The sequence below is a fragment of the Pyrus communis genome, chromosome 15 (genome assembly GCF_041283825.1).
Source record: "Pyrus communis isolate YQ-2024b chromosome 15, ASM4128382v1, whole genome shotgun sequence".
Classification (NCBI taxonomy): Eukaryota; Viridiplantae; Streptophyta; class Magnoliopsida; order Rosales; family Rosaceae; genus Pyrus; species Pyrus communis.
The window spans coordinates 27,363,575-27,428,825 of NC_142579.1; the positions used below are offsets into that span (position 1 = coordinate 27,363,575).

At 38.9% G+C, this 65,251-nt stretch overlaps 13 protein-coding genes and 1 non-coding gene across 15 annotated transcripts; 9 read left to right on the forward strand and 5 right to left on the reverse strand.

The window, feature by feature from the left end:
- Positions 1–1,455: 1,455 nt before the first annotated feature.
- LOC137739177 (26S proteasome non-ATPase regulatory subunit 4 homolog) lies at positions 1,456–5,855 on the forward strand. Its single transcript, XM_068478715.2, has 10 exons — positions 1,456–1,607; positions 1,761–1,874; positions 2,256–2,361; positions 2,549–2,663; positions 2,751–2,960; positions 3,436–3,748; positions 4,008–4,125; positions 4,516–4,619; positions 4,733–4,801; positions 5,438–5,855. The coding sequence occupies exons 1-10, from the start codon at positions 1,596–1,598 to the stop codon at positions 5,486–5,488; spliced, it is 1,212 nt and encodes a 403-aa protein (XP_068334816.2). The 5' UTR covers positions 1,456–1,595; the 3' UTR covers positions 5,489–5,855.
- A 1,052-nt stretch (positions 5,856–6,907) lies between these two features.
- Positions 6,908–10,052, forward strand: LOC137746190 (protein EARLY-RESPONSIVE TO DEHYDRATION 7, chloroplastic). Its single transcript, XM_068486267.2, has 4 exons — positions 6,908–7,991; positions 8,539–8,705; positions 9,233–9,317; positions 9,657–10,052. Exons 1-4 carry the CDS (start codon positions 7,045–7,047, stop codon positions 9,844–9,846), a joined length of 1,389 nt encoding a protein of 462 aa, XP_068342368.2. The 5' UTR covers positions 6,908–7,044; the 3' UTR covers positions 9,847–10,052.
- Positions 10,053–14,633: 4,581 nt separating this feature from the next.
- Positions 14,634–20,865, forward strand: LOC137742959 (histidine kinase 1). Its single transcript, XM_068482892.2, has 13 exons — positions 14,634–15,238; positions 15,491–15,733; positions 15,833–16,630; positions 16,851–17,098; positions 17,288–17,447; positions 17,540–17,666; positions 17,758–17,847; positions 17,944–18,138; positions 18,243–18,312; positions 18,387–18,429; positions 18,689–18,829; positions 18,952–20,121; positions 20,390–20,865. The coding sequence occupies exons 1-13, from the start codon at positions 15,047–15,049 to the stop codon at positions 20,603–20,605; spliced, it is 3,693 nt and encodes a 1,230-aa protein (XP_068338993.2). The 5' UTR covers positions 14,634–15,046; the 3' UTR covers positions 20,606–20,865.
- Positions 20,866–21,898: 1,033 nt separating this feature from the next.
- On the forward strand, positions 21,899–24,578 carry PAD2 (proteasome alpha subunit D2). The gene is made up of 3 exons (XM_068474126.2): positions 21,899–22,265; positions 23,099–23,513; positions 24,242–24,578. The coding sequence occupies exons 1-3, from the start codon at positions 22,093–22,095 to the stop codon at positions 24,401–24,403; spliced, it is 750 nt and encodes a 249-aa protein (XP_068330227.1). The 5' UTR covers positions 21,899–22,092; the 3' UTR covers positions 24,404–24,578.
- A 679-nt stretch (positions 24,579–25,257) lies between these two features.
- TRNAI-AAU (transfer RNA isoleucine (anticodon AAU)) lies at positions 25,258–25,331 on the reverse strand. The gene has a single exon. It is a non-coding gene; the product is annotated as a tRNA-Ile (tRNA).
- Positions 25,332–25,354: 23 nt separating this feature from the next.
- Positions 25,355–26,974, forward strand: LOC148690810 (uncharacterized). Its single transcript, XM_088686899.1, has 3 exons — positions 25,355–25,482; positions 26,291–26,404; positions 26,579–26,974. The coding sequence occupies exons 1-3, from the start codon at positions 25,465–25,467 to the stop codon at positions 26,714–26,716; spliced, it is 270 nt and encodes an 89-aa protein (XP_088543025.1). The 5' UTR covers positions 25,355–25,464; the 3' UTR covers positions 26,717–26,974.
- Positions 26,975–27,923: 949 nt separating this feature from the next.
- Positions 27,924–30,103, forward strand: LOC137714775 (protein POLLENLESS 3-LIKE 2). Its single transcript, XM_068453919.2, has 4 exons — positions 27,924–28,318; positions 28,444–28,656; positions 28,749–28,904; positions 29,001–30,103. Exons 1-4 carry the CDS (start codon positions 28,142–28,144, stop codon positions 29,910–29,912), a joined length of 1,458 nt encoding a protein of 485 aa, XP_068310020.2. The 5' UTR covers positions 27,924–28,141; the 3' UTR covers positions 29,913–30,103.
- A 257-nt stretch (positions 30,104–30,360) lies between these two features.
- On the reverse strand, positions 30,361–32,347 carry LOC137729941 (L-ascorbate peroxidase 3). Its single transcript, XM_068468996.2, has 9 exons — positions 32,156–32,347; positions 31,812–31,945; positions 31,679–31,728; positions 31,525–31,590; positions 31,400–31,448; positions 31,238–31,320; positions 31,060–31,136; positions 30,848–30,950; positions 30,361–30,721 (listed from the first exon to the last, which is right to left on the reverse strand). The coding sequence occupies exons 1-9, from the start codon at positions 32,266–32,268 to the stop codon at positions 30,539–30,541; spliced, it is 858 nt and encodes a 285-aa protein (XP_068325097.2). The 5' UTR covers positions 32,269–32,347; the 3' UTR covers positions 30,361–30,538.
- Positions 32,348–32,478: 131 nt separating this feature from the next.
- Positions 32,479–34,923, reverse strand: LOC137729932 (L-ascorbate peroxidase 3). Its single transcript, XM_068468984.2, has 9 exons — positions 34,606–34,923; positions 34,173–34,297; positions 33,916–33,965; positions 33,632–33,697; positions 33,493–33,541; positions 33,325–33,407; positions 33,157–33,236; positions 32,942–33,044; positions 32,479–32,825 (listed from the first exon to the last, which is right to left on the reverse strand). Exons 1-9 carry the CDS (start codon positions 34,719–34,721, stop codon positions 32,631–32,633), a joined length of 867 nt encoding a protein of 288 aa, XP_068325085.2. The 5' UTR covers positions 34,722–34,923; the 3' UTR covers positions 32,479–32,630.
- Positions 34,924–38,986: 4,063 nt separating this feature from the next.
- On the forward strand, positions 38,987–43,370 carry LOC137729882 (protein ALTERED PHOSPHATE STARVATION RESPONSE 1-like). The gene is made up of 4 exons (XM_068468934.2): positions 38,987–40,290; positions 40,755–40,972; positions 41,439–41,662; positions 42,111–43,370. Exons 1-4 carry the CDS (start codon positions 39,594–39,596, stop codon positions 42,889–42,891), a joined length of 1,920 nt encoding a protein of 639 aa, XP_068325035.2. The 5' UTR covers positions 38,987–39,593; the 3' UTR covers positions 42,892–43,370.
- Positions 43,371–43,472: 102 nt separating this feature from the next.
- ATRAD17 (RADIATION SENSITIVE 17) lies at positions 43,473–48,216 on the reverse strand. The gene is made up of 12 exons (XM_068468944.2): positions 47,783–48,216; positions 47,641–47,689; positions 47,166–47,251; positions 47,027–47,074; positions 46,659–46,715; positions 46,248–46,350; positions 45,443–45,753; positions 44,997–45,351; positions 44,588–44,713; positions 44,190–44,388; positions 44,039–44,099; positions 43,473–43,839 (listed from the first exon to the last, which is right to left on the reverse strand). Exons 1-12 carry the CDS (start codon positions 47,975–47,977, stop codon positions 43,633–43,635), a joined length of 1,797 nt encoding a protein of 598 aa, XP_068325045.2. The 5' UTR covers positions 47,978–48,216; the 3' UTR covers positions 43,473–43,632.
- Positions 48,217–48,871: 655 nt separating this feature from the next.
- Positions 48,872–51,894, forward strand: LOC137738632 (3-dehydroquinate synthase). 2 transcript variants are annotated; one of them, XM_068478114.2, is made up of 8 exons: positions 48,872–49,462; positions 49,870–50,020; positions 50,110–50,277; positions 50,368–50,594; positions 50,866–50,989; positions 51,136–51,198; positions 51,282–51,425; positions 51,520–51,894. In XM_068478114.2, the coding sequence occupies exons 1-8, from the start codon at positions 49,095–49,097 to the stop codon at positions 51,649–51,651; spliced, it is 1,377 nt and encodes a 458-aa protein (XP_068334215.2). In that variant the 5' UTR covers positions 48,872–49,094; the 3' UTR covers positions 51,652–51,894. The 2 variants fall into 2 exon arrangements, with proteins under 2 accessions (XP_068334215.2, XP_088542086.1); XM_088685960.1 differs by having other exon boundaries at positions 49,004–49,462; positions 50,110–50,594.
- Positions 51,895–54,917: 3,023 nt separating this feature from the next.
- Positions 54,918–57,583, forward strand: LOC137729901 (rac-like GTP-binding protein ARAC1). Its single transcript, XM_068468955.2, has 7 exons — positions 54,918–55,599; positions 56,282–56,369; positions 56,459–56,568; positions 56,685–56,748; positions 56,937–57,001; positions 57,097–57,162; positions 57,243–57,583. The coding sequence occupies exons 1-7, from the start codon at positions 55,501–55,503 to the stop codon at positions 57,342–57,344; spliced, it is 594 nt and encodes a 197-aa protein (XP_068325056.1). The 5' UTR covers positions 54,918–55,500; the 3' UTR covers positions 57,345–57,583.
- An 825-nt stretch (positions 57,584–58,408) lies between these two features.
- On the reverse strand, positions 58,409–65,166 carry LOC137729870 (vacuolar protein sorting-associated protein 35A). Its single transcript, XM_068468924.2, has 21 exons — positions 64,977–65,166; positions 64,749–64,845; positions 64,488–64,611; positions 63,831–64,016; positions 63,638–63,725; positions 63,388–63,444; positions 63,201–63,290; positions 62,993–63,115; positions 62,369–62,503; positions 61,973–62,089; positions 61,332–61,571; positions 61,195–61,260; positions 60,969–61,058; positions 60,420–60,509; positions 60,145–60,234; positions 59,963–60,031; positions 59,761–59,841; positions 59,501–59,608; positions 59,317–59,420; positions 58,996–59,109; positions 58,409–58,916 (listed from the first exon to the last, which is right to left on the reverse strand). The coding sequence occupies exons 1-21, from the start codon at positions 65,067–65,069 to the stop codon at positions 58,706–58,708; spliced, it is 2,373 nt and encodes a 790-aa protein (XP_068325025.2). The 5' UTR covers positions 65,070–65,166; the 3' UTR covers positions 58,409–58,705.
- Positions 65,167–65,251: the final 85 nt, after the last annotated feature.

A 65,251-nucleotide genomic window follows, 5' to 3' on the forward strand; every position in this document is an offset into this window, starting at 1 on the left:
GTGACAATTTCTCCAATTGGGTTAAAATTGAGAAACCATTGATCTTGGTTAAAGTTGAGGGATCATTACTACAATTTTCTTATTTTGTTTTTTCATATTTGCTCATTGATTCAACTTGACGTGAGTGGCAAATGATTCATTTTGAAAAAAGTTCTATTAGAGTTGACGAAAAAGACCATAGTTGTAGGTTTTGATGAGTTAAGAGACAAATGTTCATGAATTTTAGTTGAGTGACTATTGTTCCAATTTAGTTAAAGTTAAAGTACCATTGCTATAATTTTCTGTTTAGGCCATTTAGGGTGCGTTTGTTGCACCGGACTGTCTCGGATTAAATTAGCTTCAGGGATTAAGTTGGACTGGTTTAGACTAGATTAAGCTGGACTAGTTTAGTGAAGCGTTTGGTGCAGTGTCGGACTAAGAAGTTGGATAATTATCTAACTCAAATATTATATTATTTTATCTATATTTATTAATATTTTATTATTAATTTATCATTTTATTTGTTTCTAGAATCATATATTCTTCTGTAAGGACCAAAATCTTTTTATTTATTTATTCCTAAAATTATCTCTCTCTACCCTATTCCTCTTTTCCTCCGCCATTCTCCCTCTCATCTCCTTCTTTTTATTCTGTTTCTCCATTTTTCCAAAATATTCTTCCTCTCTCTGCAACTTCTCCCTATTTTCTTCCGGCAACTCTCTCCTTCCCCTCTCCTTTTTTTCCCTTCGTCCACTTTATCCCTAACCTCTCCCTCTTTTCCTTATGCAGAAGATTTGCATGGAGGATTCATCGGAGCTCTCCACGCAGTGCCTCCTGATTTTCTCGAAAAATCTTAGGATTCTCTGGTGATTTTGCCTTTTTGTTTTGAATTTATGTGGGGATTTTCAGGTGCTTGAGCATTTGGTACGCTTTCGGTCCCGACTTGCGTCTGGGTTGCGCACGAATGCGGAGATCGACGGCGAGCTTCTGGTGATGGTTGTCTGGTGGTGGTTTGGTGGTTGCAACCATGACGATTTTGCTGAGAAAGAGAGTGAATTGAACGAAGAAGAAAGGAAGGGAATCAATGGATTGTTTTTCAGTTTTGTTTGAGGTCTGGGTTTAGGCTTTTGGGTGGCATAGTGAGGGCCCAAGGGAGCGGGCAAAGGTGCGGATCAGAAGGGAGAGGGCGAAGGAGAAGGGAGACGACGAGGGATCAGCGGCAGGGGAGAGAACGGGACTAGCAGTCCGCTTGAAATTGAGGGGTCTCCTTAAGAACGTTTAGCGAAACGTTCAGTCGGGGCGAGTCCCCTTTAGTCCCATTAAACCTAATCCTTGTCCAGACCAAACAAGGGACTACAGTCTAGTCTAGTCCAGTCCCCTTAATCCGGTCAAACAAACGCCCCCTTAATTTCCTCTTTAGGCCATACCAGAGACTCAAACCTTACGTGGCAGCATGTCATTGGGAGAATTTTCTGTACAGCTTTCGCTCGAAAATCCTGGTCTGCACCTGATAAAGAGAAATACAAAATTATAATTAGAACTCACAGGAGAGGAACTTCTCACTTTTATTTTCTTCTCGATCAATCTGTCTCGATCTTTCTCCGCAATCTGCAACCATGGTGCTCGAGGTAAGAGTTCCGAAACCCTAATTTCCCTCCACGACCTCGATTAATTTCTGCACTGCAAGTTCAAATTCCCCAAATTCTTCGTCTTTCTCGCGAATTAGGGTTTTAATTTTGGTTATTTTGTTCGTATATTGTTCGGGTTGCTTTGCTGGACAGGCGACAATGATCTGCATTGATAATTCGGAATGGATGAGGAACGGCGATTACGCTCCGTCCAGGTTTCAAGCTCAGACCGATGCTGTTAATCTGATTTGTGGCGCTAAAACCCAGGTAAAGATTTATGATTACTAATTGTGTATTGCTATTTATTTCCGTAATTGTTTGTTTGGTTGTTGGGTAGTTCGAGATAGGATAGTAAAACTTCGAATGCCTTAGCGGGTTGAGCTCAGCTTATTTGCATTAGTTGATTATAATCTCCCAATAAACATTGCTTCATTGGAATTATGTAACTTTTGGGATTTGAATTGCGTTCTGTTGTTTAACATATTGGTAGATTGTCATTTGACTGTGTTGTGGTGCGTTCATTGCTTCTAGAGAGGGAAAGATAGGAGCTTTTTGTGGTTGGGTATTTGTTGTTGTTCAGATATATGATCGTAATGGTTGCTTCTTGGTTTTCAATCTGAAGTGAAGTCATATGGTTTTTGTCTACAGTCTAATCCGGAGAATACAGTAGGAATTCTCACCATGGCAGGAAAAGGTGTTCGTGTTTTGGTCACTCCAACCAGTGATCTTGGCAAGATTCTGGCATGCATGCATGGTAAGTGCTTTTACTTTAATTTCTCCCACGTATGGTTTGTAGTGTTATTGTAGTTTTGAACGTTTTAATGTAGTGCAAGTCTTCGACTCCTTATTGACTACATCCTCATTCTCATTTTTAGTGAGTCTTGCTTGTTATCTATAATAGAATGCATTCATTGATATTTTGACCCCTTTTGAAAATCTAGGTTTAGAAATAGGTGGTGAGATGAACCTGGCTGCTGGCATTCAGGTGGCTCAATTGGCTCTCAAGCATCGCCAAAATAAGAAACAGCAACAGAGAATTATTGTGTTCGCTGGAAGGTTCATAATCCAAGCCATGCTTTTCTTTTCATTTTGGTATTTGCTAGTTACTTACATATTGATCATTTTGACTTATGTGTGTTTCAGTACTGTCAAACATGACAAAAAGCTTTTAGAGATGATTGGAAGGAAGTTAAAGAAGAACAGTGTGGCCCTTGATATTGTCAATTTTGGTGAAGAAGATGAAGCTAAGACAGAGAAGCTAGAAGCACTACTTGCTGCTGTGAACAATAATGACACCAGCCACATTGTTCATGTACCAGCAGGTCCAAGTGCTCTTTCTGATGTACTTATAAGGTCAGTTTTTTTTTTTTATTGCTTCCTCAAAATCGTTAAGTTTTAATCCTTAAAAGTTGAGTGAATACCCCTGAACTGTACTTGGGTCTCATATTAGCACCCTGAACTTTAAACGTGACACTCTTTTATTTGAAAAAAAAAAACTTTTAATATGACACTTTTTATATGAAAATCCGTAAATGTAACACTTAATCTTCTAGTTAACAAACTTTTTGTTTAGTTGGTCCAAAACTTGACTTTTGTTGATATTTTATAGCAAAGTGGTGAATTCAGTGGTACTTTAGCACTTAGTTATAGGCCACCTTGGTTCAAGAGTTAGGAGTTGAATGAATGAAAAAATCAGTGTCATTTAGGGGTTTGAGTGTCGAATTTTGAACTTCAAAAACTAATATAGGTTAGGAAATACGGTTCATGGAGGATTGGTGAACTTTACCCTTGGACTTTTTTATCTATGTTTTCTTTTCTGTTGTGGCAGTACACCTATCTTCACCGGAGATGGGGAAGGCGGGAGTGGTTTTGCCGCCGCAGCAGCAGCTGCTGCCGCAGGTGGTGTCTCTGGTTTTGATTTCGGCGTGGATCCAAACCTGGATCCTGAGCTTGCCCTTGCTCTTAGAGTTTCAATGGAAGAAGAGAGGGCCAGACAAGAAGCAGCTGCTAAAAAGGCATCCGAGGATGCTGCCAAACAGGAAAAAGGAGGGGAGGGGCAATCCAGCTCACAAGATGCAACGATGACTGATCGTGCCAGTGTTGGAACTTCTGAAGCTGAGAATAAGAGTAGTGATTTCATGGTGGGTGCCCTTTCTTTATTTTCTTGTTTTTTATTTATTTTTAATAAGGTGGTCAGTGAGGGTGTAGCATTACAAGAAAAATATGTTCTATTGCCTAACATACCATGAAGTTTGCTAGAACCCATGAGCTCTGATTGATTCTGTTCTTGGGTTATTTTAAATGTCTTTATTTCTTTGTTATGCCATATCTTTTGTTTTGTCCTTAGCATGAAAGAGAACTCATCATGTTCTATGTTAACTGACCATAAACTGACAACAGGATGATGAGAATGCCCTGCTACAACAGGCCCTTGCAATGTCGATGGATGAACCTGCCTCCAGCGATGATATTCGAGACACAGATATGTCCGAGGCAACTGATCCAGAGTTGGCTCTTGGTGAGTTTTTATATTTTACCATACTCCATTCATGTATGGGTGCATAGGTTGAAGAAAAATGTTAGTTTGTTGTAATTTCTCATTGGTTGGACTAGGAATCTAGAGTAAGGTGCTATTGCAGAAAATGGGAAGCTTTAACCATTTACTAATAAGCATGTGCTGCTCGTTTTGGAGTCATTTTGCTTCTGAAAAATGTGTTGTGTATGCACCATTTGGCTCTGTCCATTTAACAACTGGCAGAAATCCTGAAATTCTGAGCATGTGACAGAACTGCTTTGGTTAATTTAATTAATATAGTACTCTTCTGTCGTATATTCTGTAATTTACCACTATCATTTCCGTTATCAAAATAAGCATTCAGCTTTAATTCCTGATATTTGGTGCTTGCAGCTCTTCAAATGTCTGTTCAGGAAGGGGGAAAAGATTCTGGTAGCGAGAAGGATATGAGTAAATTACTGGCCGATCAGTCTTTTGTGTCTTCCATCCTTGCCTCGGTATTTCAACAACATTCCCCCTTTTTTTTTCTTTCCTTCCCCAGAGGAGAAATGCAGTATAAAAGTATCTCTTCTAGTGAATTGATCACATGACATTTAAATGTTTCTTGCAGCTTCCAGGGGTTGACCCAAATGATCCTTCAGTTAAAGATTTGCTTGCTTCAATGCAAAACCAGTCAGAGGTGAGATTATCAGACTTCCGATTATGTTTTATGAATGGAAGAAAATAGTATTAGTCCAATTAATCTAGGCTCAACTTGTTATTTAACTTTGAAAAGATCGCAACTGGTGAGTGCTAATATTATGCTCCAGCCAAAATGAATATAAATATATGTCATTCACAGTTACTGAGGCACTCTAGGAACATTAAGATGAGCGGTACTTTTCTTAGCGTTTTTATCTGTGTATCCAACTGAGTACTTATGCTTTAGTGGAATTTGTGAACAAGTTAGGCCAGCTACAGGCTTGATCCATATCAAGAGATGTAACATTATCCCGGCTTCTTTTGGACCCCTATAGTAACCACATCTAGCTCTATATCATCCTCAAGTGCTTTAGTGCTTCAATCTTTAGGCCTCTTGAAATAGCCTCAATTAAACTTTTAAGTGCGGACTATACACAACATCTGTCAAAGATGCTCAACTAGATCACCTAGGCGTCGGGTCTAGGCTGAAAAATCATTCTTGAGTTGCACACCTAACTCGAAGTTCTGTATCCTTTCCTAACATAATGTGATTTCTTTTTCCTGGATTTACTTGTGTGATTAAATTATACTCGTTCCTGTCATTTGCTGATTTGATTTTGTTTGTTCGTCTAAGCCTGATCAGAAGAAGAACGAAGACAAACCACCAAAAGAGGAGGAGAAATGATGCATGTCTGGAGTTGTCTTTTCAAAGGCAGGTTTCGTTTGCTGAATTCACCCAGTTCATGTCTGTTGCCAACTTGTGCTGAAAGATGCCTCTAATTGGGCAGCAAATCTCTCCAACGTTCAGTGATCGTCCCCCTACTCGGATTACGATTGAACTTTGGATCGATGTTTGTTCGCCAGGTCAGAAGGCTCCGTTTTTACACCATTACATTGATCTTTATCATATTTGCTTGGGACGGCGTCAGATAAACTGATGGCGTTCCAGCAAAAAATGTGCAACATTGAAATGTATCTTGCGTCGAATTGATATTTGTATTGTTACCAACCTGGTTTGTAATATGGAACTCATTTTTATTAGAGAGTATCAACTAGTGTGTCAATTTTTTACATTTTATTTTAAGGAAACTAATGAAAAAGGCTTAAAAACTTTGAATTTTAATGATAAAGACAAAATAAAGGGTAAAGTGAATAGTATCAGGATTGATTTTTTAGTGTAAAAATATGGTTTTTCGTTAAAGTGAACAGTACCGTGAGCTTTTCGTTAAAACTCCTTTTATTTTAATTATAGCTCATGATTTTATACATTTGAGTATTTAGCTAAGGACGATCTGGAGCCGTTTACAATTCACCCACTCGTTGAAACGACTCCCAGTCCCCAGATTTCGCTGTTAAAATTTGAAGAAAATTGTAGCAATGGTCCTTTAACATTAATCAAATTGGAATAATGATTCCTCAACTAAAATTCATTACCATTGGTCTCAAATTCATCAAAACGTGCAGCTATGGTCATTTTTGTCAAGTTCGTCAGAATTATGTCAATTTGAGTTATGTTAGAAAGTTGGATTAAAGTTGATGGACCATTAATACAATTTTTCTTATTTGATTTTCATATTTGCCCATTGATTCAGCCTCACGTGCATGATATGTTATTCATTTTGACGGAAGTTCTAAGAGAGTTGACGAAAATGACTATAGCTGCATGTTTTGATGAGTTAAGTGACCATTACTCCAATTAGGTTAAAGTTGAGAGACCGTTACTACAATTTACTTTAAAATTTGATATCTCAAAATGTCATAAGTTTTGTCAAGCTCGCACAAATGGAGCCCCATTCGGGCCATTCCCCCCACCCCACCGCTGCTGCCCCGCCCCCTGCCCCTCCCCCTCCCGGAAGAGCGAAAACCTGCTTTCGGGCTTCGAAAATGAGAAAGGCGGAAGCTTTGGAGTTGGGTTTTCGGCTAGTGGTTGTTTTGGTCGTGGGGTGTTTGTGTAGGTAGGTCGGTGGCGGCGGTTATGTTCCTTTTTATCCTTTTTTCCCTCTAAAAATAGAAAAAAGATAAAAACAAAAAATCGTTACTACAGGTATACGCGCGGGAAGGTAACCAACCTTTAATCCTACTTGGCATTATCATAAAACTGCCACGTGTCATACCAACTCAGGTCACCATCTCGAGAAAAGTCCGATCGCCAAGGTCCCATCCATCTTCTTCCTCCATCATTTCGCTTCGCCTGAAACCCTAATCTTCTCCAATCATAGACAAACAGAAGAAATCACAGCCATGGCGAACCCTAACCCCGCTCCCAAACAGCACCTCTACCCGGAGATCATCCACTCGAACCCAGAAGCACCTTCAATCCCTACCTCCTCAGCCCCAAATCTCTACCCTTCCCTCGACATGAAAGACCTCTACGAAAATCTATTCCCCAGAAACCCTAACCCTACCTACCAATACCAACCCTCTGCTCCGTCTGAGGCATCGGCTCCACCGTCGGCACCGCCTGTGGCCACCGAAGAGGTTCTCATCAAAATCCCCGGCGCCATTGTTAATTTAATCGACACGCACTACAGTGTTGAGCTCGCCTCCGGCGACTTCACGATCATACGCCTCGTCCAGGGCGACGACATCGTCGCCATCCTTGCCCGAGTTGGCGATGAGATCCAGTGGCCTCTGGCTAAGGACGAAGGCGCCGTCAAGCTCGACGACTCGCATTACTTCTTCTCTCTCTACGCCCCGCCGGATTCCGACTCCGGGCCCGGATCGGACCCGAAAGCGAAGACGAACGATCTGGACAATTTTTTGAACTACGGATTGACGATTGCGTCGAAAGGGCAGGAGGGATTGGTGAAGGAATTGGATGGGATTTTGAAGAGTTACTGCAGTTTTTCGGTTCAGAAGGTTTCGGATAAGGCGAAGAAGAAAGGGGAGGCGTTGGACGATACCCTGGCGTTGGAGACCTCGCCGGAGGAGTTGAGCTCGGAGAAGAAAAGGGAGTTGGAGGAGCGGAGCGCCGCGTATTGGACCACATTGGCGCCGAATGTGGAGGATTACAATGGGAGGGCTGCCAAGTTGATCGCGGCTGGGTCGGGCCAGCTGATCAAGGGCATATTGTGGTGTGGGGATGTGACGGTGGAGAGGTTGAAATTGGGGAATGAGGTTATGAAGAAGCGGATGGACCCGCGGTCGAATAAGGAAGTCAGTCCCCAAACCATGAGGAGGATTAAAAGGTATAAAATTTCCGTTGTTTTTGCTTGTGATTTGGATATATACTTTTGTCTCTGATGTTGTTTGTGTCTTTGATGGATGCATTACTCCTGGTTGTCTGTTTCTGAGGAATAAATGCTAAATGTCTTGTTGTGGTTGTTTCTCTGAGGAATCCGAATGCTAAGGGCAAGTGAAATATTCCATGGAAACATAAAGTTTTATATCATATATTGCAATGCACATTTTTATTGAACGTCTTGAAATGTTAATTCAGATTAATTGCGGAAAAATTATGAATCTGATTTCGTACTTAGATACATGCCCGAGACTAATTTTCGTATTTGGAGTTTGGTCCTTTATCTTCTCATGTTCTTGTAGGATCCAGGGAAGATATTAGTTGCAAGTATCTGGACATTGCCTTATTGTTCTACAGCTCTGTCTATGAACATTGATTATACCGACAACAAGGGTCTCATCTTCTAGTCGAGTGTTTGGGTCCTTGCACTTTTCTTTCTGGAGTCTGTAGAATCATTTTCATAAAAACTTAACCTTTACTTGTTTCTGCTGTAGGGTTAAGAAGGTGAGCAAAACGACACAGAAAGTTGCAGCTGGTGTCCTTTCTGGGGTTTTGAAAGTTTCCGGATACTTAACAAGTTCGGTGGTAAATTCCAAACTGGGAAAGAAGTTCTTCCGTCATCTGCCTGGGGAAATTTTGCTAGCATCGCTGGATGGATTTTGTACGTTGATTATCTCCATACCTAGATTTTGATTCTCTCTTTAATAACAGAGAATACTTATTTTTAATTAGAACTTTTGGTCTGCGGTTCCTACTTCCTATCTTGGTTTTAATAATACTTCCACTCTGAATGATACACAAATTGTCTGTATATATGTGTCATTTGGTTGCAGCTTAGAGTGGAACTCTGGGTCTCTTGGGGGTTTCATAAATTATGAGAGTGGTGATGATAATCTATTTCTTAGTTCAGTTCCAGACCAAAAATGTTCTTTTTGATCCTTTATCGAAGGGTTGATTTTCTTGCAGCTAAAGATTTTTTTTTTTTTTCCTGTCCATCATGGCGAGTTGCCATGTATTTATCCAAAACCTATAGATATATAACCATATTTGACTATGAGGTATTAAGATTTAACATGCCATCATAGATGATCTATTAAGTATCTTTACATTTTCTGTTTCTGTAATCATTACATGACCGTTTTCAGTCATATGGTAGAATTTTAATTGTTTATATTTTCATGTAATTAGGCAAAGTGTGTGATGCTGTTGAAGTAGCCGGGAAAAATGTCATGTCAACGTCATCTACTGTAACAACTGACCTCGTCTCCCACAGGTAAGGTTCACCAGATGCATGATGCTTGAGTAATGTAGCATAAATGAAACAAATAAAGACTGAAAAGATAAACATGATTCATGTGGACAGTAGACCTAATATTTTGGCTCACTATATATTATGGATGCACTGCAAGAGGCTATTGACATTTGTGTTGGCTTCGGATCAACAAGTTAACCCTTAGTTCCATACCCAATTTATGTTTGTTGCCGGTATTGATGAAGGGGTATTCTGTCCCCATCATTAAGTAGCAATAGTTGATGAACTACTTTGCGATTTTCAATGGTATTTATGCTTCTGTGATAGTCACGTAAACACTGGAGTATGTCTGTACTGCAGGTATGGTGAACAAGCAGGTAAGGCTGCAAACGACGGGCTTGATGCAGCAGGACATGCTGTCGGAACTGCGTGGACTGTTTTTAAGATACGAAAAGCACTCAACCCAAAAAGCGCTTTCAAATCCACCACCCTAGCCAAATCTGCTGCTAAGGCAGCAGCTGAGGAGGAAAGAACTAAGAAATCCAAATAACTTGTTCCGGGAAATTCTTCGTTTCAAAGATTTAGCCCCTCTAAAATTTATCATCCCCTATTTTTTTCCCCAGAAGGTTTCAACCCGCATGAAATGTCAAGGCCTTCTTGTTGTTGTTGTTGATATTGTTGTACTAAAGTCGAAACCATGGATACATATCAATGTGACTACTTTTTATATTTATTGAAGATGTTCACATTTGGAAATCTACTCCCTATTTTCACCATTTTTGTCACTTGATGATTTGTAACTCAATTGGAACATCACAACACTATCACTGCCCTATGTGTTCCTTGTGTTAAAAGCGTATGCGGCCATAGAGTGACTACTTTTTATATTTATTGAAGATGTTCACATTTGGAAATTTCCTCCCTATTTTCACCATTTTTGTCACTTGATGATTTGATACTCAATATGGAACATCACAACACTATCACTGCCCTATGTGTTCCTTGTGTTAAAATCGTACGCGGCCATAGAGTATATCCCCAGCCTTAGGGAAAAAGGTCTTCCATGAGGTGCCCTATACGGCAGCACAGAGGAATGGGCTCCTTGCGTTTGGACCCATTCCGTCCTACTCCATTTGAGTGTGCAGTACAGGGCAGCTTGGCCGAAAACTGAGCTTGTCACCTCAAATGGGAAACAAACTATTCTTGGTCATGGACTTAAAAGTTAGTACTCACCCTCTTTCAAAATTGAACCATGGTGATGGTGCATTTGCCACCAGTGCACCCACCTAGCAGCGGATCCCATCCCATCGTTGGTGTGTCCAATTGTATAACCTATCATATTACATGTATCAATAATATAAATCCAACACCAAGTGTGAGTGATTGAGTTGGGTGGACCCAAACACCTCTTGGAGTTTGCCATGCGTACCCCACTTTTTTCTTAGTTTTGCGATGCCGTCACCTTCACCGTCCAACCTTTATGCCTAATGACCGTCCAACCTTTATGCCTAACAACAACAAAGCCCAACATTTTACACATTCATTTGAACATCCAATAGGGTGCGGCTCTGTCGCGTACAACTACACACTCAGACTGTGGGATGCATTCACCCCTCGCTGAGTGTGTTGTCGTGTGCGGCACGGCAGCCACACTTGGAGAATTTGCGGGAGATGTGAGCGCTACAGTTTTGGAGTGTATGTTGCTTTAATTCTAGGCCGCCAGCTCTTGATGGCCTCACATTTGGACCCTTTCAAGCCATGAGCAACGAATCAAATCCCTCTTTCGTGTAAATCCTCCTCCCACACACACGTGATATTCTTGTTGCCCAAACCCAATTTCTGCATCAAGGCGTCTCCACTTGATTTTCCTGTCTCATTCTATATTACAAAGTATCCTCACCCTATTTTTAGTGGTTGTTGTTATCTCTCTGAATTAAGTAGTTAGCATCGATAATCCTTGGAACAATTTGCCCTTTCCCACAAATTGGAACTCCAATCATTGACATTGACAATCTTACCTAATATTTTTCATCTTTATTGCTTTAAGTGCTTCGAAAGAAAAAAGAAAAAACAAAGGTAGCAAGGATGTGTCTTGATTCATGATACGCGAATTTGCCTTTACTAAACGGAAAATACCTGGTTTTTCGTTTTTTACCCGAAAATACTCATTCTTCTTTACAGACAAATTTTATAATTTAACATGTGCGTAACCTAATTTTTCTGTGCTTTTAATTAATGATATTTATAGGTATCGGTCTATGATTTGCATGACTGATTTGTTGAGAAGAACGTTGAGAAACGTATACGTCATGTCCTATTAATACTCAATGATGGTATAATGTTCATACATAATGCTAGTACATTTTAGTGCAAACATATATGTTGTCCCCCACATATGTGGCTTCAGATAATTTGGGTGTGAAACATTTTGTGATGTCAATGACTCGGATTAAATCTCCCTGAGATTTCAAAGCAAAATGATGTCGTTTAACTATGAAAACCATGTAATTAAGCACACAAAGACACATCACTTAAGATATTCAAAACCAGCTTAATTATATCCTTGAATCTTTTCACCTTTTTACCTGCATGTTTTTCCCAACTAGGACCCATTGAATCCATGTATGTCAAATGGCCTTCGTGCTGGAAGCCATACAATATTGAAATTATAACTCCAAACTGATCAAATCTCTATAGATTAGAGAAAGAGGATGTGCCACTATCTACTTCTTTAGTGAGAACAAACTTACAAAGGCATTAGATAACATAATAATATCGTCTCCTAACATTTTATTAGGTCATCTAAGAATAAAAGAATATAAACACTACTTGATTTCTTACGTTTTAACATACAAATTAAGAACCGACGCATAATGAAAATGATTTATAGAAGTCTTCGAACTCAAATTAAAAACGGACACGTATATGAAAGTGACTCGTAAAAACAACTAAATGAAAAGTTTCTACATTCATGTTAACTTCTTATTTGTATTTTAAGGACAAAAAAAATCATCATATATAAGTATTTTTAAAGTGTGAAATTGTTATTGACGGGCAAAGCGTGTAACTTAATTTTGAAGGTATTATGAGTATAATGTGAAGTAGTGACTAGTGAGGTGGATCACAAATCCTATGTTCTAGAGGATGAACCATCAAAGTCAAATTACATGTGCACACTCATATTATGTATAATTGTATTAGTTTATAATTTGTATTAGTTCCGTACTTCCTATTAATTTTTTAAAGCCGCCCTCAACACCTTAGTCTTTTCGTAAAAGAAATGTTATAGGTCTACCCCTACTCCCCCCAAAAAGCTTATTATTACTGAGATATTGTTGTTTTTATCCCCCGACAAGCTGGGTTGCAACTTACAACAACTTTAAGTCACTTAATAATTTAAATGGTGATTAGCGCCTAATTACCATCTGATTATCATTTGATGTGGGGTTTTCCTTAGCATCAAAAGATAATTGGAGGTCAGATTAGGTGAATCGATACTTCGGATGCAGGGTTAAATATTTAAATTTATATTGGCTTTTTAGTTAAAATGGTCATTAAGATTGTCATAACTCCTCACTATGGTCTTTTAGATTTAAAATCGATTAAAGTGATCCCTAAGTTTGTCCACCGTCAATTATTTTGGTTCTTCTGTGAAAAATCTCTGTTAAATAATATCAAAATGATAAAAATACCCTCAATTTGATAAAATTTAAAGGTATATTTTTTTCATTTTGGTACTTATTTAACAAAGATTTTTCACGGAATAACCAAAATAATTGATGGTGAACAATCTCAAGGATCACTTCGATCGATTTCATATTTTAAGGATTAAAATAAGTAGTTATAACAATCTCAAATATCATTTATATTAAATTTACTTTTTTAACGGACTTAAAACTAACTGAAAGATAGAGAAATTTAGAACTGAGACTTCCAAAATAGGGTTAAATGATGGTGTTTATAGGACACTATTTCTCCTTAAGTAACTTTAATTAAGGACTTTGACCCCCGCAGACTACAAAGTTTATTCCAAATCATTTGTACCGACTAAATAAGAAACATGATGACAGTTTGACAAACTGAAAGAACGTTGGGAGACTCTCAATCAGAATTCTGGAAGAAATTTCTGGGACCACTTTTACATGTTCAGTGAAAGGGAACTGGATCCTCTCATGAGCTAAGGATGGGGATCCTCATGAGCAGCTCATCCGGATCGTTCAAACTTAATCTAACGGCTGCAATTATTATAACTTTTAGAGGAACATCCTGTTTGGAACCGTTGAATCAAAATTCAACGGTCCGAGTGATCTGCTCAAGAGGATCCCCATCTTGATCTCAGGAGAGGATCCAGTTCCCAGTGAAAGTGTCCTCAGTTTCTAACATTCAGCCAATGGAATAAACCCTAGGTGAGTGTAGCCTAAACTTCACTCACTTATATTATCTTTAAATTTGGTGAATTTCATTGGTGGAGACATCCATAGTATAAAAATCGAATCCTTGACTATGATTTCGTGTATCGTCATTTTTTTTTACTTTGTTGGAAGAGGTTCTGAGTTCAAATCTTACGAATCTCAGACGTTGTATTAAAGAAAATAGAACAGGTTATGAACAAACTTGCATCCAAAATCCTATGTTCGATTCTCTTTCTCCAATATTGACAGTATTAAAACAAAAACAAATCTTTCATTTTGTGTTAAACTCGCTTAGATTGTCTTTCCATTTGGTGAATTTCATTGGTAGACAATTATCGTATTAATAAAGGCTTTTTAGCCAAAATGGTCCCTAAGATTTGCCTAAATCCTCATTTTGGTACCTGAGATTTCAAATCAATAGAAATGGTCTCTGATATTGTCCACCATCAATCATTTTGGTCTTTTTGGAGAAAAATTATGTTAACTAAGGATGAAAATGACAAATTTACCCTCAATATAATAAACAATAGGCCAAAATGATTTGACATAAATTGAGGGTATTTTTATCATTTTATCCTTATTTTATGGAGAATTTTCGTGGAATTACCAAAATGATTGCTTGTGGACAAACTTAGGGACTAATTCTATCGATTTTAAATCTCAAGGACCAAAGTAAGGAGTTATGCAAATCTCAGAGGCCATTTTGGCTAAAAAGCCATTAATAAATTATGATCTACTTTAGTTATGAGTTCAAATCTTACAAATCTCAAATGTTGAATTAAAGAAAATATAAAGAAAAAAAGACGAATTAAAATCAATCCTGGAGTCGAAGTTTTGTGCTCGATTCTCCATTCGCTATCGCTTGTAACAAAACAAAAAGAGTACCATATTCAGTTGATAAGGTTCCTTTAGTAGCATGAGCCTTGTGGACCCTGGCTAACCCTCATAATGTAATTCTCAAATAGCTGTGTAATGGAAGCACCATAAAATGTTCACTTCAATGTCTGCTTCTGCCTTAAACAACTGGATGGGTTGCCCTGGATCCAAAAAGCACCACCAGAGCCAGCAGTCAGAATTTGGGTAAAAGCACTATTGAAAAAAGCAGATTTTAGAGAGATGTGGCATTGATGCTCTGGATGATGAAGGAATAAAAACCACTCACAAGAACTTCCCACTCACTACGCAATTGCGTTAAGCAGAATGTGCTGTGACTCAAGAAACCAGTACATTTTATAATCCCACCCACTCCAACAGCTCGCTCTCTCTCTCTCTCTCTCTCTCTCTAAGTCTGCATGATTTTGTTAAGTTTCTTGTGAGAGTGCTCATGAATGTTCAGCAATGGCAACTCCTGTAGGAAAAGTGTTCAATAAAATTTCAGGTTTTGCCACACCTTGGAGAAAGAACAGTACTACAACTCCTCAGGGCAGAAGAATCTTTCATAGGGATGTTGAAAGAGACCAGTTCCAATATGGAAATGCTCACTGCCTCTCCTCCTACTACAGTGTCTTTGTCGCCCGCCTCGCCATCATGGTTAGTACAAATCAGTCACATGATTTTGAAAACATGATCAATATGTAAAGCTTGATGTTAGTTAGAAGGACAGCGCCATTCACTTCTTCATTTCGTTGAGAAACTTTGTTTATTACCTGCAAATTACAGTTTGACATAGGTACATAAATTATTTTGTTTGCACTTTTAATGCGTAAAACTGTGATTTGCAAGGCGGAGGAGCAACTTAGCATACGGATTACAGCCTTACAATACTGATGAGTTTTAATGCAGGTTATGCTAGCCATTTTGATAGGGCTACTTACCATACTGACATGGCATTTCACAAGGATCTACACTGCAAAATCTCTAAGCAACTTAGCGTACGGGCTTCGCTACGAACTTCTGCAACGTCCAATTTTAAGGATGTGGAACATCTTGAATTCCACAGCTGAGATAACAGCAGCACAGGTTAAGCTCTCGGAGTATGTGATCAAACGGAACAGCAACCCTACTAGTCAAGCAGAACAAGTTGAGGTTGATTAATTGTTACGCCATTTTTCGTGTTCTTGTAAATTTGATTCGAGACTGTTCAGCAATGTTCTTGATTTGATACATTTTTCCTACTCTTAGCAGCTATATGAATCGATGAGGGCTGTGACGTGGGCAATGTTTGTGAGTCGGAAGGCTCTGAATGCAATCACTATAAATTACAGAAATGGTTTTGTCCAGGCATTCCACAGAGACCACAGAAGCAACAACACATACTACATCTACTCTGATATCGCAAACTATTCGATCAGCGCAAGTGGTGTGTACGATGCTAATATGCTGTCAACACATCAGGAGTGGAGTGATCAGTCCATACACGGCAACATTTCTGCAAAATGGTACCGCGAGCCACTTGATCCAGTTACAGGGGAGAAGACAGGGAAAGCAACCCAAATTCAGCCGGATGACCTCATCAACATTGCAGGGCTGTCACAAGTGCCGGATGGTGTGGCAACGTGGCACGTGGCAGTGAGCAAGTACTCGGATTCACCACTGCTTTCAGCTGCGCTGGCAGTTTCTGACCCTTCAAATAAAAGCATAGTGGCAGTTGTGGGTGTTACTACGGCTCTGTACAGTGTAGGGCAGCTGATGAAAGAGCTTGTAGAGTTTCATAGTGGACATATTTATTTAACTTCTCAGGAAGGTTACTTGCTTGCTACGTCAACAAATGCTCCTCTTTTGAGGAACTCGACGAGAGGCCCTAAGCTCATGATGGCTGTTGATTCTGAGGATCACATCATACACGCAGGAGCGGAGTGGTTACAGCAAGCCTATGGTGACAATTTTCCTCCTAGTCATGAGATTCATGTTGAGAATGCCAGGCTTGGAAACCAGCAGTATTACATCGACTCGTTTTTTCTGAAGTTAAAGAAACTTCCTCTGGTAAGCTTTTTCCAAACACCAACTGTTTTCATCTTGTATTTAACCACCTGGATGGACAATTTGTTAGGGGTTTTATCACAAAAGGCGTCAGTGATATTAGTAGCGTAACTACTCACTTATAGACTGTATTTTAATTTGTCAAGTTTCCAACGTGGGATTATGAAGAATACAGTTCTCTAGAACATTTAAGAAATAAACTATATCGTTACGCTTTGTGCAGGTAGGAGTTATCATCATTCCGAGAAAATATATAATGGGAAAGGTAGACGAAAGAGCGTTGAAAACGTTGGTTATACTGATATCTGCATCCTTATGCATTCTGGTGATTGGATGTGTTTGTATTTTCATACTCACAAATGGAGTTTCAAAGGAAATGAAACTGAGGGCAGAGCTGATAAGTCACCTTGATGCAAGAAGAAGGGCCGAGGCATCTAGCAACTACAAAAGCCAATTTCTAGCCAATATGAGGTAGAATCGAGATTTCATTACACACCAATCACATTAATTCCATGTTTAGTTACAAGCCCACGCTATCTTGGCCTAGGCAGTAACCCTGCCCCCATGCGCCCGAGTTTGATCCCCCTCTCTATAGTTAGAGTAGTTTAAAATATTGCCTTGTGGGCTAATTCAACTGTATGTCACTTTGTTGTATTGCAGTCATGAACTGAGGACGCCAATGGCGGCAGTGATTGGGCTGCTGGACATTCTGATCAGTGATGATTCCCTTACAAATGAACAATACTCCACAGTTACTCAGATCAGAAAATGCTCGACCGCTCTACTTCGGCTTCTCAACAACATATTGGATCTCAGCAAGGTGAGACATAAAGACATCGCACCGTTTAACCATAAAAGAAACTAATGACTGGCTAATATGAAAGAAAAAATTGATGCTGGAATATGTTGCAGGTTGAATCTGGAAAACTGGTGTTGGAAGAAGCCGAGTTTGATCTGGGAAGAGAACTCGAGGGGCTGTTCGACATGTTCTCCGTGCAGTGCAATAAGCACAATGTGGAGACTGTTTTAGATCTCTCTGGTATTACTTAAACAGAAATGCTTAGTATTTGATTACCAGTCATTCTATTTTTTTCGTGAAAATTTTATTTGATCGATCTTTTATTTTTCAGATGATATGCCGAAATTAGTTCGAGGGGACTCTGCAAGAGTTGTTCAAATATTTGCTAATCTAATCAGCAACTCTATCAAGTTCACTACATGTAAGTAAAACTTCCATACTATACCGATTTTGCTTAGCTCTGTTTTATACAACTTTTGTTGTATTTTGTATGAAGAATTGCGACAAATGTTTGCAGCGGGTCACGTTATACTTAGAGGATCACGTGAGAACTTGAACACTTCCGGTGCCACCAGAAGAGTCCTTCTTGATCCGAAAAATTTGCCACCGTCTCATAAGGCAAAGCTGAAGCAAGGCAACCATGTTAAAAATACTCCCAAGAAAGACAATAACAAAATGGTTCTTTGGTTCGAAGTTGATGACACTGGTTGCGGTATGCAACGGAGAACCTTATTTCAAGCACACGCAAAAACTCACTCGGAAAACGTTTTTTCCCATAAAAACTTGCGTCATTTATCTGTTTACTATATTTTCCAGGAATTGATCCGAGTAAATGGGAATCTGTTTTTGAAAGCTTTGAGCAAGCTGATCCCTCAACAACTCGAACGTAAGTAAATCAAGCAACTTCCACTGTCCTGTGGTTTTTCCCGGCATGCTTATCTCTGTTATCTTGTTTTTCAGACATGGTGGAACTGGACTTGGACTGTGCATTGTTCGAACATTGGTGAGTTAACAATTTCTAAGTGTCATGAATGTCAAAGTAAATTACATTTCATAATCACATTCCACGAACACCAAAACACAAAGATTATCCGAGTTTTGTGTAAGTTATGACCTTTGAACAATCACATTATCAGCTGCAAGCTTGAAAATTTTCCAGTTGTAATCAGTTTTCACTCGGACATGCAACAATGTTATGCTATTCTGCATCTTCTCCATGTTTCCTTTTTACTCTTCAAATAATTGTATACCGGTGATGGCAGGTTAACAAGATGGGTGGAGAAATCAAGGTTGTGAAGAAGGACGGGCAGGGTACTTTAATGCAATTTTACTTGGTTCTCAATACGCCTGCAGATGGCACAGAGCAACATTGTCAAGTAGATTTTGCAAAGCAAAATGTAGTGGTAAGTTAACTTTCTTTTTCGATTTTCAGGTTATCCGAAACCAGAAACTGAAACGTTTATATGGATTTCTTGTATTCGGTTTCTTGTACTTATGTACTAATAATGATTGAATGTGAATGCAGGTGCTGCTTGCACTACACGGCAGCATGGGGAGACTGATTATGTCCCAGTGGTTACGGAAAAATGGAGTGTTCACTTTGGCAACATCTGAGTGGAATGAACTGACACAAATTCTTCGAGAACTCTTCCATAGCAGGAATTCATCTCTTAAAAACAGCTTTGAAACACAGTATTCGCTGAGTGAATCTCTGAGAGGTGAAATACGAAACACATATGACATGAGGAACCCAGCTTTTCTCATGGTTGTCGATATAGGGCTGCTTGACTTGAGCACAGATATATGGAAGGAACAGCTTAACTTCCTTGACAAGTACTCGGGCAAAGCAAAGTTTGCATGGATACTGAATCATGATACATCCAATGCCGTGAAGATGGAGCTCCGAAGAAAAGGGTATATTTTGATGGTTAATAAACCGCTGTACAAGGCGAAAATGGTTCATATTTTGGAAGCTGTGATGAAAGAGAGAAATCTGGAATCGCAGAGTAGAAATGCAAATGGTTTGAGAACTACCACGAAAGAAGGTGACTTGCATGAATGCCTTGAGATTGATTCTACTCACTTAGATGTTGTCTTCAGCTCTGATGATTCTGATATATCCGAAAAGAACAACTCTAATTCTGAAAACACCTTTCATGTCGAAGAAAAACAAAGAGACGGGATCATGAAACCTAGTTCATCGCAGTACCAGGAGGTTAACAGCTGCTTAGTTGAACTCACGCGCGTGTGCTCGAAAAACAATAATTCGAGGAAAGAAGACATGGAAGACAGAGAACATAAAGTAATGAGCAGTACTAGTCAAGCATCCCATGCAACAGAACCTCAATGTGAAAACTCAAAATTTAAAGAACAAAGTTCGATCACCAGCAGTTCTAAAGAGAATGGTAGTTCGTATACAAGTAGGGCGACGAATCAACAAAAATCTCTTGAAGGCGTGCGCATTCTTCTTGCAGAAGATACACCGGTACTGCAGAGAGTTGCAACTATAATGCTCGAAAAAATGGGGGCTACTGTGATTGCTGTGGCTGATGGACTGCAGGCAGTAGATGCTCTGAACTGTATGATCACTGCAGAAGATCGTAGAAGCGAATTTCACTCAAGAGACGGAGATACAAATTCGGATAATCAAAGTTGGGGTTTCCGTCCATTCGACTTGATTCTAATGGATTGTCAGGTAAGAATCAGAACTCGAAAAACAATTCATATCTATTTTTCTTAAGCTCTTAAAATCTCGTTTTTTCGGCATTACATTATTCATGATGGAAGAATTACATATAGAAAAAGAAAACGGAGTTAACATTTCAAAGGACTAAACCCTACTACTTCCTAAACCCTATACAAATCCAGCGCGCTGTAAATATAACAATTTGTTTCTTAAACATACATCACGTCGTGTCATGATTCATGAAGTTGATGAACTTGTGTGTGTTTATGTGAACCAGATGCCAAAGATGGACGGTTATGAAGCAACGAAAGCAATCAGGAAATCGGAGGAGGGAACGGATTCACACATTCCGATCGTTGCCCTAACGGCTCATGCAATGTCATCAGATGAAGCAAAGTGCTTGGAGGTGGGGATGGATGCTTATTTAACAAAGCCAATTGACTACAAGTTGATGGTGTCTACCATTCTTTCACTCACTAGAACAACAGCCTAATTAACTTTTCAACATATCAGGCGAAAATGTAAGCAAATTTTGGCAAAGTTTGCTTAGGCAGACAGATAACCTGTAAATTAGAGATGTATAATCCACTTGTCCTACTAAGTATGCAGACTAAAATGTCACATATGCCCCAATAGCTTCTTGTGTTTTGCTTGTTTGGCTCTGAGAATATGAGAAGAGCAAGGTCTTCTTTTGCTAAATCCTACCCAACAGAAAGAAAAGAGCATTTTGCAGGCTAATTAGGCCAAAGTTAATTACATTTTGCAGAGTAAGTAGGCCAAAGTTCACCCAAATCTGGCGAAGCTACCTGAGAGGGTATAGGATCAATTCAAAAACCGAACCATAAACCGAATGTGTAAAATCGAACCGAACTAAAATTGGTTGGTTCGGTTTTGGTTTTCGTAGTTCGGAAAACAACTTGAACTGAACTGAATTAAAAATATACTAATTTTATTTGTTTATTTATTTATGTTGGGTATTTAATTGTTAAGGTTTTGCGCCAAGGTAAAGCTTTCTAAGAAAAAAAAAATCTGTGTTTTTGCACAACGTTTTTTAAGGCACAAGTTCAGAACCTAGGTTTGGGTCGATATTGTCCACAGTTGCATAGACTCAATTAATATTTTGTACTTCATGAAACAATTCCATTACCACATTTGTTCACTTCTGCATAGAAGAAAAGATCTGTGTTCTCTTGACGATGCTGCTTGGTCAATGCAAATACCACATTTGTTCACTTCTTTTGCATAGAAGAGACGTCTATTTAAATAGTGCACGCCGCAGTCTGTTTATTATCTATTTAAAAAATATCAAACCGAACCAAACTATCATTTTGAGTTAATTTTCGGTTTTGACAAAAAACCGAACCAGTTGCAACCGAACAAACCTCTTAGACCATAACTTTCCTAAATTTCTCACAGTGCACAACCATGAATTTGTGAAATTGTATCACTGTACACATTTTGTCTCTTTGGATAAAATACTCTATTGAGTTGATGAGTTTACAAGGTAGTTCCTATAAGGATCTCACATTCACTATATTATCAGCTTGATGAATGATCAAGCAATCAATCAGATTCAAAACATAAATTAGTATAATTTGAATACCTTATAAAATGAAAAAAAATTAAGACCTAATGACCAATTTTAAAAATCATCTTAAACCTAAATGGTGCGAAGAATATTTGAAAAGACTTAATTGCTCGGTAAAATTGAGAAAATGAGAATAAAATCTCGGTAAGTACTTGCGAATTGTAATAAACTTTTTCTTAACAAATTTTTTTTAATAATAAAGTAAAATGCCCACTTTGCCCCGTGGTGAGAAGGAAAGTTAACAAGTGACTTGTGGCCTAAGTCGAGAATTGCAGAGTATAATCGTCAGTTCGTCAGTCGGAAAGACAGCTCCCCAAAGCAAAAGACACCAGCTCGCACGAAGAAGCCTAGATCAGAAGAAAGAAGACGAAGAAAGAAGCAGCAGTAGAAAGATGGCGAGGTACGACAGAGCCATTACCGTGTTCTCTCCCGACGGTCATCTCTTCCAAGTCGAGTACGCGCTCGAGGCCGTCCGTAAGGGTAACGCCGCCGTCGGCGTCCGCGGCACCGACACCATCGTTCTCGGCGTCGAGAAGAAGTCCACCGCCAAGCTCCAGGACTCCAGGTACCGAGATCACACACACACAAAGTGCTTTCTGTGCTTTGATCTAACTGAGGAAAATTGAAGTGGGCTTTAGGGTTAGGGTTAGGGTTAGGGTTTTTGAATCGCATCGATTTCTAATTTTTTTTTGGGTTTCAATCGCTGCAATTGGTTGAATGGTGCATTGAATTGAAATTGAAACTAATCGGTAAGTTGTTAATTGGGTCATTGCTGTTTAAGAAGAACAAAATGTCAATTTTACAGTGGAAATTCCAGTCAAATCAGTGAACAAAAGATTTTGTATGTTACTTATTTCTGAAATATTCGGCAGCCCATTTGTTTAAAATATTGGCAGTCATGCTTGGAAATTCTAATCGAATCCGAAAAATTATTAAAAACGTAGTAGACTATTTCAGGAGACTGCATTACCAAGCCCCTTAGATTTCTGATACAAATATTTGATTTTCTACTTTGGATTCTCTACTTAGATATGAATTAAGATAGTTACTGTACAAGTTTTCAAAACAGTATCTAGGCTATGCACGGCCAATATGTACATTGGTGTCAATAAGATTGTATAGATCTATGATCCATGCCTTGGTCATCAAAGGATGTGCCCTTTTACTATTTGGTGCGATTTTATTTATGATGCTCCTTGCGGACTTACCCTTCGACCAGAACACAAACCACATATCAGTTGTTCATTTCGGATGCAATTCAAGTCTTAATCAATTGCCTTTGAACTCTTGTCAAACAAAAATCAATTGCCTTTGAACATTATGAGTAGTTGTTAGGGAAAAGAAAGAGAGAGTGTTGTGGACTGTCTTTCTAACCATAGTCTTTCTTCTGCTGTGCAGATCAGTGAGGAAGATTGTGAACCTGGATAATCACATTGCTCTAGCCTGCGCTGGTCTCAAAGCAGATGCTCGTGTGTTGATAAACAAGGCACGGATTGAATGTCAAAGCCACAGGCTTACTGTCGAGGATCCAGTGACTGTTGAGTACATAACGCGTTACATTGCTGGTCTTCAGCAAAAGTACACACAAAGTGGTGGTGTGAGACCATTTGGTCTTTCAACTTTGATTGTCGGATTCGATCCGTACACAGATTCACCATCACTATATCAGACAGATCCTTCTGGGACTTTTTCAGCATGGAAAGCAAATGCAACTGGAAGAAACTCCAATTCGATAAGGGAGTTTCTGGAGAAGAACTACAAAGAAACTTCTGGGCAAGAAACTGTAAAGCTTGCAATCCGGGCTTTGCTTGAGGTAAGTTGTTTGGGCTTCCTTTGTTTGTTGCACATAGTTTTCTGTTCTTTATGACTGATCGCAGAATGTTATTGATGTCCCAAACCCAAATTCAATTCAACGAATTAGTTTAGGACCCATCAGTTAGTTCAGTGTATCAAACTATATGTAAGTTGGGAAAGTTTCTAAATGATAATAATGGGAAGTCAATAAATTTTGTCCATCTGAGGCTATACGATGATTTGAAATGTAATATAATGGTGAATGGGACATGCAAGTGAAAATGCATAGCAATTTTTTTTAGATGCTTGTTCAGTGCATTTGTTCATATATGCAGTAATAGTGCATTCCTTTTGAAAAGGAACAAATGTATACTTGGCTCTCACACGGTAAGTGACAAGTTTGTCAATTTTTTTTCATAGACCTTAAAGCTTGATCATGTTAGAACTGCCACGACTGGCTTATTGCCAGCACTAGAAACGACACAGTGGCTTAGCATGTGAAATTTCACGAACTAAAACTGTGCCACATCTTCTGCTCAAAGTGCTTTCGGGTCCAAATAACGAAATAAATTATCTAGTGAGCCGTTAAGGCATTAGAGGTGTAGATGTTTTTGCATGGCTATCACTTTTACCTTAAGACTAGGGAAGAGAGCATCTCATTTGTTCTTGTGTTACTGTATGCTATACGTTTACATTTTTGTTCCCGGGAAGTATAAATTTTAAATTGTCTAAAATCTAATTTTGTAGGTTGTCGAGAGTGGAGGGAAAAACATAGAAGTTGCTGTGATGACAAAGGATCATGGTCTGAAGCAACTTGAAGAAGCTGAAATTGATGCCATTGTTGCTGACATAGAAGCAGAGAAAGCAGCTGCTGAGGCCGCTAAGAAGGGACCACCCAGGGAGACATGATCTTACGTGTTTTCCTTTTGCAACTTTAATTTACCAGTTGTGGTCGATGGACTCCACCTTGCTGTTCTTTTGGAGTTGTACTTTGCACTTGATTTGGTTAAAACCGATCTCTACAGCTTATATCTTCAAATGGATTGAGATTTGCTTATTCAAGTTTGAATTGAGACTGTTTAAATTGTTGTCATTTAACTTTATGATTGATTTCGGCATATATAAGGATTCATCAGCATCGTTTATTTTAGCTGCCGGACAAGAAGGGCCAGTCTGGCTGGCTCTCCGGTGTCTACCATTGAACTCTCGTTTCCAATGGTAACGAAATTGGAAATGTAGCAAACTGATGCGTCAAGATGAAGGCCTAGAGAGCTAGCCAGCCCTCCATTGCCATCAGAGTTATCAAGACTGTCATTAAAATGAACCCGACGTATTGGCATATTGAGCGTGGCACGTCGTTTGGTTTCATTTTAACGACATTCTTGATAACTTGGTACAATTACCATTTTTGACGACCTTCTTACCATAACTTGAAAGTTTGAAATTAAATTGGAGCGAATGATTCTACAGAGTCAGATTTGATCTCCTTTATAGTGCCATTTGCTCCTAGCTGGTTTAATCCCTGTGACGGGACTGATATTAAATGAGATGCTAAGGTGATTGTGTCTCAGATCAAGAAGTTTGGAAAAGTAGAATGGGTGGTGATGCATGATACGTTTAGGACAACCGTCGCCTTAATGACCCTCTTCATGAACTTCTCCCTCTTTCCACCTTTGCGTCCCCACCAAAATTTGACGGTTCCATACAATCGGTGGATTTCGATCCCAGATTTGATGGCTTAATGACTAAAAAGAAGGGAAAATTGGCCCATGCAGGTCTCGAACCTGCGACCTTCGCGTTATTAGCACGACGCTCTAACCAGCTGAGCTAATAGGCCTCTGTGTTCATTCTGAACTAGTTTTTAAATTTAATTATATTATTTTCTCTAACTCTGTTATTAAGGAACCGTGTTCCTTCCTGCTTTCCTTTTTCCCGGATATTGGAAAAAACGCAGACGCAGAGCTTCCGCCATGAAAGAAGGTTACGAGGTACACTTTTCCATACTCCAAATTAATTTAATTTTTCTTTTATTTGGAAGAAATTAGTTTCAGTTTAAATTCTGATATTATTATCACGACCTTAATCTGTTCTCTCTTTCAACTAACCCTCGAATCATCACCTTAATCCAACCAAATCAAAATCAAACTTTTATTTACCTACGAACTAAACCAAATCAACTTCTTAAACCTCCCAATATCTACAAATTGGGTGGATTAAAAATCCGGAACTTGTGTTGTGTGTTTAAGGTTGAAATTTTTTATGGTCGATTCGAGAATTTACACATTGGAAGATTGTGCGATTGGGGCGCCCCCTATTCGAATTTTATGGGGAATTTAGTCTGTCAAATTTCATGTTTTATATCTTTGTATTTTTCTCGATAATTCTCGATTGCATATGTTACTCCGTCTTCACTGTCTTCACGATTAGGCAAGGAACGGGGGGATACGGTGACATGGCAGCCGAAAACTGTCGAGATTAACACCGGCTTTTATGATCGAGTTTGGAAACTCCATGAACATTTAGTCTGTTCTATAAACCTGTAGTAGATTTCACTTGTCATTGCTTTTGTGGACTGATGTGCATAAATTTGGTGTCTGAACTGAACCCTTGGTACCTTTTCAAGTTCGAATGTCTTGAATGGTTTGTGTACGGCGGGCAGAAAGAGGTTTTTATTGTTTGAATTTGTTACTTTCATTTATGTTTTAGATCAACTGGCTCTTGGTGTTGCAAGTTTGACGAGATGCTTCTTAATTGCCGAAATGACTAATGTGTTCTCCATTGTCTTTGTTTTTGTAGATTGACGAGAAAAAACAAGCTGCTGCTGATGTATTGTTTAACTATTCAAAATTTGTGATGGCGTGCATTGGAAATCGAGTTCGACCTTGTGACTTGCGGTTGCATCTGATGAAGGTAATCTAGAATTGATTGCTTTAAGTTACTCATTTGCAGTATTAGCAGTTATTTCTATATTGTTCTGATAACTATGTGAAATAAAATGAGGTCCATTGCCCCATTCAACCTGCCCTGTCGGATTCTTTCCCCGTGTTTAGATATGTTAACTTATGTTCTCCTCTTATTCTTCAGGAAGTTTCAGGTATACCAACTTCTCTGAAGAAAGATGCATCCCAGAGAGCAGCATCTCCTGATGCAATGGCCGAATCATCAAGCTCGGGTACAGCTAGACTTGATAAGACAGACAGTTTTCGGGACCGGTTGCTATAGTCTGAACTCTGAAGTAGCGGCTGCCATTTGCTTGATAGTCAAGGCCTTTGGCTATGGCTACCGCACCCTCGTTTCCGGTTGTATGTACTGATTTCTTTCTGTTATGGGAGATTTGTAATGTGATGCAGAAGTTCACCTATCCTTCGTACTTTTTCTTTTTTAAGATGCAATATGCTATGACTTGTATTTCACAAAGGAATTGGTAGTGTGTAATAGAAAATTTCGGAATTTAGTTGGAGCTGGGTGTGCTGATCATAATTTGGGCTTGGGTGAACCTGTTTTTCTCTCTTTCTAAGAAACTGGGCCCAGTGGGCCTAAGTCCTTCCGGTAGAGATTGAATTGGGCTCATAATTAGGAAAAGTTTTATCCGGGTCGGATCTGGAGCAACATTATATCAAATAACCAAAAAATTTGTTCCTATTTTGTTTTTTTATATTTTTTTTATGAATCAGTTGATACTCTTAGAAAAGCAAAACTTCAACAAATGGTTAGATATTTTTTTTAGTAGAAAGATAATGTTAGTTGGTTCAATAGGTAGTTGTTAAAGGAGAATTTGTGGACATTGAACTTGCATCGGAATGTTTAGACAAGATTTTTTTTGTCATTGCAGTTTTCTTGCAAATGCTTACATTTATAAAACCCAAACAAACGTCTAAAACACCAAGACAAAATTAAATGAGGGTAAAATGGTAAACTAAAAATTTCATAATTCTCTCATTTTATACTCTTAGAAAAACAAATAAAAAGAACAGAATTTTAAAAAAGTCACTTGGCACCCGCGTGAGCGCGGCTAGAGATCGATTTCATGCGGGTAAATAGTTATGTATATATTGTTGAACTTGAATATGTAATTAAAACTTAAAAGACTATCAAAAATTTTAAAATCTAGACATACAAGCTCACTCATCCACAAAAGGAAACGAAAAAAAAAAAAATCTAAAAACCCCACCCAAATTTATGTACAAAAAGAAAGAAACCAAACTTTTCTTGCAAAGTTATAATTTTATTTCTTTACGAATTTTGGCACCTTTATTATCATATCTGTCATATTACGGAAGTACCCCCAAAGGACCAACCCCGAAGTAGATCCGAAATTTGGAAATTAAATAAATAAATAAGCAAACTTGGACAACGGTGTGGATACGCGCATACGATCATTTTCCCCTCCATTATACAAACACACCCCCTAACGGCTAGTTAGTAGAACGGTAAACCCCAACGGTCATAATTTCAAATCCCTATATTTTTCTCAAATTACCCCACCAAATCACACCGATTCCTGCACTCTTCCCTTCTCCCTCTCCCTCCATCCTTCTTCTCTCCTCAGAGACTTTCTCTCTCCTAAATCCAAAGCCTTCCACATATCTGCTTCTTCATCTTTTGATTTCGCTTCAATTGTGAGATCAAATCGTTCAAAATTCAAAGATGTTGCAAGATATGTGGAATGCTCCGCCTGGTTTCAGACCCACCAAGTCTGCTCCTTCCTCTCCGGCCAAGCCTCTCGGAATTTCGAGGACTCATTCCGTCGGAACTGAGTCATTTCACGTAACTCACAAAGTTCCGGTAGGCGACACTCCTTATGTCAGAGCCAAGAATGTTCAGGTAAATAAATCCTCTGGGTCCTTTACAAAATTTGGTTTTTAAAACTTGAATTTTTCTGGTTTTGAGTTTTGGGTCGTGTTTTGATTGATGGGTTTTCTGGTTTTTCAATTTCGAAATTTGAATAGCTGGTGGAGAAGGATCCGGAGAAGGCAATCCCGCTGTTTTGGGCAGCCATTAATTCTGGGGACAGAGTGGATAGTGCTTTGAAGGACATGGCGATTGTGATGAAGCAACAGAGCCGGGCAGAAGAAGCGATTGAGGCCATCAAGTCGTTGAGACACCGGTGTTCGGATCAAGCTCAGGAGTCTCTTGACAACATTCTTCTGGATCTTTACAAGGTACTTTTTTTTCGAAAAACCCCGAATAAAATTTCATTAAGTTTTTTAATCTTTACAATTTACTGATAATTTGATTGACTTAATTTTAATAGAGATGTGGGAGATTGGATGACCAAATATCACTTTTGAGGCACAAGTTGTACTTGATTCAAAAAGGGATGGCTTTCAACGGAAAGCGCACGAAAACCGCCAGATCTCAGGGGAAGAAATTCCAGGTCTCTGTGGAACAAGAAGCCACTAGATTACTGGTGAGATTACAATCCAAAACCAAAACCAAGTATTTGTTTTAATTCTACTTCGAAATTACTGGAAGATAGTACTAATTAACTTTATGTGTGTCTCAGGGGAACTTGGGTTGGGCTTTGATGCAGCAGAACAACTACATTGAAGCAGAAGATGCTTATCGCCGAGCACTGACAATTGCGCCGGATAACAACAAGATGTGCAACCTCGGAATCTGCCTAATGAAGCAAGGAAGAATCTCTGAGGCTAAAGAGAATCTCCGCCGCGTTAAGCCGGCAGTTGCAGATGGTCCAAGAGGGACAGATTCCCATCTCAAGGCCTATGAGAGGGCTCAGCAGATGCTCAAAGATCTTGAGTCCGAGATGATGAACAAGGGCGGGGATCGCGTTGAGCAGAGCAGGCTTTTTGATGCTTTTTTGGGTTCGTCATCGATTTGGCAGCCTCAGCCTTGCAGAGACCACCACCACACAAGTTTGCCAACAACAACAGATTCTGTGAAATCTCAACCCGATGAGTTTGCTGATGAGAATATCAATTCCAACTTTTTCGCAAACCCGAAGATGGGACTTCCTCAGCATAAAACTATCAATCAAGTCCCTCAACCAAACTCACTTAATGTTGCTGCAAAGCCTTACTTCTCAAAGTCCATTTCAGCCCGCCCAACCGCCACTCAATTTGCTGAGACCCTTAAGAGGACAAGGTCCGGGAATGCTGCGACTTCAATGAGAGTGACTGAGGCAATTGAGATCCCTAAACCTGTTGTGGATTTGGTCGTACCAGAGAACAAGACCAGAAGAAGGCTCTCTCTTGAAGAAACAGGGAATGAGTTGACAGGATTGTTGCCCGACAACAAGGACTTCGAAGAGGCTATCATCGCCGCGGTCATTGACCCGAAAAATGACGCTGGGAAGGCGGTTGGAATCAGCAACTGTTCCGGGATGTTTCCGAAGAAGGTTGAGAAGAGGCTCAGGGTTTTTCAGGATATTACACTGTCTCTAAGTCCAAGGGCCTAAACTAACTATAATTGCTTACCTTAATTACCTTAATTCGTCTAATCCGAGGAGTTAAATAGTGTTCTTTTCGTCTGGAGATGAACTTGTTCTCCCCTTTAATAATCCACTCTGCAGAAGCTGATTACTCTATGTATTCATATAAGCCAAGTCTTTCAACAGAATAACAAAGGCTCATTATCTTCAAATCTCAATCATTTTTGTTCAAGTTTTCGTACTTCCCGTTGCTATTTTTCCCTAAAAACTCACCACAATGCTTATTTCTATGCAACAATTGTCACGCATTGCTTAGAAAATCAAGTTATGGAGAATTTCTGGCTCCTGTAATAGTACATTGTGATGCCAAATTCATGGAGGCTTGGGGCCAGCATTCCCGGATCCTTTGCTGAGACAAACGCGGTTGGCCTTTCTGGCCACGGGGGTGCGTAGTTAGCCTTATAAACATGAAGGATTTAAGGGATTTTTTGGAAATATATAATGAGTTTGAGCAATAACACCAATTAATTAAGTGTGGAACATGATGCATACACGCCTAGGTGACCTAGACTCAGGTTCCGAGTTTTTGTAGTTTCCACTCTAAAATAGTCGTGTAATGAGAAAGATAGAGAGAGACGGGGTAAGTGGCTGCCCTAAATGAGGCTCGTCATGTTTTTTATGAAACTTTCGCATTTATCGTACACCAATGCCGCCACTACTGCAGCAGCAATTGTAAGAGTAAGCACCACTTTCGGACGCGGCAAAGGGGGATTAAAGCCTAATTCTGATAGTTTCTTGTGTGATACTGCATAATCTCTGAAGAATGCATCATTATCCTACACATATACATGAACATAGTCAAATTATCACCTATCACAGGCTAGTCTCTACATATTCTACGAATTTCACACCGCTACATAAGATCTCGTCGAGACTTCCAAACCAAAATTCATCTTATTTACCCTTGCATATAGCTCAACATAGCGACAGAACGCAGGATCCTCCACCAAAGCCTTGTCTGTGGGAAGTTGTAAGAGTCCCTCCGTTTCCCCTTTCAATAGCTCCCTGATCACAGAGTTATACACATCCATGTACGGTTTTATTCGAATCAGATGAACATAGATAACTGCATTCTGCATATAAAAGTAGATAAACCTCTTCGGGAATGTCTTACACAAAGTATGAGTTGTCGAATTTTGTAGGCTCCTTTGTCCAGAGGCCTTCAAAGCCAGATCTCTTATGTGCCTTTCCCTACATAACCAAAAGAAAAAGATGAATTCTAATTCTTAACACTGTGTAGATTAAAAATGAATGACATTTTCTACTTTTATGACGGATGGAGAGAAACTTACCAGTGTATGGCCTCCAGATAATACCACAATGTCCTTGTCAGACAGACCCATCCGATAGAAAACTTCCCTTAAATGTGATGCACCTATTAACAAAATCAAACAAGTGCAGATTTCGAAACCCTTTTACGTTACAAAACTCAATGAACATGGTCGATGACATACCAAGTTTGGCATCTGGAAGGCGGCCTTCGGGTGGAGATTGATTCGAGTCCTGATTGAGAGGTAAAGAAAGGTATTAAAAAAGAATGAGTTGGGTAGGTGATTCTAAACTTCTCCAATGCGAGTACCTTTCTACCCGGAACAAAGTCAATGGCTGGACCTCCGGTGATCTCTACGGCAACAACCCCAGCAAGCTGTAAGACAAGCCTTTAGCTGTTTAGCTGTTAAAAGCACTTCCATAGAAAGTCCCTTAAACCAATAAAAACATTTGAAAGTAAAAACCTGGTAGAGATCAGCATATGTGATTTTTGGGTGTTTGGCCTTTACTTGTTCTGCAAGTCACAGCAGAATCACAAACAAATTAGAGAACTTAATTGAGAGAAGTGAGATTAAGTGTATGAAATCGAACGCTTACCACATAACTCAACTGCGGTTTCCAATCCCTTATTTCCACTGTGACTTAACTCTTCCTTGTTCCTGATTGAGCCATTAGGCCCTCCAGGTATTCTCGTCTTTGATCTAGCATCGTACGTTGCAGCATCATGCCACCTATCAAAACACAACAATTATACGCGTATCAGAAGTTCGGTAACCTGAAATAGCTGACTTTCGTGTTTGGGTGCTGAGAAAATGCTGGAATGATGGGAACAAGATAACAAATTCGAATGGCCATTTCTTTCTTCACCAGTTTTCTCGAGCAATCAAAGGAAAGTTAATGGAGGAACCAAGTTTAAGGAAAAATGGAGGATGAACAATTACGCTATACGAAGCATTATAGGAGCGCAGTTCTTGCTGTAGATAAGACCACGAAGGTCTCGGCGAGCCTTCTCAATTTCCTTGAGGTACTCTTCGTTTACTACCGGCGCAGCCATGAGAGCGTGGAAACGTAAACTGCCAACTTTAGTTGCAATTTACAAGGAAGATTTTGCTGCAGGTTATATATGGCGTAGAAGAAGAATCAGAATAAAGGGAAATGATTGACAGGATTGTTTCCCAGGGAAACAAGAAAAGCATTACTTCTTTCTCATGCCATTCGTATTTCTTCGTCAAGTTACGCAAAGCAAGAAATGAGATCAAGAACATTGGAAACATGTCAATTATAAGCGCATGTCGAGAATTTTAGAACTTATTACAGCAACGTTCAACTCCCGCTTACAACAAGTATTATTATGTTCGCTGAATCGAAGATACTTCACTGACTTCTCATGATGATATTATTAGAAAGACAACATTTTCACTTGACATTTTTACGAACTTCGTATAAGTAACTCAGGATTACCACCGCCGCAGTAACAGCAACTCCCACTGCGCCTTGTGCCAATATAGTACTGGTCTTCGCAGCTTCCTTCACACTAGAAGATGGAGTGAATCCTAGCTCTGATAGTTTCTTGTGTGATGCTGCGTAGTCTTTGAAAAATGCATCCTCATCCTGCAAAGGGATTGAGCAGAAAGGCAAGGCTTTATTTTGTTGATCAACATTTCATCGAAGCTCTCTTAAATTTCCCAGAAATTTCTAATTTACCACAGATGAACGGAATTAATTACCTTTGCATAAAGTTCAACAAAGCGGCGGAACTCAGGATCGTCCAGCAAAGCCTTGTCTGTGGGAAGTTTCAACAGCCCCTCCGATTCCCCTTTCAGTAGTTCACTGATCAAGATTCAGGTACAACAACATTAATAGTCAATATGTACTGCATGATCAAACGAAAGTAAACTAAAGTAATAGAAGTTTTAAATTTTAAGGTATCATATTTACTTACGTAAAGTATGAATTATCGAACTTCAAAGGCTCATTAGTCCAAGGGCCTTCAAAGCCTGACCTTTCTGGATGTGCTCTACCCTACAGAATCAAAGTAGTATTTGTTATATGTATACTATATATAATGGATGCAAACTTTACACATTGTCGAGTCCATGAAAAAAGCTACCAGTGTATGAGCTCCAGACAGTGCCACAATGTCCTTATCAGACAGACCCATGCGGTAAAAGATGTCCTTCAAGTGCGATGCACCTGCAGCAAAATTGAAAAACCAAACCTCACAACACTAAAAACATCCTGTGAAAGAAGAAAAGTTTTATAGGCATTGGCTGCATACCTTTTTTGGCATCTGGAAGCCGCCCTTCTTCAGGAGACTCCAATGAATCCTGATTCAGCGATAAAAAGGAAGTCAACAACCGCCGTCAACATATTTAATAAATGTGCTGTTAACAACTGCCATGAAGTCATGAACACACCTTTCTGCCAGGAACAAACTCAATAGTAGGGCCTCCAGTGACCTCTACAGCAACAACCCCAGCAAGCTAGGATCATAAAACATTGAATTATGAGTTAATCTTAAATCAGATTCTTATACAGAATTCGGCACTTGCTCGTCCAATATGTACAGAAAAAGTAAAAGTCCCATCCAGTAAATGTAATCTAAATGCATCAGCTTATTTCTATCTATCTTCTTTGCTTCACAAGTGCAAACTAAAGCCAATGATTTGCAATGAACAGGGAGAGATTCAAAACAAAACACCTGGTAAAGGTCCGCATACGTGATTTTCGAATATTTGGCTTTCACTTCCTCTGGCATCAAAACAGAACACCAAAAAATGTCAGGGTGAAAATTCTAACTGTTTGAAATCTACCATCAAACTTCTGGAGACCGAAAAGTTTCCAATTTCAGACATTCAAACAGTTCAGCAACTCAAAATTGGCCTTAACTCTAAGAAACAACAAAAATCATAATTCAACAGTCAATTGATTACTTAAAAGTTTCAGAAAAAAACTCACCGCAGAAATTAACAGCAATTTTCAGACCGCTATTCGCACCGTGGCCTAGCTCATGCTCGTTCCTGATCGAGCCATTAGCTCCTCCAGTTTTCGTTTCTGCGTTGTATGTTCCAGCATCATGCCACCTGCATAAATTGATTGTATTTAACTTCGGAGTAGCAATATTAATGAAGATTAGTAAATAAAACTTCTCCTTCAATATTTCAGTAGCAGAAAATGCACACTCCATAGCTAAGCCTCTGTTTGGTCAAACAGAAAATTCCAAAAAAATAACTGACGAATTGATACTTATACACAAATTTAGAACTGCATATCACTATATCATAAACGAATTTCATTTTCCTTCTTTCTCCCTAGATTTTCTCGGCAACCAAACAGACCGCTACACAGACAATTGAGACGCAAAGACGAAAGCGAAAAACGGAGCGCTTACGCCAAACGAAGCATGATCGGAGCGCAGTTCCTGTAGGCGATGAGCGCGCGAAGGTCGCGGCGAGCCTTCTCGACTTCCTTGAGGTACTGCGCGTCTACCACCACTCCTCCCGCCATTAGAGAGCGTCACGATCACCGTACGCAACCGAATTACGAAATCGCAGACTCTGCGAAACGAAATGGAACCGAAGGAAATGAAACGAAGGATGGAAGGGAACGATTGGTTCGCTTTTCTTTGGCTGTGTCTGCGTGTGCGGATATTGGATTAGCGGGAGAGAAGCCCGAGCGTTTTTTATTTTTATTTTTTTATCCAACAGAAAAAATAAAAGTCTATTATTTTTACATTTTTTATTAGTGAAGGTGTTGAAAGGGCAGCGCGCTGAGAGCGCGTGGATCGAACTGCTGGCCTAGAGGAGAGATAAAGTGTAAGCGTTGGCGTAGGAAAATGTGAGGGCGCGTGGGAGTGGATACTTCCTTATCCTTCTTGGGGTTCGGATCAGTCACTGCCATCGTGGAAACGTATTAACGAACTATTTGATTAGTCAACCGAAGGCGTGAGAGAGGGAGGGAATGGGACGATTGCCGTTGAGCTGGGCCCAAAGTTTTGGTCTGGCCCAGTAGGGCCCAAAAGGCCTTCGGAACCTTTGATTGTCTTGCATTTATTTTCACTATGCATTAGTTCAACAATATTCAATAAGGAATTATTATTAGCACTTCAAAAATCTCATTCTACACTCCTCACACAAATGTATTTTTCTTTCTAATTATGAAAAACTTGGAGTGCCAAATGAGATTTTTAGAGTGCTAATAACAATTCCTTATTCAATATTGTAACATAATCAAGCTGTTCTTTAACAAGCTGAGAGAATTTTGGCATGGGTGCCACGTAGTTGGACACTTAGGGTTATTCAATAAGAAAATGTCACAGTTTCACAAATGAGGCTAGGGCTCACGGTATTTGTGATAGAGATTACGACTATAGAATAACAAGCTCAGTATTCTACCGAATTTTATGTGACAACACAATATTATCTTATCTTACTGGGCAACAAGCCATTAAAGACGGTTAATGTGGGAACCTTAGAGCTTCTTCGTCTTGCCCATAAATAAAATTTGCGGAACCACCACTACTCTCGTAAGTATATACGTACTTAAGATTTTCTCAATGGTATTGGCATGGGTAATGCATGAAGTGCTTATAGAAGCCATTATCTACTACTTTATATCTTTGTGTTGACTTGTGGTTGATTCTCAAGTACATGGTTAAGACGTGGTACCATACTACTAGCACGAGTGAGTCCGTAGAAATTGTTCTGCCGTTGGTCTGCATATATCTAGTTTCAAATTCGATACCAAACAAAAACCCACCAACAAGTTTAAGCCTTGATCCGCGAATTGAGATCAATCAAACCGGAATTTAAAGACTGAGTAATTCAGACCTTTAAATTTAATTCATGCAGCCTCTATTAGTCTATCTCGTTGATCCGACTCATATATAATTATTATTTTCAACGTTATTTCCCTTTCAAACGATTCAAATTGCTGAATTCGTGAATTTTGGTATGCTTGCTTAATTAGTTAATAATTATTTTCTGGTAAAGAGGATCACGAAGATGCATAATTGCATTGCATCTGAGTGTCAGAGAATTCAGCTTTAGAAAATACAACTCTAAAAAGTAAAGACCCATTATCCTAACCTTAGTTTCAAACGATTCAAATTGTTAAATTCGTGAATTTTGGTATGCTTGCTTAATTAGTTAATAATTATTTTCTAGTTAAGAGGATCACGAAGATGCATAATTGCATTGCATCTGAATGTCAGAGAATACAACTTTAGAGAATACAACTTCAAAAAGTAAAGACCCATTATCCTAACCTTAGTTTTTGTTCACTACAATTCTTTCTCTCTCTCTCTGGCAATCGGTTTTCTTTTCCCAAAAATAAACAAAGACATAGAATACAAAATTGAACTCTCAAAGTTTGATACCCATCTGGAATCTGGTATTCGCATCAAACAAAACCTTTGTTTAGATCATATGGTATTAGAATATACTTAAACGGTGTAATTCTTTATTATGGCAAGAATATTGCTGTCCCTTCATCATTAATTTATTTACTTTTGATCGGTTAAAAATAACTAAATCGATTTGATTTGTTACGTTTGACTGCTGTTCCATCATTTCATGCTTCACCAAGATTCGGGTTTGACTGAACCGTCAGAAAGCTCACCGTCATCTTTCTGTATCTCTTTTCACGTAATACGACATATTACGAGTGAAATTATATGAAAAATTTTAGCTTAGGCATTCGTATAAAGGCACAAACACAAAGAGGTGAAAATAGATAATGAGTGATATAAAGCAAAGTGTTTTGTGTGCGCGATCAGACAATCACGTGATGCAGTTATTCGTAATAAATTCCGAAAATAGAGAGAAGAAAAAACCTTAGCAAACATGAGTTGTATACCCAAATCTGTCAGCGTACTCTCAACATCAGTGAGCAAACATAGAAGGAAAAGGAATTTAACTTTATCTGTAATGTGTAAAAATCTCAAACGGACATCATATCCTTAAATTCTTTGGGTATGAAATCTCATATTAGTTTGGCTCAATATTTCAAAAGTCGAAATGAAAAACAGTAGATCAAACGTGAATAGACCAGTTGACCAACATATTCTAGGGTCGCTTTATTGTCAAGATTAAATTTGTCGTAACCTCGTTTAGTAAAAAAAAATGATAGAGAAATAAATTTTCAGACTTTTGTGCTTTCAATCTAACGAAATAGTAGATGGAATCTACCGACAATGGTTGATTGGTTAATTTCAAATAGTTTAGGAGATTAATTTATTAAAAATATAATTCAAGGAGTCAATTTCAACTGCAGTAATAGTTCAACAAGTCAAATAGCAGTTTACCAGAGGATCACGAAGATGCATAATTGCATTGCATCTAAGAGTCAGACAATTCAGCTTTGGAAAGTAAAGTCTATAAAGTAAAGACCCATTATACAAACCTGAGTTTTTGTTCACCACAATGCTCCACATGCAAGGTATTTTCAGTGCGGTTATTATATTGTTACGTGGTGTGTTTTGATCATACTCAAAATATGCAATAGCACATTGCTGAACGGCTTAAAATAAGTTGTTGAAATTGATTTTAAGAAGCGTAAATCTGCTTCGATCAACGCATTATTATTCATGCACACAAATTATACTGTGACTAATATTTTATTTTTATTTTTTATGAATGTAACCTAACTCTCTCTCTCTGGCAATCGGTTTTCTTTTCCCACAAAGAAACAAAGAGATAGAATACAAAATTGAACTCCAAAGTTTGATACCATCAGGAATCTGGTATTCGTATCAAACAAAACCTTTGTTTAAATCATATGGTATTAGAACATACTTAACAGTGTAATTCTTTATTCTGGCAAGAATATTATTGTCCCTTCACTACTAATTTATTTACTTTTGATCGGTTAAAATTAAATCGATTTGATTTGTTATATTTGATTGCTGTTCTATCATTTCACGTTTCACCAAGATTAGGGTTTGACTGAACCGTCAAAAAGCTCGTATCACTCTTCACGTAATAGGACATATTACGAGTAAAATTAAGAAAGAATTTTCAGCTTAGACATTTGTATCAAGGCACCAAATACAAAGAGGTGAAAACGGATAGTGAGTGATATAAATTAAGGTGTTTTGTGTGCATGATGCAGTTATTCGGAATAAATTCTCAAAATAGAGAGGAGAAAAAACCTTAGCAAACATGAGTTGTATATCCATCCAAATTTGTCAGCGTACTCTCAACATCAGTGAGCAAACATAGAACGGAAAGGAAAAGGAATTTAACTTTATTTGTAATGTGTAAAAATCTCAAACGGACATCATATCCTTAAATTCTTTGGGTATGAAATCTCATATTAATTTGGCTCAATATTTCAAAAGTCAAAACGAAAAATAGTAGATCAAAACATGAACAAACCAGTTGATTAACATATTCTAGCGTCGCTTTATTGTCAAGATTAAATTTATCATAAGCCCGTCTAGTAAAAAGAAATGACGGGAAGTAACTTTTCAAATTTTTTATTCTTTCTACTTTTATTCCTATGCTTATTTTTGAATTTTAAATAAAATAAACCAAAAGAAATTAAAAGATATGAACACAAATGCATCGAAAGAGAAAATGCATATGCGGAAATCATTTTAAAATATGAGATAGTATGGTGAATTAAAGTTTGAATTTGTTAGTGCTTCAGTCATCAGTTATGAGTGCCATGGCAACCCCAAGAACATAAATGGTGGTAAAAATAACAACAAAAAAAAGCTTTTTTTTTTTGGTCAATTACAAAAGAAAAGCTTTTGTACATCTCAAACCTTTGGAAGTTTGGATGCTGACTATTGGAGTACCAGAGACTGACAGTGATGAACCAGTGTAAATCCAGACACATGGTGAGGGCATTTTAGTCACTAAATTCAAATATAAACAATATACCCACTGGCTCTCTGTCCAAAGCCTCGGTGGCCCTGCTCTAGCTCGATGTCCTTTGTTCCTCCACCACATACATCCTAGACTTTTCCCTAGATAACTACCAAACTCCGTCTCTACTCTCTAGAGAGAGAAACAACCATCACAGAGGATAGAGAGACTCAGATTCTCAGAGACACAAACACACAGAGATCAAAAGCTTCAGAGTTTTCACATCAAATCCAAGCTTGCAAATGTTGCTTTTCCAACCCAGAAAACCATCCGAGAAGTCAATTAGCAGCTGCTAAAACACTGTAATTTTTGGAGGTCGGTTCAAAATGCGCGGGGAAAAAAAGCACTTTTGAGTTCAGACAGCCTACCATTGATGGAGACATAGCAAGCTTCATCAACAGCCGGAAGAACCCATCTTTTTTTTGTTCCCAAAAAGCCCTTCTTCTGAATTTTCTGTCTTATTTTCTCTGCTGTTTTTAGTAGCAAATCCAGCTGATCAGGAGCAAAAATGGGGTGCTGCTATTCGAGGGTAGAACGGGAAGAAATGGTGTCGCGATGCAGATCGAGAAAGCGGTACATGAAGCAGCTGGTGAAAGCACGGCAAGCTTGGTCGGCGGCTCACACAATGTACCTCCGCTCTCTCCGCAGCACCGGCTCGGCTCTGCTCCAGTTTTCAAATGCCGAAACTACCCTCCACCACCACCTCAACCACAACCACCACAACAATAGTTACCGCTCAGCGCCGCCGCCGCCGCTACAAACCCCGCCTACCCCACAACCACCGCCACAGCCACCTCCACTCAGCTCAAGCTCCGACTCTTGGACAACATCCACCACGCCCTCAACAGCTCTTCCACCTCCTCCTCCGCCGCCGCCGTCGTCCACCTGGGATTTCTGGGACCCATTTGTGGCTTCCTCTTCGAGGGCAGTAACGGAAGAAGGGTGGGAGGCTACGACCACCGCCTCCGAGGCGGTGGTCACCGTCACGGCGGCGAGCACGGCTCCTCCACCGTCTGTGGTGAGTGAGTTTTCCAAAGAGAGCGGCACGACGAGCGAGCTGGCGATGGTAGTGTCGAGAAATGCTAAGGATCTGATTGAGATTATAAAGGAGCTGGATGAGTATTTCCTCAAGGCGGCTGATGCCGGCGGGCTTCTCTCATCGCTGTTGGAAGTTCCCATATTCTCTTCTTCTCAGACCAAAGGAGGTAAAAGATTTGATTTTTACTGTTGTTTGGAGGGTAAAGTTTTGATATTTTCACTTTTTTTTGGTTTACTTTTATTTAGCCATGTTTGTTTGCTTGATTGGTGAGAAATTTGAGGGAAAAAATTGGAGGAAAGAGAACATTTACTGTTGAGAACTATTCTTGCACTCAAAAAAGTCATCATGCACTACTCGAACTGCGTTTTGCTCTATCATGTTTTTCATAAATAATGCCAGTAGAAAAAATCATTTCCGGAGTGTCAATAACAATTTCCTATTTTTCGTATGTTTATAATCACGAGTGTCATTTGAAACCATCGCTACAAAATAGCCATCCTGCACCAGTCGAAGTGCAATTTCTCCATTTTGTTGTTATCAACGACAACTCAAGGGCGACATTTTGGAGTGCCAATAACATTCCCTTTACTCTTTGTGCGTTTTAATGCAATAGACGGATTTTCTGTGCAGGTAAAGTTTATGATCATGGGTGTAATTTGAGTCCGTCGCTGTGGATATGGGGAAGTTCAAGTCAAAAGTCTGGAGTATTCGGAAAAATGGGTTGTGACGAGATGGTGCTTAGTCAAGTAGGCAGTGGGGTTGGAGATGAAGGTGTGGTGAGTAGCAGCCATTGTTCTACTGTGGAGAGGCTTTATGCATGGGAAAAGAAACTATACCAGGAGGTCAAGGTAAACTTTTGGTTACCATGTCTTTTGTGGGCTCTTAGATGAGCTTTTGTCCATGAAACATTCTACCCTTTTTGCTTTAGGGTCCCAGAGTAACGCTAGAGTCGCCAACTTATTAAACCAGCTTTTGGATACCAATGTATGTGGCAGTGTCATATGTCTGGGCCGACGGTGGACCTTATTTATTCACAAAAATTAAGAAATTGCCACATCAGTTGGTGTCCAAAAGTTGGTGTCTCTAGCATTATTTCCCAAGTATAACTTTGGAATTTTTGGGATTTAAATTTTTTCAATGAGATTATGCACTGACATTTGATACCGCCACAATGTCATCACCGTTTAATGGAAGTCCTTCTTTGGGCCCAAGAATAACATACGAACGTTTGGGAATTTGAAGGTATACAATGACCTCATGCACTCCATGAGTTTTTTAATTTATTTTAGATGTGTTTTTCTGGTGTGGTTTTAGGATGCAGAGACACTAAAGGTAGAGCATGAGAAGCGGGTGTCAACACTGAAGAAGCTAGAGATGAAGAGGGGAGACTATGTGAAGACAGAGAAGACGAAGAAAGAGGTGGAGAAGTTGGAGTCACAAATGATGGTTTCTTCACAGGCCATTGATACAACTTCTGCTGAAATCATCAACCTTCGGGAGACTGAACTCTACCCTCAACTCATTGAGCTTGTCAAAGGGTTAGTCTTTCACTTTGCGTATATTTTCATTGCTGCCGTGCATTTTCTTTTCATACCTATCTTACTTTGAACAAACAAAAAAACAGTATCTTATTCTTTTCTATTACTTTTTTTTAGGTGAATATCATTTCCGAATGAAAGTGAAATGATATTGAATATATTGCTATTTTTTTTACTGCTTTTTATTTGTTGTTTTTGTGTCCTATGTTTGCTTTTCTTTTGAACAATTTACTGATTTGTAAAGTGCCGTGCAAACTTTTGTTGAGTAGCTATGGTTGCAGACATTACGGTTCTTTTCCTCATACGAAACTACTCATCTAATATCATGGGGTGTGAAGTTGACAATCTGGATGAAATGATCTGTTTGTTTGAGTTTTGAAAGTGTATTATCATACACCAGTTCCGAAAAGAATCAATTTACAGTTGACGGAATATATTTGCTTTACAGATTGATGTGCATGTGGAGAAGCATGTACGAGTGCCACCAGGTCCAAAAGCATATTGTTCAGCAGCTCAAATACCTCAACACCATACCATCTACCGAACCCACGTCTGAGATTCACCGGCAAGCAACACTGCAGCTCGAGCTTCAAGTCCAGCAATGGCACTTATCATTTTGCAGCCTGGTCAAGGCTCAGCGTGACTATATCCAGTCTCTCACAGGATGGCTCCGTCTCAGCCTTTTCCAGTTTCGTAGACATCCAATAGCAAAGACAAGTCAAGAATCAAGAATTTACACACTTTGCGAAGAATGGCACCATGCAATTGACCGGATTCCGGACAAAGTAGCATCTGAAGGAATCAAGAGCTTTTTAACCGTTGTTCATGCTATTGTAGTTCAACAAGCAGACGAATACAAGCAAAAACGGAAGTCAGAATCTACTTTTAAAGAGCTTGAGAAGAAGGCAACTGCGCTTAGATCGCTGGAGTCCAAGTATGGCCCCTACTCAATGCCTGATTCCTCTAGCAATACTAAGAAGAGCCCAGTTGCTGAGAAGCGAGCAAAGGTGGACATCATTAAGGCAAAAGCGGAAGAGGAGAAGAGCAAGCATGAAAAGTTAGTGAGTGTGACAAGGACCATGACAATAAATAACTTGCAGATGGGGTTTCCACATGTCTTTGAGGCGATGGTCGGGTTTTCAAGTGTGTGTATGCAGGCTTTCGAGCAACTATATAACCAAGCGAAAAGTGCTAATGAGGAGCTTGATGTTAAGAGGTTACTACCTTGAGGGAAAAAATTCAAATTCAGGAAGATTGGCAACATGGTAATCAGTTCTCTCTGTATATCGCGCTTCAGTAAGCTTGATGTTAAATGACAACTATGGGAAAAGACTCAACTTCAAGAGGAATGACAGCAGTGTAATCAGTTTTCATGTATAGATAGACGCACATCCATTCAGTAACCATTAACCGTAGCGGAGGAGACTAGCAGTGGCAGGATTCCCCCTTTCGAAGATAAACTTGACAGTCTACGCAGAGTAGGAAAAGAATGCATACAGAAGAGGTTGAGTTTTCGGAATGCAAAAGAGTAAGGAGGATTCGAGTTAGTTTTCTACTCCATATCTTTGTTCTGTTTTGTCTTGGGAAAGGCGTTCGGAATGTTTTGACTTATCGCTTGTTTAGCTTGTTAGTTTCCTTTTTCTTCTTTTAGGTTGACAGTTTAGTTTAATTTAATTATTCTTAATGAAGGTGTTTTTGGGTTTGTTTACCGGTTTGTATGTTCGAATTTCTATGACAATTTTTATGAACCACAAAATTTCAGGTTCGGAGTTACCGATTTTGAACAAAACATAACTTCGACGAAATACGCTAAAACCAAGCTGCCGGAGGAATTTGTATATACACAAACAAATATTCACATAATACCAGATTAGATAACATAACATTCAGAATTACAAAAATTTAATGCCTATTTTCTAGGAAGTAGCCAATCCAAACTAAGATTATACTTCTCAAGCCCTCGCTATGTTTTACCATTCTTCTATGTCATCATCCGAAATTTCGCTCTCTTCATCGTCCATACTCATCTTTTCGGTATCGCCTTCTTCCTTGTACCCTTGCCCTGCCCTAAATCCAAGCCATTTCAACACAGGTGTGTACTCGGTAGCTATAACTGTCAAATCGGAGGCACCGCACATTCCATTATATGCATCCAATCTGCGTTTCACCATCTCCTTCTGCGATGACACATCACAAGGACACGTTACAATGACGGTGAAATATGGCTGTTTATGCCGACACGGTTACCCTTACTTGGATATTATTCATAACCATGGAAATCATCTCCGTATATCATCTATTACATTAAGTTCATAAATTCAACAAAAAGCTGCAGCATGCTACAGAAAACTAAGCAATCTTAAATTTAAAACCAACCTTGTTAAGCATTGATGATTGCTCAACCTGCCAGAGCTTTGGCCGGCGAACGGCATGCCACCTGCGTACTTGCAACAATTGGTGATATTAACTAAGTTGGCATGAGTACTTTCTCACCACAGTATAACTAACTCAAGCATAAAGAGAATACCTGGAAGGCGATGGATGAAAATTTCCAAAGAGCACACCACGGACAGCAACTGAAGCACCAGATGACTGTAAAACATTATCTGCCTCATACTGCCTACTTTGCATTCCACGGAACGTAGCAAGAAGCAAGTCAGCATCACTTAAGTATGAAGCAATTGTCCATGCATCATCTATTGCCTCCTCGCTTAGGAAATCTAGAACTGCAACAAAATTGTGTCCAAGAGTTGGAAATCAGCAACAGTATACAAAAAAGGTCACCATTTTCACAAAGAAAGACATTGCAATTTGATCTTTGCATCCATGTTTGGTTGTGTGCATTTGTTTTACATCTGCATATAAGAAAGACAGTAATGATGATTACAATCAGGAAAGGACAAGTTACAGGTAAAAAAAGGTCACCATTTTCATGAAGAAAATCGGCAATAGGTCTAGCTTGTCCGTGTGCTTGACAAAGAATCTTTTCTGGAGCATCCATTTTTAGTGGTAGTCTAGACAATCCTTCCCGCACATGAAATGCATCTCCGTCTATAAAACAAGAACGAGGGCTCAGATGTTAACAACTCAAGCAAAATTAAACCCTACCGGCTGCCAAACTCTGTGTGTGTGTGTGTGCAAACTGCAAGGGCAGACTTCCACACTTCAACAATTCTATATATGTTTGTGTGTGCGTGCGTACAGGATTAAGTTACTCTGAAACTATCTAGAGAGATTCCGGAGGTTTTAAATTGGAAAGACATCAACATGCATGAACCAGAAAATTGAATAAAATAAAAGGTAAAAGCTACATATTACTTTCACCAGAACATACCCAATGTCATGACATTTTCAGTCTCTCTTTTATTATGCAGAAACTTCCCAAGAGCATGGAATAGAGAAAGTGTATCATCTCTGCCAAACTGGAAGGAACACCTGCTGTCCAAAGCATTTACCTCATCTGGCTTCTCCTTCGCATGCCTGGGCGCAGGACTCGATGAAGACAACAAATTCCTCGGAGTTGGTTTCAGAAAGAAGAATTGTAATGATGTAATTGCATGTCGGATGTCACCTCCACTTGCTTTTGCTATTAGATTGACCTGTTCAGCAGTCACATTACACAGCTCTTCTCTGCATATTCTAGAAAGTACTTTCTTAACGGAATTATCTGTTATTGGATTGAAGGAGACCTGAAAATTTACAAAACCAGTTCACAAATAAGCATTCAGTAATAACCTTGAAAAAAAATATATATAAAGAGAAATTATCCAAGAAAGTAACCTTACAAGCCCCAACACTTTCAAGAAACGATGGAATTTCTTCTAAGTATCCAGTGGTGTGATCAGCTGAATCAGCTTTACCATAGTCAGTGACCAATATAGCAGTTGGTATCTGGGTAGATTTCACAAGAAGATGCAAGCAGTTTTGAAGTCTTCCAAGGGCAGCTTTACCATTTGTCACCGGAAGGTCATCAATTAAGAGTATAAACGATGATTTTGAACCCCCATTAAGGGATGATGGGATCAATCCATACTTCCTTATTCTCTCCACAAAATTTTCAAATTCATCCAACTTTGACATGTAGCGTATTCCTTGTAACAGATCGGTATATGTCAGTAGCAGCATAGTCTTCATTAGAATACTTCATATTGAAATCATTTATGGACAACTATAATGTGCCGTAATTTGAAGCCAATTTCTACATCATGCCTTATTTTTCAATCCCTTTTTCTACTTTTTTTTTTTCAAATTATACTCATAAATTTGAAGTTACAAGATGTACATTGAAAATTGGAGAATATTCCTGTAAATTCATGATTATTTCAACCTCCACTTAATTTACAAACCTTCAGCTGTATGATTATGAACATTTAACTTTGCTTTCGCCCTTTGATATTTCATTCACAAGCTATTGAACTTTATACAGCACGGTAATGTATTCACTACTCAATGTTTGCGATATGTGAATAGCGGGGATGAACAGAAATAATGCATTGCTCTTCTGTGTCAATGAACAAGAAAATAACCCAAAGGATCGACATGTCTCTAATCTAGACAACTCTTTGAACAGAACAACACAAAATACCTGCACTAGAGTTGTATAAATGTTCTTCCCAAACTATTGGAGTTGGCGTGTTCCATTCACACAATGTGGCTCCAAGGTGAGATGCAATCACGTGGACAGTTGCCTACAAGATGAGAAGATGCAAAATTTAAAGTGTAAGCATGCCTTCAAGTGTGTTTGATTCTATTAGCAGAGTCCATTCAAGAACAAATTGCAAAAATATAATTAATAACTCATTCCTTTACATGATATACATTCATAATGCTGAAAAGCAAAGCAGCAATCAAAACGTTGACATAAAATTATGGCACCCACAAATTTAAATAAAAAAAGAAGGCAAGACTGTGAGAGATTGTAACTTTATGAAACTAACTGTGCAGCTGAACAAAATAAATCATGACAAATATAAAAACAGACATTAGGCCCACCTACAGATTTTCCAACACCAGCTTGCCCAGTGATGACAAGAACATGATTCCTAGATGCACCCTGCACATTACGAGAGGAAAAAAAAAAATGAAAATTTACAACGATGAATTCAAATAAAACAAATAAAAAAATCTCGATTAAGCTTAACCCTATCCTTCAGGATATTGTGAAAGAATAACCAAGAACGAGAAGGAAAAATGAAAGTCACATAAAAAGAAATGAGACTTCAGAGTTTATATCAGTATGAGAAAAGTAATCAAAGATGTCTACCCATTAAATGAATCGTTGTTTCAAGTCAAACTGAACTTGGTGATAAGGAAAAGGAACTTTTACATTGTAATTAAAGTATCGACTAGACAAGTTATAATAACCTTTGAACCTCTCAATCTTTCTTCAAACCACACCTTAACTTCTTCGACCTGCAATTACAAAGACAGAAATGGAAAAAGAAGAGGGATCAAGCTTGTGATCACATATTCATATTCGCAGAACAAAGCCAATTAACTCAACCTTTTTCTTGTGAACAGCTAGGTCCACAAAAGAACGGGGTTTGTATTTATCCACCCATAACTCCTTCACATTGCTTCTTCCAGAACCTGATTCATGTTTCCGCTTCCATTTAGCTTAAATGCTCATGTTAAACGAATGAAATAATGTAAAAGAAAAAACGATATTTGGGTTCGAAGGAAACTTGAATTGCATAAATTTAAGACAATATTCTCTATACTTATTATCCTTTGCAAGAATTAGGAATATAATCTGCAGACTGCAGCCATTTTCATTGCATTAGTTGTAACTTTCCTAGCACACAATTCAATGCCAAGTCGATTCATGTTTCCCACTAAAAGTAAAGCAGAACACTATATAATTGATTTAACAATAACAATAACAATCAACATTTCTCATATTCACGGATAAACAGAGATCAAATGGAAGCAACGAACCACATTGACAAAAATTAACAACAGTTACAGCAATGGCGTACCAGCAGATACCTTGAACCCATCGTCAAAATCTTCACAAAACAATTTAACCTGCGTTACAGTAATCTCCGCATTAGATTTCAAACACCTCATTCCATTCTATAAAAACCCATTTAGCTTAAATTTTGAAATTTCACAGATTACCTCATCCCAATTGCTCGGTGCCGTGCCCAAGCTAGAGCGAGAACCCGAAACGCGAGCCCTTTTGGATCGCCTAGGGTTTGTTCGCGGAACCGAAGAGCTCGATTTCGATTGCGTTTTTCTGCGATTCGCGCTCGATGAACGATCGACGTCTTCGTTGTCCGATGACAACACCACCACAGTGTTCCTCTTCCCCATAACAGAGACACAGAAGAGAAGGTAATTTCCTAGGGTTTTGTACGGGCATTGGTCCCTCTAGCTCGAAGCTCCATAGCTCGAGATGTTGCAAAACCCTAAATCGCTGAAGGAAGAAGCATTCGGAGTGTCTCAGAGCCTAAACGCACCGTCTCGAGTGCGAAATGAAACAGAAAGGGCGGTTTTGATGTGGCGGGATAAAAAATTCGCGGGGTTTTTTGTGAGTTTTGTACTGTGAAATCGAGGAGGCGTAGACGGGAAGCCAATGGGGATAATGTTTTGGGGCCGTTGGATTTATCAGTATTAAATTTATATCAATCCAACGGCCTGTAAGCTTTTTAGGTGGCTTGCCATGTTGGCTTAGAAAACGAAGAAAAGGAGCCTCACCCACCCCCACAACTTTAAACTGATTTATTAACCAGCTATTAATCTAGTAATATTTATCGCTCTATGTTCGAGTTTTCTCTCGTATTTATAAATAGCTTCAAACCAAATTACACTCTCCATTTTCTTATTTTATTAGTCTTGAATCCTATTAATGTTGAATTTTAACTAATAACTAATGTCATTAAATTGTTATTTTGTTATTTGATAGAATGATAATGTCAGAATGTTAGAGATTTATAAATTAGTATATAAAGTGGCTTTATATACGCAATTAAGAAAATGTTACATTCATATTGTTGTTAGTTTATTATGAAACTTAACACACTTATTCTTTTAATATAAATAGTATCGCTTGTTCAAAAAAAAAAAACCTATCACTTCAAACCGAGTCAAACCGCACAATAATCATATGAACCTCACGTGTTCGATACGCATGTTCCTCATATTTTTTTTTTTTTTTTTTATCAAACACATGTCTCTTATTAATTTAATCCGGAATATAATATTTGTAATTTTAATACCCATTTATTATCACGATAAATCATTTTTCTCACGATAAATTTCCCGACTCGAACCGGTACCGGTCGGTCCATCTCGTGGCGCCCACTCACCTACCCCGCCACACCTCTTCCTTCCTCCTTCATCGCCAACAAAATGCCCCACTTATCACACCCGACGCAGCCTCTCCTCCTCTTCCTCCATCTCCACCCGATCCGAACCCGTACCCGAGTCCATGGCCTCCACAGCATCCACAGGCAACCCATTCTCCGTTTCCCTCTCCTCCAGGAAAGCCTCATTCTCCAAGCCCAGCAGCCCGGCCGAGGTTTCTCTCCGTGTTCAGAGCTCCAACGCTTCTTCTCTCCGGACTTCGTTCGTTTCCAATAGTTCGATTGAGTTGACTCGGGGCGCGAACTCGGCGTTGAAGTCGAGCACCGTGAGATCAGGGACGGCGATTATGGCGAGCTCGGCGCAGGTAGTGGATCAGCCGTCGAGTAAAACGGGTCCAGTGGCTCCCACCGTTGTGGACGTCGATTTGGGTAATCGGAGCTACCCGATTTACATCGGATCTGGACTGCTTGATCAGCCCGAACTTCTTCAAAGGTTCAGATTCTTAGTTTTCTCATCAAATTAAAGCTTTAATTGCAGATAATTACATATTTGTTGGTGGTCAAATGCCGCTGAAATTTGTTATGTGAACTAGTAAATGCTTCCTATTAGCTGAGAAATAGATAAGAAAATGGAATTAAATTGGTAATTTAAAGTTTTACTGCGAGTGATTGTGTTTAGTAACAGGGCAAGCTCAAGCTTGCAGCTTTCTTTGATGGGTAAGTTTTCTGAAAGAAAAGAAACATTGTTATGGTAGAAAATACTGGTTTTTCACATGGGTAATTAGCTTTAGTAAAAGGGCAAGTTTTCAGCTTTCTCGAAAATTAAGCTTCTTTTTTGTTGTTTTAATTGCGGTTTTGTGGATGTCGATGTTCTTATTGTTGATTATTACGTTAATGTAGGCATGTTCACGGAAAGAGGGTTCTTGTGGTCACTAACACTAAAGTTGCACCGTTGTACTTGGATAAAGTTGTTGAGGCTTTGACAAGAGATAACCCGAATGTGTCAGTTGAGAGCGTGATTTTACCAGACGGTGAGAAGTACAAGGACATGGTGAGTATATAAATGCTCGTTTGAATTTTAGTCTTTAAGATTGCATTTGGCTGGTTGAATTATGAGTAACCGCGTTCTTCAACTGGCAGGACACTCTTATGAAAGTGTTTGACAAGGCTATTGAGTCGAGACTGGACCGGCGATGTACATTTGTTGCCCTTGGAGGTGGCGTGATTGGTGACATGTGTGGCTATGCTGCTGCTTCTTTCCTTCGTGGTGTTAACTTCATTCAGATTCCAACAACTGTTATGGCGCAGGTCGGTCACTATCTCTTTCGTTTTCTAGGAGTCATGCACTTATGCACATTATTTCTCATGCATCAAATTTTTATGTTGGTCAACTTGCAGGTTGATTCTTCTGTTGGGGGCAAAACCGGTATAAACCACCCTCTTGGGAAGAACTTGATCGGTGCTTTTTACCAACCTCAGTGTGTGCTTATAGACACAGACACATTGAACACATTACCAGATAGGGAACTGGCATCAGGGCTTGCAGAGGTCATTAAGTATGGGCTTATTAGAGATGCAGATTTCTTTGAATGGCAGGAGAGGAATATTCAGGCACTAATGGCGAGGTACGAAATTTAAACAAAGAGTAAGGAACAGTGAAAAGTTTCATGTCCCAGCACCATGCTGTGTTTTCCGCTTAATTAATGTTCTATTTGACATGATAAATGTTGTGGGACATCAAATTAAGAGAGTATCTTGTCACCGCCAGTGGTTGTAATTTTAAGGCTGTAGCCATTTTTTCTTTTCCAGTCTGTTGAAGCTTCATGAATAATTTTGCTCCTGCACAGGATGCACATTCGATTAGTTATGTTGATGAGTATGGTTGGTGCATTGCAGGGATCCAGCGGCAATGGCTTATGCTATAAAGCGGTCGTGTGAAAACAAGGCTGAGGTTGTGTCCTTGGATGAGAAGGAAGGTGGACTGAGGGCGACACTGAACTTGGGTCATACATTTGGTCATGTGAGTTGTTGTTTTGTACAATTAGGCTAATTTTTTTATAATGAAAGCGTTGAGAGCCTCTGTACTTTATTATATTCTGCAATACTCTGTTGGATTGGATCCCCTATCTAATTAAATATTTGTGATGAAATGCGATGTATTTTCAGGCAATAGAAACTGGGCTCGGCTATGGGAACTGGCTCCATGGAGAAGCTATTGCAGCTGGCATGGTAATTCTCTTATACATTTACATTTCTTTGTTTCCTTGCAAAATTATTCTTCAATGTTTAAAGAGCTTGTGCGTTATGTTTAGGTTATGGCTGTTGACATGTCATACCGCCTTGGCTGGATTGATGATGCACTTGTGAAGCGAACTACCAACATTTTAAAGCAGGCCAAGTTACCTGTTGCACCTCCTGAATCTGTGACGATAGAGACATTCAGATCTGTAATGGCGGTAAGAGAAATGGGATTGTAATTTGTAAGATTGCCGAAGCTCAGTACCTTGTTTGCTTGTTTCTTAATGTATCTGTCTTCTTCTGGTACGGCAGGTTGATAAGAAGGTAGCTGATGGGTTACTAAGACTCATCCTTCTGAAAGGTCCTTTGGGAAATTGTGTCTTCACCGGCGAATATGATAGAAAGGCCCTCGACGGAACACTCCACGCATTTTGCAAGTCCTGATTCGCACTAGATGTGTGCAAGTTCCGCACCTGCGTATTGTATTTTAGTTGTCTTCGACCCGTTCGTGTACTTTTCACCTATGTTATAGATGCCCTCAGATTCCCTTTATTTATCGGCAATAGCGTTTACCAAGTTGTAATTTTCGAAACTGTTGTATTTGCAATAAGCCTGGGAAATCATATTGTCCAACGCTTGCTTCTTTTCTGGATATCGTGAAATATGCACATTCTTTTCTAGTTCCAATTTGCTATTTCCTTCATATTCTGATGTCCATTGAGAAGTTGGATGTCTATTTGGAGGACCCACCTACACTCCCAAAGACACCATTTAACATCTCAGACTAATAGTACGATATCACGTAATATAAGTTTCCATTTGGCATTACACGATTTGGTTGGAGCACCTTTACGTTGATGAAATACTTTCATGAAAGTATTTTTATGCTTGAGTATTTGTTCTTGTCTTTTCACCGAACCACTAAGTACTGGTTTGGTATTGTGGTGTTTTTATAAAAAGTGGGTATAAAAAAAAAAAAAGCTAAGCTCAAAACGGTATTTGGTAAACATTTAAAAATAGCTTATTTTCACAGTTTTAGGTGAAAAAAAGATGACAACGTGAAGCAGCAAAAATGAGCTTATTCTCACAGCACGGCAGAAGCAGTTTTTTTCAAAGCATAGCAATACCAAACCAGCCCTAAGAAATAGCCACGAACATTGAATTTTTTTTTTTCTTTTAATACCTCCAACGTGGAGAAGAAGAACTTACAGCAACTAGAATGTCAAAAAAGTTGTAACTCAAATTAATTATGCGATGTTTTATAAATAAGTTAAAACATATCATTACACATTTATGTCAAAGTAGTATCTTAAACTAATTAAGCGATGCCTTATAAATCAGTATAAAACATAACAATGCGTGATAGACTCAAATCATCGTCACCTATACCGTCTCGGTTATGTATAAGTTTCTCTATGCCAGATGCTGGTTTTGCACCTTTTCTTTCCAGGCTTGCAATTCAAATTCCAAAAATGGATAAACAATTCTGCGTGATAGACTCAAATCATCGTCACCTATACCGTCTCGGTTATGTATAAGTTTCTCTATGCCAGATGCTGGTTTTGCACCTTTTCTTTCCAGGCTTGCAATTCAAATTCCAAAAATGGATAAACAATTCTGCCCTGTACTTTTAAGGTGGCAATGCAACTGTTCCATAATGTAATGGGGGGTAGACGGACAGCTTTGGCCTTGCCAGAAGATATTCTGCCCAAGCTGCCCTAACTATATTTAATGTAATTGATCAAACAACTACCTCTCTGCCCTTGTATTTTAGAGAACTTTAACAAAAAACTTCTGATATTGTTCACTTTAACGAAAAATCATATTTTTATACTAAAATGTCAATCTTGGTACTATTCACTTTACCCTTTATTTTGTCCTTATCGTTAAAACTCAAAGTTTTCAAGTCATTTTCATTGTTTTTCCTTATATTTTATGGAAAGGATCCCCTTCCACCTAATCCAGAGAGGGATCCGGAGAGGATCCCGAACTAGGTGAATTAGGTGGAAAGGGATCCGGAGAGGATCCCTTTCCATATTTTATAACATAAGTGGAAGTTTTAAAAAATATATATATAATTTCTTTTAAGATTTGGTTATCTAATCTCAATTTGCTCTTAAGTGATAAATTGTCAAACGAATAGAGCTTGCTATTCAGCTCACTGTAACTCGAGTTTAAACTACTTCCATACTTTGTAGTTATTATAGTTTAGAGTAGTATGTTGCTTGTAACAAAAAAAAATCAATTTGCCCCAAACCCTACCTAACCAAATCCGCAAGGCCTCCAAACTTTCAATAATCTTAGTTATTTGTCTTGTACCTCAAGAAATTAATCATTTTTTCGTAGAAATTTTTCTTGTATTGTGGTAATTGATGTGGTTGCTGTCATGTAAATTATACTCTTATCAAATTCCAACTACCTCTGCGCTACCACACATTCATTGGCAAGCATAAGTTGTTATGGTGGGAAGATTAGTAGTGCCCCACTTTTAAAATAATTAATTTTTTGGTAACATGTTTGATAATTTGATTCATATAATTTTACCCCCATTTTCTCCTATTTTTAATTAGTTTCTTTAAGGTTTTAGGGTATTGGAGTTTTTGGTTATCTAATTAATAGTTGATTTAGTAGCAACTAATATGATCTAGTACATGAACTACATGTGAAAGGATTCTTATCTATTTGTGATTATCTTTGCTAATCGTCCTCACCAAACTAGGGTTGTGATTATTTCTTTGTCACAAATCATTCGGATAGATTGGCATTATGATAACATAACGCGCAAGACAGTTTTTCTTGGCGTATATATGACGCGTTACGTTGTGTCATACTTTGTATCTAAAATACAAACCAAAATAAGAATCACCAGCTAATTGCCTATAACAACATTTCAGCGAAACAACACACCAAACTCTCCAACGCTAAGAGAATAAATAGAAACTATGTAACAATGGGTTGTGATTATTTCTTTTTCACAAATCATTTGGATAGATTGGCACTATGATAACATAACATGTCAAACAGGTTTTCTTGGCGTATATCTAACACGTTATGTTGTGTCATACTTTGCATCTAGAATACAAACCAAAATAAGAATAACTAGTTAATTGCTCGCAACACCACTCCAATTACATAACTCGTCAGACTCTCCAACACTAAGAGAATAAATAGAAACTATGCAACAATGGGTTGCGATTATTTCTTTGTCACACATTATTGGAATAGATTGACATTATGATAACATAACGCGTAAGACAGGTTTTCTTGGCGCATATCTGACGTGTTATGTCGTGTCATACTTTGTATCTAGAATACAAACCAAAATAAGAATAACTAGCTAATTGCCCACAACGACAACCCAGCGACATAACACGTCAGACTCTCCACCGCAAAGAAAATAAATAGAAGCCATGTAACAATTCCGCGTGACAAGGAGCGAACTATTCAGAAATTACCTTAAATCGATAGTCGATTCCCAAACTAAACGGATAGAAATTAAAATCACACAAAGAGACAAGAATTTAACTTTAAAATATGACAGATAATCCATGAAAGATGTCACTTTTCAGATAGTCTGCTTAGTATTTATCTTGAAATAATTCTTTTTTGTCATCCGTGTAAAACACCCCACACAAACCAAGAAGAAAAATCCAAAATCCAAAAATTGCACAACAGCCCTTTAACTTGAATACATTTCAATTTTCATCCCCACCAAACAAAAACAACAATAAAATCCCCCTCGAAAAGCCCAAAAACCCGACCCCAAATACAAAAAACCGGATCCAACTCCCTCGCGATTAACGCGCAGAAAGAAGGAAAAACAGAGAGCGGAGACGGAGAGGGAGAGAGAGAGAGAGAGAGGGAGACTCACAGCTATTTGTCGGGGAGAGTTTGTTGCTCAACGAACGCTTCAACGGCCAAAAAAAATTCGCGGCCAAAAAAAAATCCTCCATTTTTGTCTCGCTCTCTCTCCTCTTTTGTCTTCCGTCGATCTTCCACAACAGCCACATTTCGCCCATTTTTCTCCTTTCAATTTTTCCTTCTGAAATCCCCCAATCTTTTTCTCCTCTTTTCTCTTTCTCTCTCTCGATTTCCCCCCATTTGCCAAAATTAGGGTTAGGGTTTCGTTGAGAATTCGTCCTAATTTCGATCGCGCCTCAGATGTGTAATTGACGAGGAGGAGGAAGGAGAAGAAGAAGATCGGGTCCTCAGGTTCGAAGGAGATCTGGGGCTTGGGGTTTTCTTTCTTTCTTTTGGGTTGGTTTTTTTTCAGAAAGTGAGAGAACAGCAAAAATGAGCGCGTCAAGGTTCATAAAGTGCGTCACGGTTGGGGACGGGGCTGTGGGCAAGACGTGTCTGCTTATCTCCTACACCAGCAACACCTTCCCCACCGTAAGTCTTCAATTCCCCAATTCCTATTTTTTTGCTTTAATTTGCCTTCCTTTTTTGGGAATTTTAATTTAGGGTTCTGTTGTTGCAATTGGTGAAATGGATTTGGTAATTGATTTATTGCTTGTAATGGGGTTTTTTGTTTGGTTCTGGGAAGTTTGATGCATAGAATTGTCTGAATTATTCACAGATTAGCTTCCTTTGTTTTGGTAGCTGATTTATTGCTTTCAATATTGCTGACGATATTTGATTGTTTTAGGAAAACATTGGGTGCAAATAATTGGAATGGTATTCATTTTGGTGAAAATTGCCCCCCCCCCCCCCCCCCGTTTTCTTTTTTTTTAGGGGCAATCAAATGTGAAAGGTTTGAAAATAAGTGGGTTATATCTTTAATGAATTATTGGGATTTTGAAATTCTTTTTCTGCTCCTGATTAAATTCATTGGATGTTCGGATTGCGGTGTTTTGTAGGAGTTCTTTCATATTTTTGGGATTTTGCTTTTGCCATTCTGCCTATAATATGTTGCTGGATGAAATTTTTAATCTTTTCTTCCTAGAATGTTTTTGCAATGTGGTTGTTTGTGATTTCATATTGTTAAGGTTTAATAAAGTTATTAGGTAGGGGAGATCATTTGTCAATAAGATGGACGGTTTATAATTTTCTTTCGTATTGTGGTGGGAAACAGGATTACGTGCCAACTGTTTTCGACAATTTCAGTGCAAACGTGGTCGTCAATGGGAGCACTGTTAACCTGGGGTTATGGGATACAGCTGGTAAATATGCATTGTCACTTTGGTTTTTGTTTACTAGGGTCGTATGTATGTAAGTGTTTTAGGTATGAATTTTATTTTTTGTGCAACAGGACAGGAGGATTACAATAGATTAAGACCTTTGAGTTATCGTGGTGCTGATGTGTTTATACTGGCGTTCTCTCTCATCAGCAAAGCCAGCTACGAAAATGTGTCCAAGAAGGTGAGATTTTGCTATATGGGATTTAGGTGTACATGATGTGCTACTGATTATGACTGTTTTGTCTTTATGATTGATGATTTGCTGATAAATTTCAAATATATTGATTTCCTTTCCAGTGGATCCCAGAATTGAAGCATTATGCGCCTGGTGTTCCAATCATTCTTGTTGGAACAAAGCTTGGTAAAATTTTATCTTTTCTACTTTGTAAATATTGAAAAAAAGTCTCTGGTTTATTAATATACTTTTTGAGATGGTCCCGGTATTGGAACACATTGAGTGTTTTTAAATTAATGATCGTTCTAACCGTCGAATGTCTTTAATGAGGGAACTTCTTACTTTTCTTTTTTCACACAAATTTAATGAGCTAGATCTTCGGGACGACAAGCAGTTCTTTATTGATCATCCCGGTGCTGTCCCAATTACTACCGCTCAAGTAACGTTCTTGTCTTGTGCAATGTGCATTGCTCAGTGTTCATCTTATCTTCTTTTCTTCTTCCTTATAATTAAGATTTATCTCTACCCTTGTAGGGAGAGGAACTCAGGAAGCTAATTGGAGCACCAGCTTATATCGAGTGCAGTTCAAAAACTCAGCAGGTATTTAGATTATATACTGCATTATGCGAGGGGTTTTTCATGCTCGAACTGTCACTTATGATGTGCGATTGCGGCTGCAGAATGTGAAAGGGGTCTTTGACGCAGCCATAAGGGTTGTACTTCAACCTCCGAAGCAGAAGAAAAAGAAAGGCAAAGGGCAGAAGGCATGCTCCATATTGTGATTTGGAAAATAGGTGTAAAGAGATAATGACCAGCCATTCTGCATGTATTCCCCCACACCCCTTTGTTCCCTAAATCTTGTTTTTCCCTTTTGTCCTGAAGAAGCTGGAGTCAGTAAGTTGTCGTGTTTGACAATCGTATCGATCTCTCTGTGAAAGCATCAGGTGGTTGGGTGTTGCATTCTTGGAACTGTTGTGATACCTTAAATTGTTGAATTCTATCGTTGGCAACTTTTTCTGAACTCCGGTTTTGATTTTTCTTATATGTATTAAACGCCCTTGTTAGGAAACATCCTTGTTTCGCATCGACACAGTTATATTATTACTATCTGTTGTACTTGAAGGCTTGGGCATGCCTTTATCGGTGCGTTCCGTTTTTATTTTTCGGTTTGCCTCAATACAATGCATTGCCTCACATGTTATTAGGCTAGCGGTTTTCTAACACTCCTCTTTTCTCTTGCACTCGTCCTGTGGGTGCACAAGAAAAGTTATGAAAGAGGAGTGCCAAGGGTAGATGAACAGTATTGGTGAGTTGGGGAATTGATGTTTTTCATCTGTTCTTTGAACCATCAGGGTTTGAATGCTTGCTGAGTTGGAGGAAGTGGTGGTTTGGTTCATTAAGGAGGTGTCCTCTTAAGGCCAAGTTGGAGCCAATTATTTTTTAGATAATACTAAAAAATAGTTTTCAAGTTTCAAATGGTTTAACACGTTTTCTTGAAAAAAAAAAAATGAAAAATGGGTAGTGAAAGTTGGTTATACCTCTTCACTTATAAGTGGGAGTTCGTCATTTCCTTGCCGAACCATGAAGATGTCAAGTTTTTATTCCCCGCCAAACCATGATGAATGTAAATGTACTTACCCCGCCAACTGAGGAGACCCGTAAACTAACGCTTGCAATGAAACAATGTATGTTAGAGAGTGAATCCCACGTTGACGAGATGAGAGACCTTGCATAGGCTTATAAGAAAATTGGCAACTCCCCATGCTGCCAATTAGTTTTATGGTGAAATCTCAACTTTTTTCGCATAAAGGATAAGTGTAATAGTTTCGAACAACCAAAGATGTGCTTGGTTCTGAATTCTGATGGACGCAGATTCAAATTCAAATACATGTTGTCCGTACATTTGTAGTATTGCAGCAACACAATCAGTATACAGAATTCTTAGACGAGAGATTACCCAAAGGAAACATCCTATCGGACCCACTGGTCACCAAGGAAAAATTCAGCATCGGGGAGGATAAAGCCATGCAATCTGATCTCTCAGCAAAACAAAATCAAAAAGGATGAAATCGATTCCTAACAACCACCAAGACAAACTTATCTGCAGCTCTCAGCATTAATAACAAGTGTCCTTCAAAGAAGGTCAAGCCTTGATGGGCTCATATCTTTCACCAACTGCGCCGCCTTTCTGCTTCTGGAACTTGATGTACCGCTGTGTGCTGGCAAAGAAAGCATCAACAGATGGCTCTGCTGAGGCCGAGTCGCTTTGCAGTTCAGTTGTAACCAATTCAATCAGGCTTTGAACTGAAGCAACCGTTATCTGTGGGTTCCCCTTCTCAAAGAAATAAAGGTACCTGAAAACACAATAAAATAAGGCCTTCTCTTTCCGCAAAATAAACAGAAAAAATCAGCTTTGGTGTCCGCAACTATTACTTGTTCAGTATTTCAACAAAGAGCGCCACAGAACCGGTGCTACCCCGTGTAGCACTGGACATCTGCTGGGCAGCATTGGCGATTCTTAACGCTCGCTTTAGGCAAATCAGTACCCTGGATAGCAAGCCAGCACAAGAAACATAAAACAAATTATTACCACATAAACCAAGAAATGGCTCTGCTAAGATTCTTATACTCAGAAACCATCCCTCCACTCAGTTCTTTTCCATTTAACTCATAATTGTCCTGCACACAGTTCTTTCATCGTGAACATATCCTTTTGGAACGATAGAGAAAACTGACATGACTTGCACAACACACCTTTCTCCATCCTTCATGTTCTCCTGATCGTCAACCCAGAAGAGATGTGAGCAAGCATAAACAGCTCGGCACTGATCAGCCTTCTTTAAAAGCTTTGCCGAATACTGGTAAAAGACAAGACATTAAGTAAGGTTCAGTCAAATGGGAGGGGCGGCGTTATTATAGCTAATGAAATTATGATTACCCCCGTGGCTTTGTGAGTTAAAGTATCCCTGTTTTCAACACCAAATACATGCATCCTCTGGAGAGTCCCAACTATCAGATGAATGGCAGTCACCTGTGCTTTCGAATCCTATTACAGGAAAAGCATGAAAACAAGAAAGGTTAGATATAATCCAGTGTTCAATAAGGAATGAGTAGAAACAATCCAGTGTTCCATCGAAACCTTTAAAATAATGGAACTGGCGAAGAGGCAAAGAATTAGCTCCCAAGGGGAAAACTTACTGAAATTTCTTCTTCGTAAAGAATATATGCTTGGGTGAAGAACTCATATGCAACGGGTTCCAAATCACAGTCATTTGCAGCCTAATTATTGAAAAACAAGAGGCATTAAATTAGGGATAACATTTGTTGGGTTGTGCATTTTAATTGAAAACCGAACATTTCAATGTGCTTTTAATTTGAAAGCTGAACATTTCAAATGTACCTCAGCACATTGCAAGTATAACCGTAATGCCAGTTCAGGTGCTGGAACATTCAACAGAGCCTCAATAGTCTAAAACAATAAACCAGAAGTGTTACTCAATAGCTAGAAAGATCAAAGTCTAAGCTCAAACTGTGTAGGATATACATAAAGCGAGCTTTCTGAAAGCCTTCACTAGCATTTACCTGAGTCAAGAGCTGAAAAAATTTCTTTGGTGTGGTTGATGCATCATCTCCAAATGGATTCTCTTCCCGGGCTTGCAATTTCCTAACCAACTGCACATTACAAACAAAATCAGACTAACACTGGCAAAAAGACCATCCATTCCATGAATAATAGGTTACTCACTCCGTACTAATTTGCGAAATTTCTACAGCAAATAGACAAAATACAAAAGGTTGACTACTATAAACATATAACATGTCCAACTGTTGCATGATCTGGACAGACAGAAGCAAACCTTTAGAGAAGAGAAAACTAGGGGAGGGACAGTAAAAGGCAAACGCTTTGGTCCTCCATTCAGGATGTGCTTCTTCACAGTACATATGATCTGCAATTCAGTGCAAGAATTGTGGCAAACATTAAGGATGAATGGTGCTCCAATTCATGCAAATATCTCTTGAAAGGGAAAAATCAATGTACAAAGAGTAATCCACATGTGCTTCAATTTCTAAAATATATGTACAAAATGAATTGCCCACGAGTGATATTGCCATGTTATAAGACCGTATCTGACAAGCAGGGGTAGGGTGGCATGAAATCAAGGCACAACAACTCACGGTCACATCAGTTCAAAATGCAGAAAACGTTTGTATGTGCTTGTTCCCATATATTAGTACAGAAATATGATAAAACAAATAATTATGACTCAATAAAAACTCCAAGAGGATATAATTCAGGATGACTCCAGAATTAAATACTTGAGAAATCCTATCCTCGTGTAAGTTAAGATTATAAAGACAGAAGGTATGTAAAGCACATGAATATTATACTCAAACATATCAAATACCTTAAACATCTCTTCGGAATCATCATTAGAAAACATTTGAATAAGTCGTGCAACTGAATTTTGCTCCTCCTTGAAATCCTCTTCATCAACCTAGAGTTGAAAGAGAAGATATGCTCGCATAAGTGTTTGGATTCAGAAGAACATGCACAAATTTGTGAAAGCCTAAAGAGGATCTTTAATATCACCAACAAATTTATGATCGATAACGATAACACAGAGAAATTACCTCATCATTAAGAGGCCCATCCAAATCCTCAATAAGTCCTTTTATTAATTCAAATAATGCCTCAACCTGTAAATATAGCATTCCATGTCATTAAGAAGCAGACTCGGAGAAAAGGACAAACAATGAGTTAACCATACCTTCTCAGCAGTTAAAACATGAGTTGTATTTTTCATAATGCTCTGAATTATAACAGTAGCCATGACTTTATTTGTTCCACTATCAAGAAATTCCAGGACACGAGGATAATTTGTAAGCTTCAAAGCCGTGACAATATCATTATATTTCTCAAGTGGAGCACTTAAAAGTGCAACCACTTGTTTTGTTGCCCTGCTGTCTTGAATTTTCCCTTTTCCAGAGAGTTTCTTAACAAATGAGCCCTGGTGAAAAGAAAAAAATGAAAAGAATAAAATATGTGCCGACCTTTTATTGAACATAATACACTGATCTTGTTATACAACAACATCTAACCAAGGATTCATGATAAAATGAACCATTGATCAATTTAGACAGATAAGCAAATCTGTACCACCAGACTAGCAGCACAGGATATTCAATTACGTCTTACTGGATTATACATGTATAGTATAAAGTGGAAAGTTAGGGTTCATCCAAAGTATATGCAATCAAATATTTGCAAAGGCAGGGCTACCCAATTTCAGCCCTATGCGATTTGACCAATAAAATCCATTTCACTTATAATATATGGCATGAACTATGATGTACCTAGAAGATAGAACTGCGCATACATATACTAAAACAGTCTGTCCAGGAAACATACCAACACTTGGTCAGCATAATCAAGTCGATCAGGGTGCACATGGAGGGTAAATTTAAGAAGAGATGAATATAGAGTTACAACACCGATGATAGGCATGTCAACTTGTGCTTCAATCACCTGCATTGGCATATTGTTTAGGTATCAATATGGATGCAAATAAATACACAAAAAGAAGCACATAAACACAAATGTCAACACAAATGTCAAGACAGGAAAGCATATAGATGCAATGAACACTTGGTCACAGTTATATGTAGTACACATGCCTTATCCTGCAGATGAACAAGGTCACAAAAGCTCTATGTGCAACTACTTGGCAACAGCATATATGAAAAGAGAATTAAAGCATGGCACAACCCTGAATTTAATCATCAACTTATTATACGGTAAGATTACCTTTCCAATAGCATTGCTCAGTTTCGAAAAAGCTTCTACTTGTAAAAACTCAGGCAGCACTTCTGTACTTGAAGCAGCATAATTTGAAAGTCTTTCCATCAACTGGGATAGAACTGTCTTGATATCAACAGATGGCTGAAAAAAAAAGGAAAGTGAGACAAGAATGGCGGACAAAAAAAATACGACAATGAATATTATGAATACACAAAAATAAGTTATCTAACATTCTCAATCAAATTTCAAACAAAAGACAAAACATTTTCCAAATTAAGAGTATACCCTATAAACTATTAGCCCCATCATTAACGGATTTACTATATGAAGCAGAACACAACGTTCCACGTATCAATTCATGGAGACATGATGCTCCATGCCTATTCCTATGAAACATTCAAAGTATCTATCCATGTGGCTTAAAATGAGTGCAGCAAGTCATAACAAAATGTAAAAAACCTCTTGCAATGAAGAAGGTATATAAACTCCAAGATCAGAACAAATAACAAAAGCACCTTCAGTTTTAAAAGATCAATGCACAAAACACCATGAATGCAAGATAGAAGAAAAGTGATACGAATACAAAACATTACAGGGTATTATACAGTTTGGGCAAATAATGTCAACTACCTGAAGTTGGGGGCAAGCACCTAACAATACATCAAGAGTTTGCAAGTGGTACTCATCAGGAAAGACTTGAATTATGCAATCCATCAAATAAAACTGTGCAAGCTCATCCTTACAATTCACAACCTGTTAAAAAAATGCAAGGTGAAGAAGCCATTTTTTTATGGTTAACAGCTGAAAGTCTCACATCGTAAGACAGCATCAATTGGACCTGTTCCAGGACTCTGGGAAGCACCGTATCTTTGTACAAATCCAGATCAACACCTTCTATCTGGCTGAGGACATGCAAGTTTTTACCAACCTAAAGGAACAACAGAGAAACCTTCTGTAAGTGTACACTGCATATGTGCACAACAATATAGCAGTGAAATCAACCAGCTACCAGTTACTGATATTACAAGATCACGTAGCTCGCTCCTTTCTTTCTCCCGCTTCTCCTTTTCCCGGGCAGGTCCCTGCAGACCAGAAAGCCGGAGAGCAAGCCTCAACTCAGGATCAGCTAAGAGTATGAATGATTCAAAAGCACTACAACACCTGCATGACCAGAAAGCATGCCCTCATGACATATTTTTACCTTCATGACATGCAAGCATTGTGGTACCCATGCATGTCTAAACCTGAGAGCTCTCTATAAAAGTGTCAACCAACCTGATGTTGCATCCGCACCCAAAGTTTGTTCATCTCAGTGAAATTTTGGAGAACAAACTCAACAGCGTCCTTGACAGTGTCAGCATCTCTGTGCAAGTTAAGAAATTTGACAAATCAAATTGAATCAAATGCAAGAACACTATCTTCATAGAAAGAGAAAAAAAACATATGAAGGAATATCCGATTTCCTTACCCTTCATATTCAGAACCAATATCAGGCAATTTATCCCTACTCACTTGAGAAAGGTAACTCCTTAAGAACAGTCCACGCACAGGATTCTGAATGCCACGGGACATTTCCACAAGATCTTTCAGGACATCCTTAGCAGGAGCTTCCTTAGATTTGATATACACAGATCCTACCGTACAGAGAAGATACCTAATAGAGAGGATAAAATTCACACGTAAGCCACAGAAATGTAAAAGCTATGCCTTGTTCTTCACTTAAGGTAAAATCGACACACTCCAAAGAACACCCTGAAACGTAACATCATCCAACTCATAATTGTATAAACCTACATTACAAAGACATCGACAATAGATCAGATCATCAATTGTAACTTCTGCTTAGTTTCAGGTCTTCTTTTGATATGGTTTAGTATTAGGGAACTTTTCAAGTTGCAGCATGTTTATAAACTAACAGAAATACCCTATCTGAAGGAATACAACCCGCAATGTCAACTAGGCAAGTAAGATAGTATGTGCAACATAGTTCATAACAAGAACAAATTGCGTTATCTCAAGGGGGCATTAAGTAAACTACGGAATTCAAAACCTAAATTAAGCAATTGATACACATGCAACTGAAGATTACCAAGTGGTTAGCGTTTTTAACATAATTGAGACTTACAATCTAGGCAATATGTTGCCTGCGTGCTGGACGAGCTCATAGAGATCGATGATGGAGCAACCGCGCCGAGCCTCCTCCTTGAAGAACATTTCCAATTTCCTCAATTCGTCAAACGCCCGCATATCTGAGGCAATTCAATCCACAAATCAGTGAAATAACCATCCACAAACTCGCTAACAATCGGCATTTACAAAAATGCAAAAACGAAGCAGAATCAATTTCCAAATCCCTCCAGATCGACGACAAGTAACCAGAACTTACAGAGTTCGTAGTACTTGTGCGGGGAAAGCTTGGAGGTCCGGAGCTCCGAGAGCATCTGAGCAGAATACTTGAGGGCGTCTCTGAGATTGTTGGAGTCCTGATTGAAAAATTTGCAGAAAATTGCACGGAGGAAAACAATTTCAGTGAATTTTCTGGGAAAAGAAAATCGGTACAAAATTGGAGGGAAGAAGATCAAGGGTTTGTTTGATTGATTGAAGGAGAAGTCACCAGAGCACGATGCATGTAGAAGGCGTTTTGCTGGAGGCCGGCGATTCCAGCTGCTAGCCATTTCTCTTCATCTTCAACTCCGTCCGAGATCATCTTCGCTCTCTAGCTCTCTCTCTCTCTCTCTCTCTCGAGGTTGCGTTTTGACCAGACTGGTTTTGGCCCCAAATGTCTGTCCAACTCTGTTTGGTCTGTTTTGGATCCGGACCCGATATCATGGGTGGGTTAAACGGGTTAGGGGTCAGCCCAGCTATAATCAGGCTCATGCCAGTTGGGCC

What these genes read in the sequence shown, in the direction of transcription:
- LOC137729882 (XM_068468934.2), top strand. Translation starts at nt 39,594, where the DNA reads ATGGGGTGCTGCTATTCGAGGGTAGAACGGGAAGAAATGGTGTCGCGA. An exon ending in AACTATACCAGGAGGTCAAG is followed by an intron (nt 40,973 to 41,438) that starts GTAAACTTTTGG and finishes GTGTGGTTTTAG; the next exon opens with GATGCAGAGACACTAAAGGT. An exon ending in CTCATTGAGCTTGTCAAAGG is followed by an intron (nt 41,663 to 42,110) that starts GTTAGTCTTTCA and finishes TTTGCTTTACAG; the next exon opens with ATTGATGTGCATGTGGAGAA.
- LOC137729901 (XM_068468955.2), top strand. Translation starts at nt 55,501, where the DNA reads ATGAGCGCGTCAAGGTTCATAAAGTGCGTCACGGTTGGGGACGGGGCT. An exon ending in ACGAAAATGTGTCCAAGAAG is followed by an intron (nt 56,569 to 56,684) that starts GTGAGATTTTGC and finishes TTTCCTTTCCAG; the next exon opens with TGGATCCCAGAATTGAAGCA. An exon ending in TCTTGTTGGAACAAAGCTTG is followed by an intron (nt 56,749 to 56,936) that starts GTAAAATTTTAT and finishes TTAATGAGCTAG; the next exon opens with ATCTTCGGGACGACAAGCAG.
- LOC137739177 (XM_068478715.2), top strand. An exon ending in TGTCTTCCATCCTTGCCTCG is followed by an intron (nt 4,620 to 4,732) that starts GTATTTCAACAA and finishes TGTTTCTTGCAG; the next exon opens with CTTCCAGGGGTTGACCCAAA. An exon ending in CAATGCAAAACCAGTCAGAG is followed by an intron (nt 4,802 to 5,437) that starts GTGAGATTATCA and finishes TGTTCGTCTAAG; the next exon opens with CCTGATCAGAAGAAGAACGA.
- LOC137742959 (XM_068482892.2), top strand. Translation starts at nt 15,047, where the DNA reads ATGGCAACTCCTGTAGGAAAAGTGTTCAATAAAATTTCAGGTTTTGCC. An exon ending in GTCAAGCAGAACAAGTTGAG is followed by an intron (nt 15,734 to 15,832) that starts GTTGATTAATTG and finishes TACTCTTAGCAG; the next exon opens with CTATATGAATCGATGAGGGC. An exon ending in AGTTGATGACACTGGTTGCG is followed by an intron (nt 18,139 to 18,242) that starts GTATGCAACGGA and finishes TATATTTTCCAG; the next exon opens with GAATTGATCCGAGTAAATGG.
- LOC148690810 (XM_088686899.1), top strand. An exon ending in TGCGGTTGCATCTGATGAAG is followed by an intron (nt 26,405 to 26,578) that starts GTAATCTAGAAT and finishes CTTATTCTTCAG; the next exon opens with GAAGTTTCAGGTATACCAAC.
- LOC137746190 (XM_068486267.2), top strand. Translation starts at nt 7,045, where the DNA reads ATGGCGAACCCTAACCCCGCTCCCAAACAGCACCTCTACCCGGAGATC. An exon ending in AGCATCGCTGGATGGATTTT is followed by an intron (nt 8,706 to 9,232) that starts GTACGTTGATTA and finishes TCATGTAATTAG; the next exon opens with GCAAAGTGTGTGATGCTGTT. An exon ending in ACTGACCTCGTCTCCCACAG is followed by an intron (nt 9,318 to 9,656) that starts GTAAGGTTCACC and finishes TCTGTACTGCAG; the next exon opens with GTATGGTGAACAAGCAGGTA.
- LOC137729941 (XM_068468996.2), bottom strand. Translation starts at nt 32,268, where the DNA reads ATGGCTGCGCCGGTAGTAAACGAAGAGTACCTCAAGGAAATTGAGAAG. An exon ending in CCTTCCAGATGCCAAACTTG is followed by an intron (nt 31,321 to 31,399) that starts GTATGTCATCGA and finishes TTTTGTTAATAG; the next exon opens with GTGCATCACATTTAAGGGAA. An exon ending in TTCGACAACTCATACTTTGT is followed by an intron (nt 30,951 to 31,059) that starts GTAAGACATTCC and finishes CTCTGTGATCAG; the next exon opens with GGAGCTATTGAAAGGGGAAA.
- LOC137738632 (XM_088685960.1), top strand. Translation starts at nt 49,095, where the DNA reads ATGGCCTCCACAGCATCCACAGGCAACCCATTCTCCGTTTCCCTCTCC. An exon ending in CAGCCCGAACTTCTTCAAAG is followed by an intron (nt 49,463 to 49,869) that starts GTTCAGATTCTT and finishes ACGTTAATGTAG; the next exon opens with GCATGTTCACGGAAAGAGGG. An exon ending in ATTCAGGCACTAATGGCGAG is followed by an intron (nt 50,595 to 50,865) that starts GTACGAAATTTA and finishes GGTGCATTGCAG; the next exon opens with GGATCCAGCGGCAATGGCTT.
- PAD2 (XM_068474126.2), top strand. Translation starts at nt 22,093, where the DNA reads ATGGCGAGGTACGACAGAGCCATTACCGTGTTCTCTCCCGACGGTCAT. An exon ending in GCCAAGCTCCAGGACTCCAG is followed by an intron (nt 22,266 to 23,098) that starts GTACCGAGATCA and finishes TCTGCTGTGCAG; the next exon opens with ATCAGTGAGGAAGATTGTGA. An exon ending in CAATCCGGGCTTTGCTTGAG is followed by an intron (nt 23,514 to 24,241) that starts GTAAGTTGTTTG and finishes CTAATTTTGTAG; the next exon opens with GTTGTCGAGAGTGGAGGGAA.
- LOC137729870 (XM_068468924.2), bottom strand. Translation starts at nt 65,069, where the DNA reads ATGATCTCGGACGGAGTTGAAGATGAAGAGAAATGGCTAGCAGCTGGA. An exon ending in ATTGGTTCTGAATATGAAGG is followed by an intron (nt 63,726 to 63,830) that starts GTAAGGAAATCG and finishes TAACTTGCACAG; the next exon opens with AGATGCTGACACTGTCAAGG. An exon ending in TTTACGAAGAAGAAATTTCA is followed by an intron (nt 59,609 to 59,760) that starts GTAAGTTTTCCC and finishes TTCCTGTAATAG; the next exon opens with GATTCGAAAGCACAGGTGAC.
- ATRAD17 (XM_068468944.2), bottom strand. Translation starts at nt 47,977, where the DNA reads ATGGGGAAGAGGAACACTGTGGTGGTGTTGTCATCGGACAACGAAGAC. An exon ending in TGGGTTCAAGGTATCTGCTG is followed by an intron (nt 47,252 to 47,640) that starts GTACGCCATTGC and finishes AACATGAATCAG; the next exon opens with GTTCTGGAAGAAGCAATGTG. An exon ending in TAGCTGTTCACAAGAAAAAG is followed by an intron (nt 47,075 to 47,165) that starts GTTGAGTTAATT and finishes TTGTAATTGCAG; the next exon opens with GTCGAAGAAGTTAAGGTGTG.
- LOC137729932 (XM_068468984.2), bottom strand. Translation starts at nt 34,721, where the DNA reads ATGGCGGGAGGAGTGGTGGTAGACGCGCAGTACCTCAAGGAAGTCGAG. An exon ending in AGTTTGTTCCTGGCAGAAAG is followed by an intron (nt 33,542 to 33,631) that starts GTGTGTTCATGA and finishes TCGCTGAATCAG; the next exon opens with GATTCATTGGAGTCTCCTGA. An exon ending in TGTCTGGAGCTCATACACTG is followed by an intron (nt 33,237 to 33,324) that starts GTAGCTTTTTTC and finishes TTGATTCTGTAG; the next exon opens with GGTAGAGCACATCCAGAAAG.
- LOC137714775 (XM_068453919.2), top strand. Translation starts at nt 28,142, where the DNA reads ATGTTGCAAGATATGTGGAATGCTCCGCCTGGTTTCAGACCCACCAAG. An exon ending in TTCTTCTGGATCTTTACAAG is followed by an intron (nt 28,657 to 28,748) that starts GTACTTTTTTTT and finishes TAATTTTAATAG; the next exon opens with AGATGTGGGAGATTGGATGA. An exon ending in AAGAAGCCACTAGATTACTG is followed by an intron (nt 28,905 to 29,000) that starts GTGAGATTACAA and finishes TGTGTGTCTCAG; the next exon opens with GGGAACTTGGGTTGGGCTTT.